At 38.3% G+C, this 72,089-nt stretch overlaps 2 protein-coding genes across 2 annotated transcripts; both read left to right on the top strand.

Annotated features, from left to right (window-relative positions):
- Window positions 1-14,541: 14,541 nt before the first annotated feature.
- On the top strand, window positions 14,542-20,241 carry LSM8 (LSM8 homolog, U6 small nuclear RNA associated). The gene is made up of 4 exons (XM_080936435.1): window positions 14,542-14,663; window positions 15,582-15,622; window positions 17,889-18,016; window positions 19,826-20,241. The coding sequence occupies exons 1-4, from the start codon at window positions 14,633-14,635 to the stop codon at window positions 19,914-19,916; spliced, it is 291 nt and encodes a 96-aa protein (XP_080792561.1). The 5' UTR covers window positions 14,542-14,632; the 3' UTR covers window positions 19,917-20,241.
- An 11,020-nt stretch (window positions 20,242-31,261) lies between these two features.
- Window positions 31,262-37,918, top strand: ANKRD7 (ankyrin repeat domain 7; the record flags this gene model as incomplete). Its single annotated transcript, XM_080936496.1, has 6 exons — window positions 31,262-31,503; window positions 32,442-32,556; window positions 32,712-32,885; window positions 33,670-33,776; window positions 34,312-34,449; window positions 37,806-37,918. The coding sequence occupies 6 exons, from the start codon at window positions 31,262-31,264 to the stop codon at window positions 37,864-37,866; spliced, it is 837 nt and encodes a 278-aa protein (XP_080792622.1). The 3' UTR covers window positions 37,867-37,918.
- Window positions 37,919-72,089: the final 34,171 nt, after the last annotated feature.

The following is a 72,089-nucleotide window of genomic DNA, read 5'->3' on the forward strand; positions in this document are numbered from 1 at the left end:
GTGGAGGTCTTTGATCCACTTGGACTTGAGCTTTGTACAAAAAGATAAGAAGGGATCGATTTGCATTCTTCTACATGCTGACTGCCTGTTAAACCAACACAATCTTATGGAGGTAACTCATTAATTGAGATTTACTCTTCCTTGTCATGTTGTGATGACAACCAAAATTAGCCATCACTGTAAAGTATGAAAAACAGGAAAACTCACAGAACAAAATAATACAGAAGCAAACAAGATAAGAAATTATTATGGACTATTATGAATTATATGTTGACAAGTTGAACAAACTAAGAAAAATTATTCTAAAATCAATCTTTTTACTATGAACAAGAAGAAACAGAAAATCTTATTGGTGCAATAAGAAGAAAATAAGTCAATAATTTTAGTTAGCAGGGGCTAAGAGAGTTGTCCAGAATATAAAATGTCAGTCATGCAAGAAAGATATAGTCTCAAATGTTTGCTAAGGTTGCAGGAAACATTTTGGAAGAGGAGATAGAAATATTGTAAGACTCAGAGGATTAGAAAATTTGCTGTGAGATTGTATCTTCTAGTAATGTCAGAAGCTACACTCATTAATTCTCACTAGAACGACTGCCTAAACATGAATGAAGCTAATTGACATACTAAAGTGGAAATAGAAAAGTCCAGTAGGCCTCAGCCCTAAACAGAGAACTGAAGGAAGCTGGGAGCAAAAGACGTGGTCTTCCCTAGAGAAGAGCACACCAACTGGTTGTCCAGTACCAAATAGCCAGCCCTAAAATCATACATACAAGAAACAGTATATGGACCAAACATCAGGAATATATATGTATATATGTATATGTATATATATATGTATATATGTATATGTATATGTATATATATATATATATATATATGAAATGCCACACATATACATGTATGTATGAGATAACAATTTAAAAAATGCCCTGCCTTTAAGGAGAGTGGGGAGGGTTATATAGCAGGGTTTGGAGGAAGAAGAGGATAGGAAAAAATGTAATTATAATATAATCTTAAACATCATAGAAAATATTTTATTCATCCTTAAGCATATGTTAAGCATGTAACTTCTTTTAGACTTTTTTTTTTTTTTTTTTTTTTTTGGCTATGCCATCTGAATTAAACACCCAAAAGTGACTGAAGGGGAAAAAAGAAACTTACTGTACAAAATGGTGTCTATGGTGAAGAATACTGAATAATGCTTTTATAATTTTGTCAAATTTCATCTACTTTTGTGTTCTTAACACACCACACACACACACACACACACTCACTCACTCACACACACAGACACATACACACACACACACACAAACATACAGAGAGAGAGAGAGAGAGAGAGAGAGAGAGAGAGAGAGAGAGAGAGAAAGAGAGAGAGGGTTGCTTTGAATCTGTTAATCTACAATGCAATCTAAGAAAAACTAATATCATCACAGTTTTGAAACTTTCAGCCCATGACCATACCTCCTTACTCCATTTGTCTACTCCTTAAATTCCTGTCTTAGTTAGGGCGTTACTGCTGTGAAGACACACCATGACCAAAGCAATTATTATTTTACTAATTTTTATTAGCTATTCTCTGTATTTACATTTGAAATGTAGTCCCCTTCCCCCGCCCTGCTCCCATACTCCCAACCCCCCATTTATCTTCTCGAAGGTGCACTCCCTCCAAATCACCCTCTCCACTCCACAGCAAGGCAATTCTTATGAACAGAAATATGGGATTGGGCTGGCTCACAGTTTCAGAGGTTTAGTCCATTATCATCACAGTATGAAACATGGCGGGATTACAGGCAGCCATGGTGCTGAAGGAGCCTAGAATTCTACATCTTTATCTCCAGGCAGCAGAAGAAGACTATTGCCAGGCATAGATTGAACATATAAAAGACATCAGCGTCTGCCTCTACAGTGACACACTTTCTCCAAAAAGGCCAGACTTACTCTAACAAGGCCACACCTAAGAGTGCTACCTCCTATGGAATGAAAGCACATAAGTCTTTGGGTCTATCCCTATTCACATCACCATCTTCCACTCTCTGTTCATAGCCATAGCATAACAACAAGAATCCCAACTTATACTTTGGAAACAATCTGTTATTATTGGACAATCATTTGGTATATGTATTAGTCAAGGTTTCTATTCCTGCACCAAACATCATGACCAAGAAGCATGTTGGGAGGAAAGGGTTTATTCAGCTTACACTTCCACACTGCTGTTCACCATCAAAGAAAGTCAGGACTGGAACTCAAGCAGGTCAGGAAGCAAGAGTTGATGAAGAGGCCATGAAGGAATATTACTTACTGGCTTGCTTCCCCTAACTTGCTCAGCTTGCTGTTTTTATAGAACCCAGGTCTACCAGCCCAGGGATGGCATCACCCACAGTGGGCTGGGCCCTCCCCTTTTGATCACTAGTTGAAAAAATGTCTTACAGTTGGATCTCATGGAGGCATTTCCTCAACTGAGGCTCCTTTCTCTGTGATAACTCCAGCTTGTGTCAGGTTGACAGAAAACCAGCCAATACAATATTTTAAAGCTAATTGTTGATATTCTGAAATTAATGCCCCCACATAGAAATCATTGGATTTTTCATAGCATTTCCCTCATGCTTATAATCTGTTCCTGGGAAAAGAGCTTGTGCATCTCAGGTTTTAATATCTGTAACAAAATTTTCCTCTACAGAGCACTTGACTACTGTTTGCAAGACTATGGGCATGATCCAAATTACTGTGAGAAAAAACAAAACAAAAAAAAGAACCATATTTCTATGCAAAGTACATAAGTGACTTTAAGACAGTGGCCATGTCTGCCTATCAGCATATCATCAAGATATAATTTGCCAGTTGTATAAAGATTTGGCATTTATTTTACACCCCTTTGTCAATAAATGTAAACCTTTTTACAACTACTTCCAGAATGCTTTGTTTGGATCTGAAAGGTTTTCATGTATTTACCCATATATTAGTCAAACTGCTTACAAAATATACAATATGTTGTGGTTTGTACCAACTACATAATGATAAAGGTTATAGATAAAAAGTCTCAATACAGATTAAAATCTCAATATTTGAAATACAAGTGGTAAATTAAGATTGATGTATGATTCTAAAGAATGGTACATAAATACTATGGTGTGTAGAAAATATAGAGGCTTTGGTAGAAAGACTCATGATGTAGTTTATGTTGTTGAATATAAGGCAATAGATGGGATCCTTGAGACAGAGCTGTCTCATTGATTTGCTTTGGAAAGTGTTATGAGAATGTAAGATCCATTCCTTCAGGTACCACTGGTGAAAAGTAATCTAATTCAATGGCAAAGTTAAAGGGTTGCCACAGAGGTCTCTCAGAGAGCCAAAAACATCTACTGTCTCTTTGGAGATAGACTTGCTGACTGATTTAAGGAGAGAATTTTAGCAGCAGGTAAAGAATAACTATAATAGGAAGAAATCAGATTATTTTGAAAATTGTATTAGGTTTGATAAGAATAGACTTAATTTAAGGCAGGGAGTGGTTTCATGGTTGGTAAAACCAAAAAACTGAGAGACATTTTATACAGACAATTGGCAGCATTAGATTTGAAAAAAAAATATATATGTGAGGAAAAAAAGATGGAAAATAATGATATAACCATATTTCCTATTTTTAGTGATAAACGTAATAATGTTCTCCACTGTGAACTGTGGAAATGAATTGAAAAAAAATCTTTCCAGGATGTGATGCACTTACCCTCAGCCCATTAACTGTGAGACACATGCATCTGCTTCATTAGTTGATCTAGATACATCAACTCTTTTCCCCAAACACACAATGGTGACTGTGAAAAGCAAGCTGCAATGGCAGTGTGTCTATGAAATACTTACAGTGAAGGGAAGCTGGATCACAAATAGCGACAGTAAAGTAGAAATGGCAACACAACTTCAGAACAGCAGTAGTAGGAAGAAAGGAAGGCGTTAGCATTGTTATTATTGCCTTTGGGGATGGGGGCGGTGCAAAGCTGCTATAGGTAGGTAGGGAACACTTAAAAGGGTATAAACTGTCAGGAATGGAATGAAAGCACAGTGGTCCTAGTCACCAGAGCAGGTAGACTGTATCTTTTAAAGCAGAACACAAAAAACGCTTCATCCAGGACCACAAGTCAAAATGAGAATTAAGCAACTGTCTGTTATCAGTAAGAAACTTGGGGAAAGTTTCAGCATATTAATGGGAAGCAGATGGTTGGGGGTGGAGTGGGGAGAAAGAACTTGGCATCAAAGAAGTGAGGCAGAGACAGCAAATGGCTCATTCAAAAACGTTGACAGTGGGTGAAAATGAAGACAGAGTGTTGAATGTTCCCCCAAAGAATCATGTGGAGCAATTGGAGATGATCAGCTTATAGGAAATGAGGTCTGGTGGAAAGGAAGTTTGGTCAGGGAAATGGCTTATGAAGAAGATAGTCTAACTCTCTTTCTCTGCTTCCTAGTGGCAATATGGTGAGCAGCTGGTCTTTTTTAATTTTTTTCAATTTTATTGGATATTCTCTGTATTTACATTTCAAATGTTATACCCTTCCCTCCGACTCCCCTTCCTCCTCCCCCTCAACTTGCTTCCATGAAGATATTCCCTCTCTTAATCACCCTCTCCACCTCAGTGCCTTGGCTGGTTGATGATGCTGTTCTCCCCATGAGGTTGCAAACCTTTTAGCTCTTTCAGTCTTTTCTCTAGCTCCTTCAGTGGGGTCCCCGTGTTCAGTCTGATGTTTAGCTGCAAGCATCCTCATCTGTATCTATATGACTCTGGGAGAGCCTCTAAGGAGACATTTATATCTGATTCCTCCCAGCAAATACTTCTTGGCATCAGCAATAGTGCTTGCGATTGGTGGCTGTTCTATCTTTATGCTGCGTGGAGCCTAAAGCAACATGGCCAAGTGACAGTAGCCTGAAACCTTTGAAAGTGACAGACAAAAGAAGCCCATTCTTTTTTTAGTTGTTTGTCTTAAACATTTTGTTACATCGAGATAAAGCTGACTAAAATAGGTACACACAGCTAGTCTAAATAAGAAACATTTCATACTTTAATTTCAATCTAGTTAGGCAGTTAAATAATTGCACTATTTTTCTTCTTCACATTTGAATTTTCAGCTAGCTACAGTGGCTTACACCTACCATTTCTGCATCTGGGAGCCTAATGCAGGGTTATTGATGTTGAATTAAAGCAAGCCTAGACAATATTGTGAGATCTGTCTCAAAAAGAAATATTGAATCTTCATATTAGCAAAACTAAATGACTTAGGCAAAAACATTTTTCCTTAAGGGAAAAGCTCCAAACTACAAAATATTTTAATACAAATATATTAAATATATCTATTAAACATAAAGAAAATATTTGAGTTTGTATTAAAGCACCATAATTAATATTAATCATAGTGTTATGAAAATCAAGAGTTGTAAGCCACAAGACAGAATTTTCAAGTGTATTATCTGAAATGGATTCAGAGAAGTGGTGTGCATCTCCATGAAGCTATTAGGTCTGGGGTCTGTCCAACTCATCAGTTAGAAACAAGCTCATCAGTGTGAACAAAATCAAGAACTTTAGCATGCTGTCCCATTAAGCAACAGAGAAAACCATGTTGGTATGTAAGGTACTTACTTTGATAGAGTTTGATGGCCAAACCATCCAGACGCAACAGCATGAAAAGTGAGCCCAATTATTGTGATGGCATTTGATGACGAAGGCTCACAAACTTACAACATAGGAGTGTGTAATGCCATCTGGCATGGTTTGTGTATGTTTGGTCCAGGGAGTGGCATTATTTGGAGTAGGTGTATCACTGTGGGCCTAGACTTTAAGACCCTGGTCCTAGCTGCCTGGAAGCCAGTCTTCTCTTGTCTGCCTTTGGGTGAAGATATAGAGCTCTCATCTCCGCCAGCCCCCACATCTGCCTGGATGCTGCCATGCTTGCACATTGTTAGTAATGGACTGAACCTCTGAACCTGTACGTCAGCCCCAGTTAAATGTTGCCTTGATGATAGTGTCTGTTCACAGTTGTAAAACCCTAACTAAGATACCAGCTGACTTTGACATGACAAACCTTAAATGGGGGATATTCTGACCAAGTTGTTTTTAAAATCTGCCTAACAGGACATTTCGCCGTAGGCCAAGGCACTTTCTTACAAAATTCCCCTATATTTTCATTTCTGAGCATGGTACTGAAATGTATTGCCATGTCCTTCAAACGCTAATACTTTCTGCCACAGAACAAACAGAAATGTGAAAATGACATTGTTTCTCTGCATTTCATGTTCTACCAACACCAATGCTCAACTACAAGGACTCCAGTGATCCCTTTGATATAGATGATAACTTTTCATTTACACTATAAGATCATAAGTACTTGCTAAAAGATGAAGTAAATGGCCCTTAGTCATAAGCAAACAATGCTCATTACTTTTACTTTCTGAAGATAAATATAATTTCATTGCTTATTCCATTTCTTCTCTAAATAAAGGTTCTTTACTTAGGATTTGAAAGACACCTTGATCACTACCCCAACCTATCCTTGTCCTCAGAAGTAATCACAAGAGAATCTATGGTTCATCTTCAGTGACAGACATAACTCAGCCTAGGGTGGGGTTTTCTGGTGATAAGGCTATTTTTGAGTCACTCACACTCCTATATGTAACTTCTTCATGATCTTGTCCAATGAAGTCATCAGTTTGCCAAGAAAAACATGTTTACAAGACCACAAAGATAATAAGTGAAGTATTTTTTATCTTTATCAAGACAAGGCCTTATTGTGCAGCCGAGTTTGCCAGACACTCATTATGTAGAGCAGGTTAGTTTCAAATTCAGAAATTTACCATTATGCATGGCTGAAGTCATATTTATATGATTTGTTTCAGTATCACTAAAGTAGATACACATCATCATCATGGGCAGTAAAATTCAACATCCTGTTTTTGTTTCTTCTCATGAAAATTACAGCTCTGTAATCTTACTCTTGTACTAAAAGACCATAAAAATATTAGCTTCTCATACCAGCAGCACTGCTCTGACTTAACAAAGATGTTAACTGAGATGGGTGACAGCTCAGTCTTTACAAAAAGGCTATAGAATATACCAATAATTCATATACAATGTTTCTTAGAATAATATATTTTAAATGAGACCAATTTTCATGTAAATAACTTGCCTTGTTTGTTCTGAGGATGCACACAAAGACTATCATTAAAGCACATACATGCCCATTGTATAGGTGGTATGTTTTAAAACGTCTTTCATACATAAAAGGGTATAAATTTTCCTGTACCTAAATCAGTTTATTTTGTACAGTTCATTCAATGCAATCTATAGCACTGTAAGAGAAGGAAGGGGTTGAAAGTAAGCTCAAAGGCAAATGGTAGGGAAGTAGAATGTCCACAAGGAATGGGGTAAAGGCTCCCTTTTCAGAAGCTGTTTCAAAGTATGGGGAGCTGACGAGTTACACTGGGTACTGAAGGAAGCTTCTCTGTGCAGAGTCAGCAGTGACTCTAGCTAATTCTCACATCCAGAAAGGTTGTGGGGTTGAGTCTCCATGGGTAAACAGTATATTTCCAATGACAAGACCTTAGTGCTTTCCACTAAAAGGCTAGAAATTATATGATATACAATATTATATCTTTATTTTCAGACTACAGCTAGGTTTATGTTTATGTAGAGAACTTCAGCCAGAGTTAAAATGAAAGGATATTTAGCATGTAGGCACTATGGATACATGTATGTGAACATGTACAGAGAATATGATTCAACCTAGTACAGCTAAATTGACCAACTACTTAACTATCTTTATCTTAGACCTTGTCCTAGTTAGGGGTACTATTGCTGTGATGAGACATGACCAAAAGCAACTTGGAGGGCTAAAGGGTTTAACCTGGCTTACACTTTCACACCAGTTTTCATCATTAAAGGATGCCAGGGCAGGAACTCAAGTAGAGCAGGAACCTGCAGGCAGGAGCGGGTACAGAAGCCAGTGCAGCTCACTAGTGTGCTCAGCCTGCCTTCTTACAAAATGCAGGGAAACCAGCCCAGGGATAGCAGAATGGGACGGGCTCTCCTTCATCAATCATTAATGAAGAAAATGCCCCGGAGGCTTACCTAAGCTTGGTCTTATAGAAGCATTTTCTTAACTGAAGCTTGCTTCTCTCAGATACCTTTAACTTGTGTCAAGTTGACATAAAAATTACTCAGCACAATCAATCTCCTTTTTATGTGACAGACAAATCACTGTTAAGCCACAGCCTTTTCATTTTTTTGTTCATCTTCAAGATTACTTATTCATATATATCACAATATAAATATTCAAATATAAAAGTCCCACAGTCATAAATTCAAACACTTTAAAAATTAAATCTCTTGGGCTGGAGAGATGACTCAGGTTATGAGCACTGACTGCCCTTCTAGAGGACCTTGTAGATTGTCCTGAAGGTGATCGTATTTTAATGTTAATTCCACTTCCTCAAGAAGGGTTGCCTAGTCTCTACTCAAGGTGATTTCACCTTAACCTTCCCATTTTAGTTAATAAAATAAAGGAAAGCCAGTGACTGGGCGGGGCCAGGGAGGCGGAGAGGAGAGAGGTCTAAGAGGTCAGAGGCAGGAGGAGGAGGTCCTGGCAAGATGGAGGTTCCCAGGGACCAGCTAGACCCAGGTGATATTGATGGGCATTAAATAGCTATGAACAGTAAGGATTTTACAGGTCTAGTATCTCATATAGAAGGGCAGTTTGTATTTTTGTCTAGTTTATGTAATCTTGTTGTAGAGGGTTTGTGGATTGAGAGTTGAATATATAAACCTGTATGAAAAGCTATCGGGTTGAAGAGTTGTATTTATGTAGGATTTTGGGGTAGAGAAACACCTCAGGACAGAGGCAGAGAACAGGCCGCAGAAACCCCCCCCCCCCCCGGGAAGGGAGTTTCGAGAACAAGTTGGGCGGTAGCAGCTGGGACTGGGCACCAGAGGAATGTGCGGCTCCATATCAGGGTCGGGCCTGAGGAGTGAGACCTCAGGCTGGTAGAGAGATAAACCTTTATTTATTTTTTTAATATTTACTCCAACAGGACCTAGGTTCAATTCCCAGTACCCACATGGCAGCTCACAACTGTCTGTAACTTCTGTTCTAGGGGATTTAACACCCTCATACAGCTATATACACATGCCATGCAAAATACCAATGTACATAAAAAGCCAAAATAATTTAAAAGTTAAGTTTCTTTAAAAAATACAAAGTATCTACTCAAATTCCAAGTCTCTTAAGTGTGAGTGCCTATAAAAAAAACAAACTTTCTTTAAAAAGGAAGAATCGGGGCATAGTCACAGTCTGAACAAATTCCCAAAGTATAAATAAGTCAATACCCAATTATATGACATTCACTCATAATCTTCTAGACTCCTTCAAGGGAAGTGGGCTGCTTCTGAGAACAGATTGTCCTCTAGGCTTGCCTGGTTCCACTTACACTGCTGCTCTTCTTGGTGGTTATCTCATGGTATGCCATCTTCAAAATACTCCAGTCTTTTGATGTAACTGAGTTGCACTTTCACCAACAGTCTCTCCTAAGCTTTCTTCAAGGATCCCAACTGTGCCAAATAGTGCAAAGCCACCACTGCTCTCCATGACCCCACCATGCCTTCAAAACCAGTACCAAGTTTGGCTGTCAGCATGAGATACAGCCGTAGCTGCATCTGGAAAACCACTTCTGTGTACTGACCCCGAGGGAACACTTTATTCAGTGATTCTGGTCTTGTGTTATTCACAGCTGTTTCTTCAGTACCTGCTCAGCATCCATTGTCCCAGTAAATCAAAGGTTTTTATTTTAGTGGTTCTAGTCTCATTAATCACAGCTGATTCTTCAGTGCCAAGAAACCAGACAGTACAGTTTCTTCACACAAGAGGTCCAGTACAGTCTTTGCTTTCCTCTGAAACTTCACAAGCTACACCTCCATCTTCTGCACTGCTCTTGGAAGATAACATTCTTATCTTCCAAGTTCCTACACTTTTCCTAACACTTCCTTCCACAATCCTCCCCAAAGCAATATAGTCAGGTCTGTCACATCAATAACCCCTCTACCAAGAACTAGTACCAAGTTCTGTCCTAGTCAGGGTTACTATGGTTGTGATAAAACATTATGACGAAAAAAGCAAAGTGAGGAGTAAGGGGAATTCTTCACTCACAACTCCATCAAAAGCAGTCAGGAGCCTGGAGGCAGGAGGTGATGCAGAGGACATTGAGGAGTCCTGCTAGGTGGCTTGCTCCCCTACGGCTTGCTGTTCTTGCTTTCTTATAGAGCCCAGGATCCCTAGCACTGGGATATCACCACCCACAATGGGCTGGGAACTTCTACCTCAACAACTAATTAGGAAAATGCCTTCTAGCCTTGCCTGTAATTTCATTTTATGGAAGCACTTTTTAAAATGATGTTCCCTCCCCCTCAGATCACTTTAGCTTGTGTCAAGGTGACATAAAACTAGCCAGCAAGAGATTGCATTAATTGCACATAAATCTTAGAGAATAGAAGATATTTGTTGGTTGTTTTCTCAGCATGTTTTCTTTTATTTTCAACTCAAAGGGGATTTATTTCTTAAAACTCACACATTCCCATTTAAAGCAGTCATGTTGTTTGTGTAGACAAACCCTTATTCCTAGGTTAAACTCTATAGAGATTCTTAACCTAAGCAAAGGGACCAGTTCAGAAATGAGCATTTGCCATTTCTCTGACAAAGAAACAATATGCTAAGGACTCCCCCAAGAATGAAGTGTCTTTGTTCTGTTGATGCTCTAAAAACTCTAGGGACTATGTGGTCTGTTAATGTCATGTGGTAAAGCAAACTCTGCAGTACGAAAGCAAGTCTAGCTCCTAGAGCAAAACAGATCTACAAGGACAAAAACGAAGTTGTGACTCTGATAGCATCAGCAACTTTCCAGTGAATTCCCCTCTGTAGCCTCATGTCATTTTATCAACTTACTGCTGATGTCTACTGGTATACAAAGTAGAGTAGGTTGTTAATAGGTCCGGTGGTTTTCCAACAGCAGTACAGAACCTAAGACTTCCAATGCCAGAAGACTCACAGAAAATGCATACTATTGAGCTTTTTTCCCAAACTGGTCCAGTTCCTGAGAAACACAGGGTGAGCTAAGATTAATAATAACTACAAACAGCTGTTTTTAATTGGAATTACTTATTTGTGTTTTAAAAGTCTCCTAAGAATTAGTTTCAATCCATAATAGAGGAACTAACAGCCATTGTTACAAAGTCTAGCTTGATGTTTTTGTTTATACTTAATACAAGATGTTAGGTTCAAAAGAATGGGGGGATTCTATATCAAATGGTTAAAAGTGAACATTATGGCATCGAAGCAGATCAGAGCAATGGATTTAGTAATACAGCATAAAAGCTTGAGAAGTTTCATTTGTTGGTCAGAAGTGAGAAGGTCTTCAAATTTTCTGTCTGTTAGTACATATTTTATGTTTAACGTGCCTTTTGGAATTACTCAGCTGTGGTCCTGAAGCCCTAATGCACTCAGATAGTACAAATGTTCAAGGCTGGTCTGTGTGGCAGCACAATGTGTCCACCATACAGCTAGCTACGCACTACAGCCAACTCTCGCTTAAGAGTAAGTAACTCCAAAGAAGAAATCAACAAAATGCACCAGAAAGACGTGAGCGTTAAGTCTGCCTCTCCTACTTTGAAACTGTCCTAACTGGGAATCTGAGGAAAGGCCCAAAGTGCACTTGTTTAAGTCCCCTTGGTCATAAAGCACTCTAAATGGCATTACTGAGTACATTTCATGGGCAAAAATGGCAATGGCAGTGTAGTTCAATGAAGCTCAACTGTTTGCAATTGGAACAGCTCTGACAGTAACAAAATGTCACGTGGAGACAAAACCCAGAAACTAGCTGAAAAATCAGAAAAAGCAAAAAAGGTAGGGAGGGAGGGAGGGAGGGAGGGAGGGAGAGAGAGAGAGAGAGAGAGAGAGAGAGAGAGAGAGAGAGAGAGAGAGAGAGAGAGAGAGAGGGAGAGAGAGGGAAAGAGAGGGAGAAGGAGAGAGGGGGGAGGGAGAGAGAGACACAGAGAGAGACAGAGGGAGAGAGAGAGAGACAGAGAGAGAGGGAGAGAGAGAGAGAGAGAGAGAGGGAGAGAGAGGGAAAGAGAGGGAGAAGGAGAGAGGGGGGAGGGAGAGAGAGACACAGAGAGAGACAGAGGGAGAGAGAGAGAGACAGAGAGAGAGGGAGAGAGAGAGAGAAAGAGAGAGAGAGAGAGAGAGAGAGAGAGAGAGAGAGAGAGAGAGAGAGAGAGAGAGAGAGAGAGTGAGTCTGCCCGCCGGGCAGAGTCAGGGGTCAGGGTCTATTGGCAGATTTCCTGGCCTGCTGAGGCATGAAAGGATAGGAGGAAGTACACTTGAGGCTCAATGGGAAGGGATGAACATTCTATTGACCTTGGTGGAAGGAAGAGGGAGGCCTCTGGATAAGGACAGATGTCTTGTGTATACTTCAGCAATTGTTTCTGTTGCTTGGTGGTTTTGTTTCCCATGGTACTATGGGGTATAAAAAACCATGAAAAACAAACTCAAGGCCTATGCAGTATTAACTGGCAGTCCTCCCAAATCTATCTCATGTCTCTGCATCTTTTCTCTACCTTTCTTATAATCATCCTCACTCTCCACTCATGAACTGTTCACCTTCGTGACAACAGACTCCAGCACAGTTCCCCAAGATAAAACTGTTTGCTGTGCAATCTGATGAGTTTGAGTCCTGGGTTTCTTGGGTGAAAAGTGAGAACTGACTTCTGAAAGTTATCTTGTGACTTCTACACCTGTACTCTGGCCTAATCATACAGGCTCGAGAGTGCACACACACACTACATACACACTAACAATAAAATTTCAAGCTACTGGCTGTATATTATTGATTGACTAACACATTTCTACAGTTGAACTGGTTAGGTTACTTTAACAGTCCTCTCTCTCACTGTTTCTTTCCTTCTGGTTGCCAACTGCTTTTACCACCAACTGTCATATATACCATTTTCTCCTGATCACACTATTTTCTTCTCTCCTTATTACTGCAATGAATCAGGAACTCATGCTGAGATTCATGATAGATTAGCTTCAGTTTCAATCCATTTTCCCTGAAGTGTATATAATTTTTCCTCAAGCCCTAACTTAAATCTTAGGAAGAAAAAAGCTTCCGAACACATTTATATCTTGCCCTTCCTTAAAGCACTTAAAGTGTTTGCCATTCTTTTTGTCCCATTAGAAAATATAACAATACACACAATGTTAGAATAAGCTTTGGGGTAACTTCTTTTTTAATTATGCAGTCTATTTTCTTAAATTATAATTGGTATAATTTGTACAGCAAGTTTTAATGGAATTCTTTTAGTTCCCCAACAGTTTGATGATGTAATTACTGTCATTGTCTCTAACTGAAACCAAGGCACAGAAAGTTCAATTATTCCAAAGCCATAATTCTTCAGCTAAGAAAGATTTAAAAACCCACAACAAAAGAAATGCTGCTTTTCCCCATTACTAGGTATGCAGATTTCTAACATCCAGTTTGGAAGTGAAAGTACCACTAAATAAATAAATAATAAAACATTATAGAGGTGGAGCGGGTAGGGGAAGGCTGGGGGTATAACTCATTGGTACAGGACTTTTGAAGAGGTACACACACACATACACACGCGACAGGGGGGAGGAGGAGGGAGAGTTGTAAGTTCTACTTTTACCAAGTAAAAATGTGAAAAACCATATAGCAGGATCTAAGTACACTCAGGTCAGGAAGAGTTGGAGTAAAAAACAGCGACAGCAACGATGAGGGACAGAATCAAGAGCCAAACCCGGCGCTTAGTTTCCATGTTTCTCCAATTAGTTCCTTCACAGTGGTGCTGTAGCCTTTATTGAATTTCACCCCGAGGAAAGCAACGTCCCGAGAATTCGATGAATAAATAGTAGCCGTCTATTTCTTAAGGGAGGTTCGTGCACCCTCAGCTATTTGGCTTTCGGTTTACTTATTTATTTGTTTATTTTAAAGCTCGTTTAGGACACTTGAATACACGGTTGTTTTCACCTAAAATGAACACCGTGAAGCTACAATATGCTCCCTCCGTACTGGGATACTTGGCTTTTTAAACTTTTTTGGTTCATGCTGGAGAAATATAGAGCTCCCTTCACCCTGCATCTACGTGACCTATGAGAACAAAGCATCTCCCTCACTAGGCAACAGAAACACCTTCATCTCGTGTGTCTTCCGGCAGAAAGTGTCTTCCCACGCTACCTTTAGCGACTACCACAGTGCTTTCCCGTCCTCTAGAGCCCTCCAGTAATTCCTTCCAGGCCACCTTCCGTGACACCTCCATACTTCTGCTTGTCTCCGCCTTCGTCTCCCCTTCCTCTCGCCTCCCGGAAGCTTAGCGGAAACATACTGCACATGCCCACCAGGCAGCACCGCCCCGCTTCCGGTTTGACCGGCTCCTTTCACTCACTGATTGGCCGCCGCTGCGGCTCCCAAGTCTCGCGCTATTTGCATTCGCCAGCGGGCGCGAACCTGTACGTGTTTCTGGCGGGTGTTGTTTTGTCCCCTTCTTGCGGATTCCTCCCAGATTCCCGGAACCTCCGGGCCCAACAGCATGACGTCTGCTTTGGAGAACTACATTAACCGTATCCTCGGGCGGGCTGCCGGGACGGCTCAGGCCGCGGCGCGGGCGGGAGGGAGCACGGGGACCCGGAGTGGTGGGCACTGAGCGGAGGACCCGGGGTCGGGATTCCTGGAGGGAGCTTCCGACCGACCCGGGGCTTTCTCCACCCACAGCACAGATCTCAGTGTAGGTAGAACTTTCCTGCACATAGCCTGTTGATTGTCCCAGCATTGGCAGTAAGGTAGATAAACCGTATCCCCGAGGTCCTCAGCAGTCTTGCTGTTTGTTCGGGGATAGCATGAATAAGAAAAGATGCTCCTCCGATTTGGATTTCGGGTCCCATACCTCCGCTTGAGATGTCTGTGCGATGGAATAAAAATAAATCGTATTGTGATGGTATTTAGAGAGTGGCAAGTTAGCGATTAAAAGCCCAGATGAGGTTTTAAGTTAGAATTGCTCTTCTAAACTCGGGGCAAATACATTGCACTGAGCATATGTTCAAAGAGGAAACCATAGTTAAAAACAGCTTCTAATGATGCACGGGTCATTGCCACTTGATGGGATTAATGATGGCAGGGTCTTGGATGAGAAGGACCTTAGAATACATAAAGTGATCCAACACTGATTAACACTCATCTGATTTTTATTCTAAAGGTTAAGAAGTAAGTCTAACTTGCTCCTTGTTATAGGTTGAAAACATTGCTGTTTAAACCACTGTCAAATGATCACATACTGTGTTTTCAAGGTACCACTGGAACAAAGTTTAAAACTTCAGTTCTCTTCCTCATGAGCAGTGGCAGTGTTGAATCTTAATTCTGTGTCTGTCCTTCTCTCCCCCTCCGTTACACCTCCCTTCTCTTAACTGGAACCATTTCTTTTCCAGGCTGACAGTTTTCAGTTTGTATTCTTTAAGAAATACTTTCCTTGACTCAGTTCTCAGGAACTGTTGCTGTTATTACTTCTGATGGCAGAATGATTGTGGTGAGTGACATTTCCGTTTTGTGTTCCTCTTTCCTGAGGTTTGTAAATTTGAGGTACCATTTCTGGCCTAATGTTGAGGCACTGCAGCATGCCCATATTGCAGTGTCGTTACTATGCACCTGTTTATCTCTTGGCTGCCTGTACAGCTTCTCTAGCCAACCTCGAACCTCGAAGGCCTCTCTGAAATGCAGAGCTGTGTGATAAGCTCATCTGTTTTCCTCTTGCATCCCTCTCTTCTATTTCATTTCGTTTGTTTAAACTTGGAGACCTTAACGATTTACGTATTATTTGTGTGCCCCACTAAGTTGCTTATCGATGGGTTGATTTAATCAGAGAAATGTGTCTTCAGTGATTTCATTGTTCTTCCAAAAATAATAAATAGTTTGAAAACTTAAGTGACCTATGACTTCACTGGTGGCACAGTCTTTGGGACCATTGGCTGATCTGTTTCTGATTGAAATATTTCTTGCATGACTGTAATTTAATCTCATGTTATCCCATTCTGTGTTATTTTTCTTAAAGATTTATTTTTAGTTTTGCTCATGTTTGTGTGTATGAATGCCTGCCGTGTGTGTGGGGGGTGGGGGCGGGTTACACTACACAAGGAGACCAGAAGAACTAGAGTTGTGGCTGAGCCACCATGTGTGGGTGCTAGGAAGGACATTAGAAGATCAGTGTGTACTCTTAACCACTGAACCATCTCTTCAGCTCCTTAATTTCCTAAATCCTTTTTCTTCTCTTTCATGAGCAATACCAGTCAAAGTGACAAACTAAATGCATATTCTGTGCTAAGGATTTTGTGTGTCATTCAGTCTGCAATTCAGCCTTGTGAAGAATCACCACTTACACTGTTAGGAAACAAGCTTAGAAAAAAATAAGTTACTATCTCAGAGAGTCAGTATGACAAACAAGTGACAGAATTGTATTGTATCGTAAATTGTGTTTGTTCCAAAATCAAGGTTATTTCCTTTGATTGTTCTTAATAAAGGAAACAAATATGTAGGTATTTTTGTTTGTTTTTTGTAGTTTGCTTGTGGTGGTGGTGGTGGTCAGATCATAGTCTACATATTTGTAAACTATGGGCAGTTAGGAAGTCTTTTACTGTTAAAAGATAGTTTGCAAATAGCTGAATTTTAAAGCCACTTGTTTAAATTTCTGTCATAAAGCATTTATAGAAGAAAAGCTGAACAAAAGCACTGATTGATTAGTTTTATCTTTATCATAAAGTTGTCTGATAAGATAGTTTTGTATAAAATGAAGGTGAAAGGACTTTTGGGGGAGTTATGATAACCACCATTTACTAACTGCTATAGTAAATATTCTAATTTGTTTTTCTTTCCAATTTCTAGACTCCAGGTTTCTATTTGTTTTAGTTTGATTCTATATAATTATAGCTTTTGGAATATGAGAGTTTAATGGCAGACCCAAGAGATTAATCAGCCAAATCCAGAATAAGCTATTTCTTCAGAAATTTGAATAACATCTATGATAGTATATTTTTCTAGAGCCATACAGTTTTTCCTTCTTGTTTCCTTCAACTTAAGTTTCTGATCATTTCAATTCTAACATGTCTACTGTAATAGAGAGAATTCAGTTAGATGTATATATTAGACACAGTGTTGGAGGCAGGGAGATATGAAATATTAACTGTAAGTATTAAGTAGTTTGTAATAACACTGTTTACAACAAAGTAGAGGAGTTACTTTGTAATCAGGCTCTGGAGCTATTAACCATTCATGAAATAAATCTTGAACCATCATTTTTATGGAGCATTGGATGCGATATTTGAAATGGGCAAACCAAAGTACTGTCTCCAAAGATTAAGAAAAATGTAGTGTGTTTCTTTAGCACAGAACCTTTCCCTAAGAGGTAATATACAGTGATCTTTTGTATTGATGGTTTGTGGTTCCCCTTTTTAACTTTAAAAAACATTTTTCCCTTAAAGCTGCGCTGTTTAGTTCACTCTCAAGAGCTAGTTTCTAGGCTGTGTAAAGTCACTGGAGAATAACCGTGCCTGCCTGCCCATTGCAATCCCCACCAACTATTCAACAGTCAGATTAGTGCTACAGGCTTTCCCCATCATAAAATAAGTACGAGTCAAGCTCTGTCATAGGATATTCCTGGCCTACAGAAGATATTTTATCTTCTAGTGGACTTAAAGGAAGGCATAAGTACTCAGCTGATACCAGAAATGGTTGAGTTATATAGTCAGAGCCAGAATATTTTTTGTTCATTCCTTTTTTTATTTTTCTTTTTCTCTTTCCAGGGAACATTGAAAGGTTTTGACCAGACCATTAACTTGATTCTGGATGAAAGCCATGAGCGGGTGTTCAGCTCTTCACAAGGAGTAGAACAAGTGGTATTGGGGTTATACATTGTGAGAGGTGATAATGTGTAAGTGAATAAGTCATTTTGAGAACATTTACACTATGGGTATACTCCCTGCACGGAAGAGAGATTTTCTCCAACATATATGATGCCATATGTATGATAGAATTGTGCACTGATTTGTACAGTTTACATATAGTTGTAAACATTTTATGTTGAGATGCCTCAGGAGTCAGCTATAGGATCTCACAAACCAAACGTCTACCTACTGAGATTTCATGTGTGTTTACTTATTTGAGGATTGGGGTATGAACCTTGAGTCTTGTACATGGAGAACAGGCAGTCTTCTACTGAGCTGTGTTCTCTCATTTTACATCTTAAGACCAGGCTTTCCTCAGTTTCTCAGACAGACCTTGAGTGTTAGATTTCCCCCTACTACCACAGCCTCCTAGAAGCCCAAACCCAGAGTGTGTGTGTGCCTAAGTATGTCTAGAAAGGGCCCTGCTTTGCATCAAATTCGTCCTTAAAGAGGCATCTTAATGATTTGGAAAAATTGCTTTTAAAATCTATAATCCATGCTCATTTAGCTGTTACTGTTTCTAGTATACTGGATATACTTAATGGGTTCCATGAAACTTCTGCTGTCTTGCTGAATTTAGGACATGGGCAGTGTAGTTAAAGGCTGTAACATTTTTGAGCTGTGCTGGTCAAAGTAACTTTTTTCTGATGATGGGAAGCCTCACATCTCAACAATTTCTACGATTACAACTCCTTGCTTTGTGTAGCTGTGGTGTGTTTGAAAAGCGGCTGGTGACCAAAGAACTAATCTAAATTTTGATTTGGGGGTTAGTTTGTTTGCTTGGTTTTGGGTTTTGTTTTATTTTTGTTTTTGAGTATAACCAGGTTAACCTGGAACTTGTTACCTAGTCTAGATGTACTTCATTCTCCTTTAGCTTCCCAAGTGTTAGGATTATACATGTAATCCACATTCCATGACTAAAATTTAAATTTAATTATATTTATGTTTTTTGGATACTATGAAGAGTCAAAATATGACTAGAGGACAGCAGAAGATATTAGTAACTAGGTGGTTTGAAGGGATATGTACAATGTAGGGAAGGGACGTTTTATTTAGTTTGTGGATACTCTTAAGTTTAATTTATTAATGAATTCCATAAGCTTATTTTAAAATGAACACATGCACTTAACTTTATCTGAAAACCGTATTTAGGTAAATATGAACAATTGACCCATAATTAAAATTGTGTTTATAGTCTATAAAATGCTATCTGGAGATGACTTTTGGGTTAAATTATAGGGTGAGTTATAAAGGGTGATCCAGAGCGGAGGGCCGGGTCCTCTGACCACAGCAGTTCAGATAAAACACTGGGAGTGTGGGCTGGTGGGTCATTGCTGGACCTCCTGTGCCTATGTAGAAAGAAACCAGAATTGAACATTTACCCTAAACCTACTGGGACTAGAGCCTGCTTTTAGGAGCCCATGAAAACAGACTTAGAATTAAGAATTTTTGCAGGTAAATGGATTGCAGTTAGCCTCCGACTTCATGGAAGCTTTGGTTTGTCTATCTTGTAAATGCTGCAGATCAGCTGTCAGTTTTGCAAAGACCTGATGTTCAGACACTCGAGTCTGTGTGTGTTCCTGCAGTGCCGGCACGGTGCTTCTTGAGTCTCATGACTTAAGGGTGATTCACGTGGTGATGGTGGCTTTTGCTTCTACCTTGTCTCTTTGCTGCACCTTCTTAGGTCCATGTGTTTCAGAAGAATGAAACAAGATGCTATAGTTAATGAGACGTAACAAATGTATGTAAGTTTATTTTAGAAATTTAACTCTCTTTTTTTCCCATACTAATAACAGAGCAGTCATTGGGGAAATAGATGAAGAGACAGATTCTGCACTCGACTTGGGGAACATCCGAGCAGAACCTCTGAACTCCGTAGCACACTGAAAACTCAGTGTGTAGTGAGATGTCTGTAAATCCTGTACAGAAACGTCTTATTCTGAGAATGATGTTTAGATTTTTTTTATGATTGTGTAATTGTGGATTTTGACTTCATGTTGGTATATTGTAATATGTAATTTAAATATTTCTACCTTTTTATTGGGAAACATTGCCTAAATTAATAAATGTGGTTGCTTGGTTTATTTTTCTACCAAATGACACAAAAATCTAAGGATCATTTTGAAAACTTACAAAATGTCATTACTTTTGGTAATTTAATATTTATGGGAAATTGGCTGTAAAGAGAACTTAGGCTATTATTGTAACGTATACATGCAACTAATAGTAATAAAAGACACAAACATCTCTTTTTGAGCTTTTCTTCTTCTTTTTAAAGAAACTCATCAGGTAGTAAATTGCTGTCTACAGGTAACTGTCGTAGACTTTATCTCAGTGTGCTACAGTTCTCCGGGAGTTAAAAAAGTGTTCCTTAGCTCTAAGAGACGTATATAAAGAATTTGGTTGAGTAATGAAAAGCTTGCAAAGTTAAAATGCAACAAAAGTAAACATGAAATTAGGAATGACCAAGAGTATATAGGAATCACCAAGAATATATGAATAAATCTTTAGATGCCCAGTAAGGGCCCAAGATTTGGTGTCTGAAAACAGATTCTGTGTATCTTAAATGCCACTGTATTATTGAATTTTTAAAAAGAGTAGAAAGCCATTATTAAAAGAGCTTTTGTTTAATGTGGGCAGTTATTTCAACCAGTAGTGCTCTCTGCTGTCCCTCTCATTGCTTAGTCCATGAAGCTATTTTGATAAATATTTTAAAAAAATATGTAGTGTTGTAAGTCATATTTAAATATTTTAAGCATTCATAGAACTCATCAGTTTAATGTGGGCCAAAATGGGTGGTTATCTTAGTGATAGAGAAATGTAGATATCCTTGTAACTCAAATAAAATCTGTTTTAAGTATTTTTCATTTTTTTAAGTGAAAGTACAAAATTTTCTGTAAACATGTAACTAGTAAAAATTTTAGGTTTTAAAGGCCATGTGATTTCCATGACAATTGCTTGCCTTTCTCTTAAAACATAAGCAGCCACAGATAATTCATACGTGTGTAGTTGTGGCTGTCTTCCTAATAGAACTTCGTTTACAAAGCAGGCAGGCTGTATTTGGCTTGAATGCCATAATTTTATGAATTAACCTAAAGTTCAGAAGGAAATGATGCACTGTTTGTAAGATCCAAAAAGGGCTTACGGAAAAGGCTGTCTTCGGGTTTAGAGCGGAGTTTATTTAACCCTTTAATATTCAAACTCTAATTTTTGGTTAGTTCAAAACAAGCCTGTGAGGAAGGGGTAGAAAGTAAGGTAAAGTTACAGGCTTGGCATCCACATATTCCAACTTGTAATCAGCAAGAAAATGATTGTGATGCAAATGGGTAAAGCCAGTGAGTTTAGGGACTGAAAGCCAGACGTGTTCTGAGTAATACATAGTACTTGAAATCCTAGACTGATCCAACAACTAAGCCCCATCAGTTACCCCCTCAAAGTTTATATTCAATCAGTATAAGTCCATATACTTACCCCAAAGCTATTTGTCGTATTGTGTTTTTCTGATTGAGACTGGATGAAACATCTGGATGCTTGTATGGAAGAAGTGAATGATCAAGGACCAAATGCTGTTTTCTGACGTCCTGGATGTCCACGGCTCTTGGTGTGCTCACATCCACTTCACACAGATGTGCTCTTATGTGAAAACTGCTAAGGGAGCCACTAGTTTCTGTGCACGGTCAAGCTTTGTATGTTCCTTAATATAGTATTTATAAAGCCTCAAGTCAGTTGCAATCTTCACATCTTTGCTTTGTGATTTAGACACAAGGTGTAACAATCAACTTACTGAAAAGTATTCTCGGCAAGCTATTTTGATAAAATTACTTGAAGGGGCAAAAGAGGACTGCACGGATTGAGGGGAAAGGCTTCATAGGTGAACAAGTACCATTAAAAAGTTATTCAAGATAACATCACTCAGGTTAAGTCACTTTGTTAAATGCTTTCATGGTGGCAGTTTGGGTATAAAAATAGAACACATCTTGTCATAAACACTAAAGATAAATTATTATCAGTTCTTAATTAAAAATCCTTCAGAACATCGTTCTCAAAATTTAAAGCTGACAGTGTGAGAATACATAAGGAGTAAAAAGATTGAGTTTCAGTATAGGATAACCATGTCAACATTTCTTAACTGGATAAGGGTGTACATCTTTGTAGTGCCGCGTGAATCTGCTTGCCTAGTCCAAGTTACAAAGCAGTCTTTGGTTTGCAGTGTGGTGCCTGTGGGCCTTTGCCTCTTGGATTAAGTAGCATTGCTTATGTGAATGCATTGCTTGTGTGAGTGCATTGCCTGTGAGTGCATTGTCTGTGAGTGCATTGCCTGTGAGTGCACACTTTTACAGGTGTAATGCTGGATGCTTCCAGTAGTGATCTTATATATGGGGACACTGAAGCTCTAATTTTTCTAGGATTTTGTAGACAATGACAGTCTCCCGAACTAGCCTCATTAAAGCTACCTGAGGCACTGTAAATATCTGTCTATCTGTCTGTATGTCTATCTAAGCTCTATTTATTGGTCTTGGTTTATTGCATTTATAATGGAACAAATGGGAGTAATTTTTAAGATGAACCAGGCACTTGGATACCCTTGAGTCTTTAAGATTCCATTTTATTTATTTGAGTCCTTTTTACCCTGTCTTTAGAACACAGTTTGTTCTGTCTTAATTAAGTCTTGGGAAGATGAGATTAAATTGCATTTTGTCTCCATATGAAACTAGAAGGAAGTGTTGGCAAGAAACTAGCTCCATCCAGTTTTACACAGATGTATTTGGTGTTCTCTTTTGACCAACTGAGCATTGATTTAATTGTGATTAAATCATTCTGCTCAACAAAACTGTTCTTACATTTGGTAGTGCGGTTTCGATTGTTATTTCTCCCTATAGTGGGAACCCTGTAAGGGTTTAGTTGCTGTTTGCTTGCGACACTGCCTCCTAGTGACCCTTCCTTTTCTAAGCCTCAGTATACTTAAATAGATATGGGAGTGCTGTCAGGGACACTTGTCAAGCTTATAATCAATGCTGGAAAGCTGCTTCTAAACCAGAGACAATACACACATTGATCCTCCTCCAAATCATCTTGATGCAAAGATTTAATACGTTAACTAAATTGTTTTACTATCAGGATATAATGTATGAAGCAGCATTCATTTAAAGCTACTGCAATCATCTTCTTAAATAGATATAATTTACTTTGATCATTTTTTTCCATGTCTGTTTTTCAGTAAGATTGTCGTCAGTAGGTTGCATAACAGTAAGCCCAGGGAGAAAATAGAACTCGGCAGCTCCGTTTCCTACGTTAGCTAACTAACCATCTGCTGCAACCAGCAGCATTTGCAGGGTGGCGGAGCTGAGAATTCAAGGCTATGAATCGTCTTCAAGACATTTAGCAAAGATGGAAAGCTTTTACATTAAGCATTAAAAAATATCTAGCATTTTAGGTCTTTCTGTATTTTTGTGTATTTTTCATATTCTTAAGTTGTTCTTCAGTTAATTGTTCTTTATCTTTCTGTTATCCTACTTGAGTATTTTTTTTAATATAACTTCTCTGTCTCATTAGGGTAATAGTAAAGTAAGCTGTAAACATTTTGGTTTTTTATCTTCATTTTTGATTTTTTTTTTTTCTTTCAGGAATGACACTAATAACATGCCTCATGGGCAAAAGAAGCCCTCTCTTTCAAATGGTTCTTACCCCACCTTTTTATTAAACAGATTTTTTTTTTTCTCATACACTATAATGGAGAGCTTCCCCACCTCTCCTCCCAGTTCCTGCCAACTATCACTTCCATTCAGATACTCCCTTTCTGTTTCTCATCAGGAAAGAACAGGCTTCCAAGAGCAACCAACAAAGACATAACAAAATATAAGACAAAACAAAACCCACCACATCCAAGTTGGACAAGGCAAGCTAACAGAAAAATAAAAGCCCCAAGAGGAGGCACAAGAATCAGAGACCCATTGGTTCACACAGTCAGGAGTCCCACAAACACAGTTAAAGTGTAATACACATGCAGAGGACCCGGTGTAGGCGTGTAGGCCCTGTGTTTGCTGTTTTAGTCTCCCTAAATTCATCGGAGCTTTGCTCGGTGTTAGAGGGCTTTGTTCTGGTATCCCCAGCCCTGCTGTCTCCCGTACTCCTGCTTCCCCTTCCATGAAGTTCACTGAGCTCTAAGGGAAGTGATTTGAGGGAACATCTTGTTTAAAGCCATGTGCTCCTTTTCTCCTTCCTCCCCTTTCTCCCTTCCCTTTGTCTCTCCCTCCTTCCCTCTTTCCCTCCCACCCATCTCTCTGAATAGTATCTGGCTGTAGGGCTTTGCATTTGTTCCCATCTGTTGCAAGAGGAAGCTGCTCTGATGATGGCTGAGTAAGGCATGATCTAGGACCATAGCAGCGTATTACCAGAAATCATGTCATTGCTATAGCACTGGGTATGGGTTTTGTCTCATGGAGTGAGCCTTCTCTCAAATCAGACATTGGTTGGTTACTCCCACAAGGTTTGTGCCATTGTTGCCCTGGAATACTTTGCAGGCAGAACAGATTGTAGATCCCAGGCTTTGTGGTTGGGTTGGTGTTTATATTACCCCTTTGTAGCCTGCAGGGTACATTGTTGATACTATAACGGGGGTGAAGATCCTCTGTAGGCACCAGCTCAGCTTCTCCAAGTTCAATGAGTTGTGATAGGATGTTTTAGCAATGGGGCCTTGCTGTCAATTTGTGGAGAGCAAACTACTATCTTGGCAATAGCCTGGATTGTGTAGGAATTTCCATGGAACCCTTTGGCCAGAAACTCAATTGGATCAAACCCAGTCCCAATACTGAAAGCTCCATTTGTTGACAAGAGTTAAAAAATTTCTAAGCCCCTGGGAGTTCTGGGGGGTTGGTTGGTTGATATTGTTGGTATTGGGGTTACAAATCCTTTCAGCTTCATAAAAGCAGGGGGAGGGAGTATGAGAGGGAGAAAAGGGTATTTATGCATTTATATTTGAAATATAAATACATAAAATATCCAATAAAAGTAAAAGAATTTCTAAGCCACTTATAGTGGCTTAGCATGCTTGTAATTCTGTTACTTGGGTGGCTAACACAGGAAACAAAAAATAACATGAAAGATTATAGGGAAAACTAAACATTGTGTCAGCAAAAGATCACTGTCAGACAGGGGGCAGGCATAGTCGGGAGGAAACTCCAGGCCATGCACACAGTGCGTGGCAAATTTGTAAATCTTTCTGTGTGTAAAGATGCGTGAAGCTATTGAGGTGTCTGCATGGAAATCAGCAGAGTTAGGTGGGGCCTTAGAGATAGTGACGAGATAGGAGTTTAATGAGAATCGGTACACAAGAAGGCAGGGATGGGCAACATGTGGTCATATAGCAAATGTATGGACAGAAGGCCTGTCAGTTTTTGCAAAGCTTAGCAGGTGAGTGTGCATATGCATGCAGCTGTGGAAATGCTGCAAGCAGTGGGCTTCAGTAGCCAAGGCTAGCCAAGCAGGAGCTGTGTATATCCATGGGTCTATGCCTGGTTACCCAAAACAACAAGGCTCAACTGAGTTGCTCCAGTGAATGTTAGTACAGGATGTCAGACATTGTTATCCAGAAAAGTAGATGGTATGTGCAGCCACACAGGAAGCAAGTTTGTTTTCTGTTAAATTTTGTTATATGTACTTTTTCACTATAAAAAATTATAACTATGACAGCCATGTTGCTGAGTCCACTGAATCCTGTGTATCATGCATGTGTCACTGGACCTTAGGATTGTCCTGAACATGCCAGCTAACTGTCCAAATAAAACTGTGTTGGAGATTGTGAAGGACGAAGTTTAATGTACTAGGAAAAAAATGTGCTCTACCTGTAGAGAAGAACGTTGGTTTTGTTTGGAAGATTCAAAAGATAACTCTGTGCACAAGACACCAGCTTAGTGGCATGAAATAAAACCTGTAGCTGGAGGCACATGATTTTACAAAGCTTAGGCAGAGGTTAAATGTACATTGTCCTAAAGCTGTTCGGATTTTAATATTAATTCCACTTCCCCAACAAGGGCTGCCTAGTCGCCTACTCATGAGGTGACTTCCTCTGAACCTTTCTATTTTAATTAGTAAAATAAAGAAGAGCCAGTGACTGGGCTGAGTAAGGGAGGTGGAGAGAGAGGTCAAGGGAGGAGAAAAACTCCAAGATGGAAATCCCTAAGGATGAATTAGATTTAGGTGGACTTAATTGGCGTTAAGTAGGTGTGAACATTTAAGGATTTTATAGGTCTAATATCTTGTATAGAAGGGCAGTTTGTATCTTTGTCTATTTGATGTAATCTTATTGTGTAGAGGGTTTGTGGATTGAGAGTTTGATATATAAACTTGTATGAAAAGCTATCAGGCATTAGAGTGGTGTATGTGTTGGGATTTGGAGTAGAGAAACAGCCCGGGATTGAGGCAGTAAACAGGCAGAGTAAAACCACATGGGAAAGGAGAATGCAGATGGAGTGAGTCCTGGGTAGCAGTTCAGACAGGGCAACAGAGGTATGTGGCTCCATACTAAAATCAGGCCTGGGGAGGGTGAGCACTGTGCTGATAAAGTGACAAGTTTTTCTTTTCTTTTTTATATTTACTGCAACAGTTCAAACTGTTAGCTGATAGTTTTCAGACATGTCAGAAGCTAGAAGCACAGTCTTAAAAATATGTATGTAAACCTAGAGAATATTAATTACATTAGGAATCATTGAACAATTTTTGGAAGCTACTAGAGAAGGAGGGCTCTCACTCTTGAGCACAGGGGCTAGTTCATTATTCCCTCCCCACTGACTATCCTGGAAACCAGCCTTAGTCCATGGTATCTAATAGAATGCATGGAATTATTTCAAATAAAATAGATTTTTCAACCAAAAGTCATCAAAAAAGATAAGGAAGAACACTTCATACTCCTCAAAAGAAAAATCTACCAAGATGAACTCTCAATCCTGGAACATCTATGCTCGAAATACAAGGGTGTCCACATTCATAAAAGATCCTCTACTAAAGTTCAAAGCACAGATTGTACTACACACAATAATAGTGGGAGATTTCAACACTCAACTCTCATCAATGGACAGATCATGGAAGCAGAAACTGAACAGAGACACAGTGAAACAAACAGAAGTTATGAACCAACTGGATTTAAGAGATATCTATAGAATATTTTATCCTAAAACAAAAGAATATATAATCTTTTCAGCACCTCATGATACTTTCTTTAAAATTGACCATATAGTCAGTCACAAAACAGGCCTCAACATATATAAGAACATTGAAATAATCCCATGCATCCTATCAGATCACCATGGACTAAAGCTGGTCTTCAATAACAACAAAAACAACAAAAAGCCCATCTCTTTAGATGCTGAGAAACCATTTGGCAAATTTCAATACTCCTTCATGTTAAAAGTCTTGGAAAGATCAGGAATTCAAGGCCCATACTTAAACATAGTAAAAGCAATATACAGCAAACAAGTAGCCAACATCAAACTAAATTGTGAGAAACTTGAAGTAATCCCACTAAAATTAGGGACAAGACAAGGCTGCCCACTCTCTCCCCTACCTATTCAATATAGTACTGGAAGTACTATCCAGAGCAATCAGACATCAAAAAGAGGTCAAAGGGATACAAATTTTAAAAAAAGAAGTCAAATATCACTATTCGCAGATGGTATACTAATATACTTAAGTGAGCCCCAAAATTCTACCAAAGAACTTTTATAGCTTATAAACAACTTCAGCAAAGTGGCTAGATATAAAATTAACTCAAACAAATTAGTAGCCTTTTTCTACTCAAAGGATAAGCAGGCTGAGAAAGATATTAGGGAATCAACACCCTTCTCAATAGTCACTAAGAATATAAAATACCTTGGGGTGACCCTAACCAAGCAAGTGAAGAATCTGTACGACAAGAACTTCAAGTCTCTGAAGAAGAAAATTGAAGAAGACCTCAGAAGGTGGAAAATTTCCCATGCTCATGGATTGGAAGGATCAAAATAGTAAAAATGGCCATCTTGCCCAAGGCAATCTACAGATTCAATGTAATCCCCATCAAAATTCCACCTCGATTCTTCATAAAGTTAGTAAGAGCAATTTGCAAATTCATCTGGAATAATAAAAAACCCAGGATGGCAAGAACTTTATTTATTCTCAACAATAAAAACCTTCTGGGAGAATCACCATTCCTGACCTCAAGCTATATTACAGATCAATTGTCATAAATACTGAAAGTATTGGTACAGAGACAGGCAGGTAGATCAATGGAATAGAATCAAAGACCCAAAAATGAACCCACACACTTATGGTCACTTGATCGTTGACAAAGGAACTAAAAACATTCAATGAAAAAAGGATAGCCTCTTCAACAAATGGTGCTAGTTCAACTTGCTGTCAGCATGCAGAAGAATGCAAATCGATTCTTTCTTATCTCCTTGTACAAAGCTCAAGTCCAAGTGGATCAAAGACCTCCATATAAAACCAGGTACACTGAAACCAATAGAACAGAAAGTGGGGAAGAGCTTAGAACATATGGCCATAGGGGAAAATTTCCTGAACAGAACACCAATGGCCTATGCTCTAAAATCAAGAATTGACAAATGGGACCTCATAAAATTACAAAGCTTCTGTAAGGCCAAGGACACTGTCAAAAGGAGAAACCAGCAACCAATAGACTTGGAAATTATCTTTACTAATCTTACATCTGATAGAGGGCTAGTATCCAAAATATAGAAAGAACTCAAGAAGTTAAACTCTATAGAATCAAATAATCCTATCAAAAATGGGGTACAGAGCTAAACAAAGAATTCTCAACTGGGAATATTGAATGGCTGAGAAGCATCAAAAGAAATGTTCAACATTTCTAGTCATTGGTGAAATGGAAATCAAAACCACTCTAAGATTCCACCTCACAACAGTCAGAATGGCTAAGATCAAAAACTCAGATGACAGCAGATGCTGGCAAGGATGTGGAGAAAGAGAAACACTCCTCCACTTTGTTGGTGGGATTATAAACCGGTACAACCACTCTGGAAATCAGTTTGGGGGTTCCTCAGAAAATTGGACATAGTACTACCTGCAGACCCAGCTATACCATTCCTGGGCATATACCCCATAGAAACTCCAACATATAACAAGGAGCTTCCCCATGTTCATAGCAGCCTTATTTATAATATCCAGAAACTGGAAAGGACTCAGATGTTCTTCAACAGAGGAACAGACGCAGAAATTGTGGTACATTTATAAAATGGAGTACTACTCAGCTATTAGAAACAATGACTTCATGAAATTCTTAGGCAAATGCATGGTAGCTATCATCCTGAATGTCACAAAAGAACACTCATGGTATGCACTCACTGATAAGCAGATACAAGCCCCAAAATCTCAAAATGTCCATGGAACAATTCACAGACTTTATGAAACTCAAAACGAAGAAAAGCCAGAATGTGGGTGCCTCAGTTCTTAGAGGGAGAACAAAACACTCACAGGAGGAAATACAGAACAAGGATTGGAAAAAAGATCATCCAGAGACTGCCTCACCAGGGAATCCACCCCATATGCAGCCACTAAACCAAGCACTATTGCTGATGCTAAGTAGTGCTTACTGGCAGGAACCTGATATGGATGCCTCCTCAGAGGCTCTTCCAGAACCATAGTGATACAGAGGAGGATGCTGGTAGCTAACCATCAGACTGAACACAAGGACCCCAATGAAGGAGCTAGATAAAGAACTGAAGGAGCTGAAAGGGTCTGCAACCCCATGGGAAGAACAAAATCATCAACTAACCAAACCCTCCACAGCTCCCAGTGACTAAAACATCAACCAATGAGTTCGAATGGAGAGACCCATGGCCCCAGGCTCATATGCAGCAGAGGATGGCATTCTCTGGCATCAATGGGAGGAGAGGCCTTTGGTCCAGTAAAGACTTGTTTTCCCAGTGTGGGGAAACGGCAATATGCTGAGGTGGGAGAGGGAGGTTGGGAGAGGGAACACCTTCATGGAGGCAATTGGAGGGGGATGGGATTGGGGGAAGGGAATAACATCTGAAATGTAATGCAGAGCATATCCAAAAAAAAAAAAAAAAAAAAAAAAAAAAAAAAAAAAAAAAGATACTGGCCTTTAATAAGAATATGGACATATAATCTACATGAAAAATATGTTAAAATGGGTTTCTGGTTGTTTCTTTTTCTTTCTTTCTTTCTTTCTTTCTTTCTTTTTTTTTTTTTTTGTTTTGCTTTCCTAAGATGCAGGTAATTAGGTAGGCTTATTTGACTCGTACAGAATTTCTCCACTTTCATTCTCAAACAGTTAGGAAGCAAAGCCATTAAGCCAAGGAACTTTGGAGAGAAATGATGAAAGACTGGAAGTAAAAGGGACACCATTTAGGCCAGGGAAATAGTTCAATGGTGATGGACAGAGTGACGCTCTCCTGTAAGGTCATGTTCTTGAACTGAAAACGAGAACAGCAGCATGGTGGTGGGTTTTCCATTGTCATATTCAGAGTCTCAGAGCAGACACAGCAGTTCAGAGTTTACTATGGCTTAGGTTTATGGGCATAAGCAGGGGAGGCATATTCACTGACCACATTTGCATGAAGGGATCTTACTGAATGGAATTAAGACTCATTAAGTAGAACATGGAAGACATAGGGAAAGGCGGACAAGGGCAGGGAAAAGCGATAGAATAAATGAGCCTTAAGATACAGAAAGTTCAATAGTCAGAGGACTTTTAAGTTTTGACTACATGAGTTAAGGTGGAACGTGAGGAAATTGAGATCATCCAGAGATGGTAGTCATTGGTAAAGACAACCTATAGCACATGGCCATGCAAGTGAAGACAGCATCACGCAGATCTACCATCTTCATCCCAATCTCAGTTGCTTAAATTACAAGCTATTAAGTCCATTCTTGAAGGAAAATGGACTATAAATTAATCGGTTTCTCTCCAGGCTCAGGATTTAATGGCAAGAGTATGTATGTGGTCGTAGAACCCAAATCAGTCACGTATGAAAATCCAGTTCCACTAACTCGATCACAATGAAGATTGCAGCTGCGCAGTAGAAGCCCCACACAGTTTCTAGGCAACAGATTTATCTGCTTTGGTCCATGGCTATAGCCAGGGAAAGATTCCTGTTTGCACAGAACTACGGATTTGGTCAGATATAGAGGCAGTGCTTGTGACAGTGCCTGGGCTGTTGGTTAGGATTCCCGGGAACATCTTAATTAGAGATCTTCTTACCATGAAAAAGCTCTTCCCCTTCAGGGGAAAGAGGAAGAAAGATGATTCTCACAGACGCTCCTCAGAACTGTCCACTAGCCTGGCCAGTACCGCGCCCATCCTGACTACAGATGGGGGATATCATTTTCGAGATAAGCACTTAAAGAAACTCCATAAAGCTGCTTCAGTTGGCAATGCGCAGAAGCTGAAGGAGTACCTTGACCGCAAGAAATACGATGTGAACGGGAGGGACAAAAGAAGCAGGTGACCAGAACCTGGGATCTAGAGGGACATTAGGAAGGACAAGCTGGGACAGCTGGCTGTTCCAACCATAGAGAAAGCATGTCAGGGCTGTGTAACATTGGAAGACGTTCTGCATTTTCCTGAACGGAGTCACTGTCTTTCACAAGCTCGATCGAACCCTTCTCTCTCCCCTTTAGTCCCTGCTTGCTCACTATTTTCTCTTTTGCTTCTTGGCATGTGTTGTGCCCCACGGCGGGTAGGGTGAGGAAGGGTTTATCAACAAGGCACTTACTAAGTCTTTAAGACCTGGACATAAAAAGAAACTTGATAATTTTACATAACACAACAACATTCCTTGTGTTACACATTTATGTTTAAAAAAATATTTTTTATTTGTATCTCTGTCTGAGTTTATGTGTGCCATGTCCTTGTTGAGGCCAGAAGAGGGCACTGGATCCCCTGGTCTTGGAGGTGGTGAATATACATGTAGCAAACTTATTTATTTTATCACAGATTTCACACACTGCCTACTTTACATAGTTGTTACATATATTTGCAATGCAGGAAATGTCAATACTACTTAATGGGCAGGAAGTCTTTGATATTGCCCTTTCTGTTAGTGATGTTTACGTTTTGGAGAGCATCGTGTTGAGGTGTCTTATTTTATCATCTGTTCTGAAGTCTAGATACCAATTTTTTTTTTTTTTTTTTTTTTTGTTTAAAATCAGGAAGAAAAACTTTTTCAATGTAGTAGAGCCAATTTTTCTTTAAAGTGATATTCGATTTTCAAGACATTCATTTAGCCTCTTAAATTCATTGAAATAAATTATAATTAGCATACTTTTCATTAAATATAAACAAGGACAAAACAAATGTATTGATATTTAATTCTGCTTGTTCATGGGTATAATAAATAACTGGGATGCATCTCTAACTTCATTTTTATTGTGTCAATATAGAACACTTTTGCATTTCGCCTGCGCTAACGGACATACATATATTGTCTCCCTCTTAATTGAGAATCAATGCAAGATTAATGTCCAGGATAGTGAAAACAGAACTCCATTGATTAAGGTGTGTTCCATTTTCCTTCTTTTGAGGTGGAGTGTGTTTGAGCACTTCTCCTAGTTAAATGTTACTGGTTCTCCTGCTTTCTGTTGTAACAATAAATATTAGTTTATATATAAAACAGGAAGTTGTTCACTCATTTATTTTTGTTCCACTGGCAGGCAGTAGAGGGTCAGCAGGAGAGTTGTGCTACAGTTCTTCTACACCATGGAGCAGACCCAAATCTTCGAGATATTTATAGTAACACTGCTCTTCATTACGCTGTTCGTGGCCAAAATATCTCATTAGCCAATAAGTTGCTTAAGTACAAAGCCAATCTTGAAGCCAAGAATAAGGTAGGCATCTATGAAAGGAAATGTGCATTTCAGAAAGCTACTAAGTAGAGTGTTCATTGCAGATAATCCATATAACAAAACATTCATCTTAATACAGAGAATGAGTTTGTCAAACTGAATTGAGAGAATAGGTTATCAAAGTCTGTTAATTTCCTTCCTTAAAAGTGTTTGCATTTCATTGTAGACCTGAATCCTGATGTGCAAAGAGCATAGTTATCAGTGATAACTTTCATACCAGATAAAAATGTTTGAGTTCCTTATAAATTAGTATTAACATAAAATAATAAGCCTCATCTTTTAATTAGTACTACATAATAGTAAAAGAGCTGAACTAAAAATTAGTTATTATACTAAAAGTAACCTTATTCTCCCTTTGAACCTTAGTGAATATAACTAAAAAATAATTTTAAAAAAGCATCTTGTCACTTTGTTTTAGTGATATTCTGTGTTATTAGATAAAACTCTATAGAAGCAATTATACATAATTGCATATACATTTGAAATAATGGTATGCAAAGCTTATATAAATGATATTCATCACTTGATAACTTCACACTTATGGCTTGCATTAAGCCTCAAATACAATGTCTTTTAAAAATGTATCAGCATGACCTTAATTTGTTTGTTGCTATTTAAAGTCAGATATTTTTAGGTATTAAAATCCTTTAAAAATGGAAGCATATTTTCAAGAGTCTCTTATGAACATACTTCTAAAAATGCACTTAAAACAAAAGCACACAACTAAAAATTATTTTATGTAATTATTTTGAAATAATATTTACAGGATGGCTACACCCCGCTTTTACTTGCTGTTGCTGAAAATAATGAGAATATGGTAAAATTCCTTCTGAAGAAAGGAGCAAATGTAAATGCATCAGATAGAAACCGCAGGTATAGTATAATAAATAAAGCCAAATATGATGTCACATAATTGCAGCATATTAATAAGACCATGGAAATATGAACATATTCATTTCCATGTCTGTGATATTTTGATCTCATGTTATGATTTAGGAAAAATTACATATACTTCTCAAGTATTCTTTTATTTTCAATTTGTGAGATCAAACTGCTTAATCATATGGGTACCTTTAAGTTATTGTCATCATTTATAATAACTTTTGAATTTTATGTAGAAGCCAGTGTTATAGTTAATGGACAGAGGAACTAGGGTGACCCTCCTGTAGAATTTTGAGGCATCTTGAAAGCAGGAGGTTTCCAGGAGACAGTTTGAAAACCACCGAGTCATCTGTTTCCTAGTGACTACAAGTGTTTAGGTACCTTCTTATGGTCTGTCATTGCTGTTCAGTTTGGAGCAGACCAGCCCAATGTTTTCTGTTTTCTCCATATCTCACTTCTTAGGGGTAGAGGACCTATATTTGAGTAGTAAGTTGAGAAGAACAAATTTGTCAATGTCTTGCTCCAGAACAGCTATCATGATTGCTCTGATTGTTGAACCAACAAATTCTGTAAAACTCCTTCTTCAGCACGATACGGACCTAGCACACAGAGATATTTATGGATTTACAGCTGAGGAATATGCTTCGTTTAATGGCTTTAGTATGTAAGTGACACTTTCAGACTTTTAGTAACTATGCAAAGTATGATTTTGAGATACACAGAATGACTTCCCAAAATACAACTTTTAGACGCTAATAGAAGGGGAGAGTATATAAGTACAAACAGTGGAATTTCCAGAGAGCCTTCATCATTTACATTTATAGAACCAGTATAAGAGTTATCTGTTATATGAATGACCGCACTGCAGTGGCGGTGATGTCAAACATGCCAGGACAACTTCCTGCTCACCATCTGTATTTAACTAGTAGATTTGAAGAACAGATGATAGATCTACTCATCCCTTTAATTACTTTTATTCTTAATAATTTACATAATATAGATTATAAGTACTTATTTTACTTTTTACTTCAATTTGATGATTCAGAATTCTGAAGTATATTCACATTATACGTATAAGACAAAGATTCCCAAGTATTTTGATTTCTAATAGTCAATGAGAAAATAAGATGCGAAACACTGAAATTTAATGGTATCTATCAAGAATATTATTTCTTTCAGATTTTTCTAATTTTGTGGAGTACAGGCTTTTGAAGTAAGATTTAACAGTTTTTATGAATTTCCTCAGTGTCTGTTGCTGGGTCTCCTTTTCGGATAGTCTTATTTGGATATTGTCTTTTTGTCTTCTAGTTAGTTTGGATAAGAGTTTCTCTTTCTTGTTGATTTTCCTGAAGAACCAAACTTTTTGTTTCATTGATTTTTTTGTAGTGTTCTTGTTGTTTCTATTTTATTGGCTTTATCCCCAATTTGATTATTTCTTGCCATGCACTGTCCTGAATGATGTTGCCTCTTTTGGATCTAGAGTTGCTACATATGCTGTTAAGTTACTAGTATGAGATCTCTCCATTTTTTTTTTAATGTAGGTACTCAGTTATATGAACTTTCCTCTTAGCAGTCCTTTCATTGTGCCACATAAGTTTGAGTATGTTGTACACTAATTTTTGTGGAATTCTAGGAAGGATTTTTTTTCCTGTACCCATTTCTTTTCATTCAGTAGAGAATTGATCAGTTTCAATGAGATTGTCAGCTTTCTGTTGTTTCTATAGTTGAAATCCAGCTTTAATCAAAACATGGTGTTCTGATATGATTTCAGGGATTATTTCCATTTTACTTTATATATTGAGACTTGATTTGTAATTGAGTTTGTGGTAAACTGTGGAGAACGTTCCGAGAGGTGCCGAGAAGGCATATTCTTTTGCCATTAAGTGAAACGTTGTGTAGGAATCTGTTACATCTATTTGTTTCCTAACATCCATTATTTCCAATATTTCACTGTTTAGTTTTCATCTGGATGATCTGTCCATTTGTGAAAATGTGATAGCAAAGTCTCCCACTATGAATGTGCATTTAACCTTTAGGAATGTTTCCTTTTCTCTTACTAACATAGATGCCTGTGTGTTTAAGGCATAGATTTTAAGAACTGAAATGTCATCTTGGTCAATCTTTCCTTTGATGGGTATGGAGTGTCATTCTCTGTCTCTTTTGGTTTGATGTCTATTTTGTTAGATATTAAAATGGTTACACCAGACTGATTCTCATGTCCATGTGCTTGGAAAGTCTTTCCTTAGCCCCTTATGCTGAGGTAATATCTACCTTTGTGGTTTGTTTCTTGTATGCAGTAGAAAGATGGATCCTGTTTTCACACCAATTCTGGTAGTCTGTGTCTTTTCATTGGGAAAGTGAATCCATTGATATTTAGAGTTTTCAATGACCAATGATTGCTGATTCCTATTACTTTGTTGTTGTTGTTGTTGTTGTTGTTGTGTGTGTGTGTGTGTGTGTTTCCTTCTTTTGGTTTCGCTGATATGCACTTATTTTGTTTTCATAGGTGTAGTTAACCTCTTTGGATTGGAGGTTTCCTTTTGGTATCTTCTGTAGAGCCAGGTTTGTGGATAGATTTTGTTTAAATTTGACTTTATCATGAAATAGTTAGTTTCCTACATTTATTGTGACTGAAAGTTTTCCTGGTTATAGTAGTCTGGGTTGGCATCCATGCTCTCTTTGAGTCTATAAGATATCTCTTCAGTCCCTTCTAGCTTCCAAGTCTCTGCTGAGAACTTGGGTATAATTCGAATATGTCTACCTTTATATGCCTCTTTCTTTTACAGCTTTTCATATTCTTTCTTTGTTCTGCATATTTAGTGTTTTGATTTTTATGTGGCAGGGAGGCTTTCTCTGATCTGGTCTATTTGGTATTCTGTAGGCTTCTTATACTTTTGCAGGCATGTTCTTCTTTAGGTTAGGAACATTTTCTAATACAATTTTGCTGAAAATATTTTCTGAGCTTTTCTCCTCCTCCTCCTCCTCCTTCATCCTCTCCCCACCCCCTCTTCTATTCCTATTATTTTTAGGCTCATTCTTTTCACAGTGTCCCTGATTTCTTTGGTGTTTTGTGTCAGAAACTATTTTAGATTTAACATTTTTTTGACTGTCATATTGAATTTTCTACACCTGAGACTCTCTCTTCCAGCTCTTGTATTCTTTTGGTTATGATTGAGTATAAAGTTTCTATTTGTTTAACTGGATTTTCCATTTCCAGAATTCCCTGAGTTTGTGTTTTCTTTAATGATTTTATTTTTATTTTCAAGTCTTCAACAGTTTTACTTAATTCCTTTGCCTACTTGCTGAGTGTTTTTTTTTTTTTTTTGGTTTTCTTTAAGGTATTTATTCATTTCCTCTTTAAGGATGTCCATCACCTTCTTGAAATTGAGTTTAAGGTCTTTTTTTTTTTTTCTCTGCTTCGGCTGTATTGGAATATCCAGGGCTTGCTTGTAGTAGGATAGTTGAACTCTGGTGGTGCCATATTTTCCTGGAAGTTTTTGATTGTGTTCCTATGTTGACTTCTAGATATCTGAGTTTGGAGTAATTATGGGTTTTGGTGCTGATTTCTAACTTTGTCTTTGTTAGATGGATTCCCCCCCCCCCTTGATTCCCTGGTCTTTTGACTGTACTGGCCTACATTTCTGGTGGCCAGTAAGTCTTCTGGTCTAGTACAGAGCCTCTACCACTGCTGACTGACTTATGGGTTTCTGGAGTTCTGGGAATTGGTGTGGCTTTTAGTAGAACAGAAGCACCCATGGGAGCTGTACGCTGGGGTGTGGTGAGGAGAGGTGGGAGATTTTAAGAGAAGGCTGGGGAGGCTCTGAGCTTTATGAGTAACTTTAAAAAATATATTTGCAACAGGGGTGGCAGAGAGTGGGACCACATAAAATAAAATGGTGCCTATTAACAGGGAGACTTGAGAGGGAAGTGTAAGGAGAAACACTGGAGAAGGGTTAAATTTAATAATATGACTAGAAATTTTATGGATTTCACAATTTATGTATATTCTCTTATGTATAGGTATCATCAGATAATTGCCAATAATGAGAAAAAGAAGAAAACTGAGCAAACAGCTTGCTGACTAAGCAGTTTTTCTTATTTCTTTATATTTTCTTTCAAAAAAGTAAACAGTCTTTTCCTTTTAAAGCAATATTTAACTATTGGAACTAAAATTTTCCTCTTTTGAAATCATAAATAATTTTGAAGAACTTCTTCATTAACATTTTATGACAGCCTATGCACTAAAAATTAAAAATTATATGGTAAAATTCTATGTTCTTTGGTCTCTTCAATTGTTATAAGCAGCAAACTTTTTGTATGTTCAGAAGATATAAAAACACCAGAAAATGTTAAGTTTATTAGCTAGATACTTAGGATAAATACTGTTGGCAATTAATATAATAAAGTCATGATATAAAATTAAAAATTAAGGAACAATTGAGAAACTGAATTTACCTGTATGTACAAAAACAATTTGCATAATCATTTCAAAAATACATAGAGGTATTTAGGTGCATAAATTACACACACACTTCTCTCTCTGTGTACATATGTCTATAGAGACTTATTAGTTAGATGAAGCATTACGTCCCGGAAATATTCTCTGTTTTCATCATTAATCATGTTTTGTATACCCATAGTACAGGAAATAGAAAAATAGTGTGCATAAAGAATTCACAGCTGGCTGTTCTATTCTGCTTTTGATTGCTGTCACGAAGTACCCCATGGAAACAACTGAGGAGCAAGGGTTTATTGCCCCTTCTCGACCTCTGGGTCAGTGAGTACAGTCATCCTAATTGTCTCTACTGTTTCTGGGCCAATAGTGAAGCAGACTATGAGAGTGAAGCTACACTCAAAAGGAGAGTTTAATATTACTTGCACTTGGACCACTAACTCAACACTTTGCTCTGGGTGACAGTGAAATTTCAGAAGGGAGAAAAACAAACAAAACCAAAAACCACAAAACAAAAAAACCTACCTGACAGATCTTGGCATTAAGGCAATTGATATTTAATTTCCAGTGTGGTTTCAGTATGTGGTCCCTAAATGAAAGCACTTCCTGGACCTCCTCAAAACCAGCCCAGAAGATACTAATCAATATCGGGAGATGTTCTTGGATGTCAAGACCAGAGAAGAACTATGCTAAATAGCCAACACATAACACAGCCTCTTGAAAACACTAAATGGATCCAAAGCAACAGTATTGCTGAGACTGAGAACCCCATTCTATATTCTCTGCTGTCAGTTATGAGAAAAGCAAAAAGCAGAAGGTTCTCAGTATTCTTCGTGTTCAGTGTGTGTGTCCTAGAGTCTTTTCCAATTGTATATGTGTGCTGTGCTTCTGCCATTTAAAGAAGAAAGTGATGATCAACAAAGGCCAGGATGGCACAGCAGCTAAAGGAAGCTGAAAGGAGAATTCTGACTTGAGTTTTAAAGGAAAAGGAATTTCTCTAGCTCTTGTGGCCCAAACTTTCTCAACTATAAAGGTTAATTAGTGATAGAGGGGACCCCATGGAGAAGACATTACTGGGTCTTAATGTCAGGTTATTATTAGTGGGGAAGAAGAAATTTGAGATGGATCTTGAATATGTGAAATTTTGACACTGGACATAGTAACAATTATGTGTGATAGGAAAAAAATCATGTGTTTTTTATTCTTTTGAAAAAAATCATTGAATTTTTGCTTCTGGGGAATGCAAACATGCAGGTAGGATGCTCACATACCTGGGCTGACTTTAATTATTTAAGCTTAGCTTTTCCATTTTTTAAACACTTCTCTGCACATTTTATGTGTCCTCTATGTGTTTAAATTCTTAGACCACTGTTAAAGATTGAGTGACTTTTTGATGTGACTGATAATATCTAAAATGGAACACAGTTTCTTTAACAAATCTTAAAAATAACTATTTAATAAAGCCATAATTAGAGACGATCTGAATAGACTACTTTTCTACTCCCACACACAGCACAACTTCCAGAATCTACTTCCTAAACTCACCCTCCCCCTTTCCCTCCCTAACCAGTCCACCCACAATTAACACAGACTTTGAGCTTTTTCTTGGAAGAATCAGTTAGGGCACAAACCATGACTAAGGTCCATGAAAGGAAAAAAGGTTCCATTTTTTTCTGATGTTTTAAAGTGACTCTATGAGCTCTGTCCAGCTCTGCCACACAGGCCACTGGACCAGCTTCATTTGTTTAACTCAGTAAAACCTGTCTAGGTTTTCTTGACTTTACACATAAGTAATCCCTCCTCCAATGGGGATTCTTGGCTGTTAACTTGACTACATCTGGAACTAAAACTCAAAATTGGAGGGGAAATCTGTAAGGGATAAGGGATATTTTGTTTAATTTGATATAGGAAGATCTACTCCTAATTTGGATCTCTGAACTAAGAAGACACACCTTTCATTCAGAACTTTCAACGTGGTAAAAGACTCTCTTTTAGTCTGGAGCACACCTTCTGTTGTAAACCTAATAATGGCATGGAGAAAGAAAGCATTTTTTCTTTGCCTGTTTGCCTTCAGCCAAGTAGCACATCTGTCCCTTCACTGACAGAGTTGTCTACTTTAGGATTCCAGTGTATACTGAAGACCAGTTGAGATACCCATACTTGTGAACTGAGAAAGCTAGTTTGCACTACTCTTTTATGGCCTGTATATTAGTGTGTTAGAACCACAAGGTTCGTGTCCTGACTATGTGGATGACGAACAGGAATATATCAGTGTAAGCCAAATAAATTCTCTTCCTACCCTACTTGCTTTTTGTTTATGTTATATCACACCAAGAGAAATACAATCCAAGACACTTCAGTTTGTTGAGATACACAACTTTAAGGTAGGTTGTCCTCATTTGTTATGGGTTCTACCAGTACAACCTATTCCAGAGTCCTCCTTTTAGCTCTCCAATCGGTACAGTTCAGAATTACTGTTTTGGGATACAACATATAGGAGCCTAGGAAGAAAAAAACCTTAACTTCCCTAATGTTCTTGTTCCATTTAAAGATTCAGGAAAGTAAATGAGGCCTTAAGTATCCACAAGCAAAATGATGGCATCTCTCTTGAGTTGAAGTGAACTTATAACCCTCATTTTTTTCCTTTACTGTTTTTCTTATTTACAAAGATCATCATTTTCAGTTTTCTGTGGGTTTAAAGCAAAACTCACTTCACTAGCTCTCTCCAAAATTCACACAGTACTAGGTTTGTTTGTTTTTTCTCCTGTTTAAAGTTTTGAGACTAAAAGTTGTTTAGCAAATACTTGTTCTCTTTCCTGACCGTTTTTATTCCACACTGAGATCACTAGCGATTTGCTATAACCTCAAGAAGTTTGAGTGAAAGTGCAGGTTTCCAGAAGCCCATGACTGCCTTATTCATCATATCCTAAAAACAGCACACTTGGTACTTTGTAAGCATTAGGCTCAACATAAGATGCACATGTACAGATCTCAGTTCAAGACTAGCAGATACCAGGAATACAGCTGTGCCTTGCAGAGCCTTGGACAGCACCATGTCCATTTATCACAAGCAAGAAGTGGACAAGAAGTGGAAGTTTCTTTTTTTCTTATCAGGATGACCAAGATATCTGATCCTACTTCTCTGTCCTAGACCAAAATCATATTCTTACCTGAAGCTGACTTCTTTGTTCTAGTCCAAAAATTGCTTCCTGCTTGAGCTTATTTCCCTGTCCTGGCCCAATGTCAAATTTCTGCCAAGAAGCCCAAATGTTCTCCACATCTCCCCCTTTTTTATTTCATACACAAGACTATGTCTGTCATTGGATTTTCTGACAAGAATGACTTCTTTACCTGTCATGGAATAAGCATTATAAAAACAATGCATTTCTGATATAGGGTGGTAAGGATTTGTGCAGACTCCTACTCATCATTGGCTGCCAGCCTATTAAGTTAATAACTCCATCTGGGGTCCATTTTTAGCTTCAAGCCATGTATTTTGGCTTGCCAACATGGTGAGAATGTTAAAGGTAAGCTTTATCACAACAGGCAGGAATAAAAGTATTCCAAGGATGCAAGGGTTAGCATGATCAAGCAATATATACACACCAGTTTTGAAGCTTGGCCAAGATGGAAATATTGACCTCAGGCCATGAATAATCTTATCAGCAATATCTGCATCATCAAAGCTCATTGGAGGAGAATTTTTCAAATTTATAATATCAGTATGCAAAGTTAAAACATCCAAAGAGGTTTTAGAAGTATGCCAAATACTTGGCAAGTGTATTTGAATTTTTTCCTAATTACAGTGACTATCATAAGTTTTAGAAGTAACAGGAATTCACTGGTATTTGGCATGACACTCAAGATGGCTACTTACTCTTAAACTCTGAACCTCTTTTCCAATAATTTGAATAGCATCATAAAGAGCATCAATCCATTGTTACAAACACCTATCTAAATCCTCTTGAATACTCAGAGGATAAGTAGCATATTTTGCTAAATTATTAACAGAAGTAGCTGCCTTATCTTCTTGTGTCAAAGCAATTGTAGAAGCAGTGGTGTTGGCTATTAATGTATTAGTTAAAGCTGTTATACCAGCAATAATCAAGCTCACTACCCTATTGCTTCTGCTTAAATACTGACCCACTTCAAGTATTTGCAAGTCTTTTTCAGAATACTAAGGTCCTGTAATACTCACAGGCAATAAAACAAAAGCTGGTTGATAGACAACCGTAACAGACATGCCAGATTTCAACATTAACACAATTAGAAAGTGTGCAGTCAATGCAACTTCCATTAAATACTGTGGAAGAATCAAAAATAATTTTAATATGACCAATTAATAAAAGATTGGGAGTCTTAACACATACACTAACCCTTGTTCAAAATCCAGATTCTGTCCCAAAGAGGTCAGGAATTACATATGTAAGCATCAACAACAGAATACAAGAGAGAAGAGAGAATCTCTGGTATAGAAGATACCTTAGAAGAGATTGACATAACTGTCAAAGAAAATCCAAAACATAAAAAACTCCTAACCTCCTTTCCTGGGTTTTCCATTTACCAGGGTTACCTCCATTTTTGTTTTCTTTATTGTTTCTACTTCCATTTTTAGGTTGTGGACTGCTTTATTCAATTCCTTCACCTGTTTGTGTTTTCCTGTATTTCTTTAAGGGATTTGTTTCCTCTTCTAAGGGCTTCTACCTGTTTTCCTGTGTTTTTCTTTATTTTTTTTCAGTGAGTTATTTATATCCTTCTTAAAGACTATTATCTTTACGAGATAGGATTTTAGGTCAGCTTCCTGATTTTCAGGTGTGTTGGTTTATCCAGGGCTTGCTATGGTGGGAGAACTGGGTTCTGATGATGCCAAAGTATAGTGCCTTCTGTTGCTTATGGACTTGTGCTTGCTTCTAATCATCTGTTATCTCTGGCGTTAGATGGTTTGGGTGTCTCTGTCTTGAACCTGCCTCTTGTGTTTTTGGGTTGCTGCAGGTCTCCTGGTAGGCCTGTGGCCCTTTCTGTAGTAGACTTTCTGTGAGGACTTCAGACTCTGGGGTCTTCAGAAGTGACCTGTTGCCCTTGCTGCAGTGACTAGGAGGAGTTCAGACTGTGGTGTCTTCAGAGGAGCAGACAAGCTGGTCACCTGCCCTGGCAGAAGGAGTTGGCTGGCCAGGAAATGGAATTCGGGAGTCTGGGGGCGGGGGTGATGGGTCCTAAGACCACTGAGCTCCTTGGGATTCACAGCAACTGTGGCTTTTTGGGAGGGTCCCTTACCAGTTGCCCTGCATTCAGTGGACCTCCTAGGAGGCCTTCAGCCTGCGATGTCTTCAAAGGAGCTGAAGTGAAAGTTTTTTACTCATTGAGACTTTGGGATTGTTTATTGCCATCACAGTAAGCTGACAAATTCAGGAACCTGGAGGACAGAGTCAGGGCGTGTGGCTCATCATTCGCACAGCACCCGGGAGAGATACTCCTTGTTCCACACCTGGATTGCAGACTTGTGCTTCCATTCATATATTTGTCCCACAGCATCTCAGTCTTTGCCTACTCACCAGTGTCCTGTACCATGAAGCAGCTGGTATTTCCTTACCAACAAAAATTGCAAGAGCTTGTCAGCTCTGCCACATGCACCTCACTTGCTGTGAATTGCCTCTGCATATTTTAGTAAAACAGTTTTCCTCATAAAAGATACTTTTAACAGGCACCAGGGGAAGGAACTTTCATAACCTATTATATAATATATGTGTTATATAATAAATAAACAATGCATATTATATCCTAGATTTTATTCTGTTGTCCATTCAAGGAAGTAAATGCTTCTTATGCAATTTATCACTTTTTTTAAAAAAGTGGTACTGATAGTCTTTTTACTTTTTAAGAGATTTATTACATATACAGCATTCTGCCTGCATGTATGCCTGCATGCCAGAAGAGGGCATCAGAGCCCATTACAGATGGTTGTGAGCCACCATGTGGTTGCTGGGAATTGAACTCAGGACCTCTGGAAGAACAGTCAGTGTTCATAACCTCTGAGCCATCTCTCCAGTCTTGATAATCCTTTCTTCAGAAAACATATTACTGGGGAGTTAGCCTGGTCCCTGTAGCAAAATACCACAAATAGAGTGGTTTTGAACAACACAAACAATCTTGCAGCCCCTCTGGCAGAGCCACTTGCAGATGGGTCTGCTGCCATAAGAATGCAGCTTCCATTCATACAGTCATCGCTCAGACTGGTGTGGGCTTTATGGTAGTGCCTTTGAGTCACTGATGCCTCCATAAGTGACCATTTGCCCACAGTCTGATGAGCAAGTTCAGTGAACACATTTGTTCACCAGCTTAGACTCAGGTCATTATTTCTTTTCTTACTGGTAGGTACCTCATCTGGAGTCAGTCAACACTTGTTTATGTTTATCTAGGAGAAGTCCTATCAATGTTTATTGCTTTTCATAGCCCTTGGCTTTTGACCCTAAAAATAGCATCACTGTAACCTGAGCTTGGGTGGACAGATCTTATCTGGCTCTCCTACATCCCCTCTTCACTTATAAGAGGATGTACTAACATTAGATCCATTTGGATTATACAGAGTCCAATGGTTGTTTATTTAATAATATCATTAGGTCCCTTATTCCAGGACAAACAACATTAAGCTTGTGGATGTACTTGAGGAACCATTATTTGGCCTATGATGAAAGTGTATTAGCTAGGGTTTATATTACTATGACAAAATATCATGACCAAGGCAATTAATTAGAGCAAACATTTACTTGGGCTTATATGAATTTAGAGGGCTAGAGCCCATGATGGTTAAATAAAACTATAGTGCAGAAACAGCCAAGAGTGGATGTCATCATCCAAAAGTAGGAGGAAGACAGCTAGCTAGCTAGATGAGAGCTCTCTAGCTTTATCACTAGGTAGATACATAAGTGTGAACAATGGGGTTGGTCTCAATCTTCTGACATCTCTAAGCCAGTCTCCAGTGACTTACCTCCTCCAAAAAGGCCCCACCTCCCAAACAGTTCTATCCACCAGGGACCAGGCATCCAAATAAGTGGAATCATTCTCATTCAAACGATGACAAGGAACCTATAAGGGAGAAATATTTGCCAATTAAAACATTTTTAACTTTGAACTAACCTGAAACTTAGGGAAGCATTGTCAGTACAAATAATTGCATTTTCCTGAATTAACTGTAAAAGCTAACCTTGCTCACAATATTCTCCTGCTTATCCGTATAAGTCATAGAGCTAATATTAATATAACGCTGTCATAGAGCCTTCAGATTACATTCAAATGCTTTACTAATGTTTTATCCTACCCTCACTATCTTTTATCGTCACGAGTCTTCAGTCTCTGCTTTCTAATGGATTCTTTGGATGAATGATGGCTCTGTTGTTTGGTAAGAAGTCCTTGAACCTGAGTTTGATTGTGCCCTGTGAGTGACTGGATCTTTTTTTTTTTTTTTTTTTTTTTTTTTTTTTTTTTTGTATTCTTTGGTGCTGTGCTTTTATTTTTTATTACACTCTTTCTGAACCCACAAATGGGGCATGCCACAGAAATTCACACCCAAGCATTCACTTACCATCGTTTAATATCTTCTGCGATAATGACATAAACATGTCAAATAGCACTTTGTAGTGTTTTTAATACAGTGTTGTCTTCATGGACTTCTGGTCTTTGAAAAGTGCCATTTGTATTGACTTCAAAGGACAGAGGTGGAGCTTTAACCCACAGGTTCAACTCTTCCATCAACTGCAGAAGAATATTCTAGAATAAAGCTCTACATGTAGTTACTGGATTCTCTCCTTCAGTGACACTGGTCTCCAGAGCACTTTGTTTTATATTTGCTTATTTTCTGTAATTTCGTTGTATTGTTTCTTTGCTTCTGTGTTTATTCCATGCAACACAGCTCCTTCTCAGCACTGTTGAGGTGATGTACTGTAAACCCTGATCTTTCCATCTTTAATAAACTTTATAATGGTATAAATTTTGGTTCTTGGTTAGGTTGTTTAACCAAGTCATGTCTTATCTTTCTAATTCTGTGTTCTACAATCCTTGTTTTGAGTAACTGTATTTTTTTGATTCTTGCTCTTGTGTGCTTATTCAGTAGTAGGATTGATTTGAGAAACATCTCCCTCTCTTGTATGTCTTCTAAATTGTGTTTACACTTATTGTCTTTTAACATGCTAATTTCTGTCTTTGTGTATATATTATGCTCTTTTGTGAGGTACAATATGCTGTGGTTGTTGACACTCTGCATGCCTAGCTTAGGCAGTTGCACTCCAACTGTCTATTCATCCTTTGCTTTTGTTCTTTATTTCTGCAGGAATAATCCAAGAAGAAATCTTTGTTACCTTTTACCTTTCCTCCCATTCTATTGCCATGCTTTTATCCCCTAGCTTTCTCTTAGCAAGTTTCTGGTTCATGATCATTGTAAAGTGATGGTTGTGTTTCTGGGGAAAATTTTAGGTGCTTTAGGGTGTTTTACTTTTATCTTTGTTTATTTATAAAAATAATTTTTTTCTTTATAACAAAATTTGAAAAGTGGTTTGTATAAAAATCTACTTCCCTGAGTCACTGTTAGCCACCTAGTGGACAAGCCGAATGCTGCTTCTCTTGTAGAGTAGAAGACTTTATAGAAGATACAGATAAGAGACTGAAAGTGATCAGGGATATCCTCTGCCAATGTGCACCATATCAGATTGTAGGATTAAAACCATCTTTGTTTTAATCATACCTTATAGACTGACATTAGAGACACATAACTTTTCCATAGATAAACCCAAAAATATTTAGCCATGTGATGATATAAGACCTGAAGTTGAAAAATAATTGGTTTAGTTTTCTCCTTTACTTAAAGTAGATCTACATTCTGAAAAAAAACCCATAGATTACACATAGCATGGTTTCAAAATGTATTTAACATATTTATGCTATAAAACAAAGTTTAGAAATGCCGTTGGCAGTTGTTATTTCTTGTAATCTCCTGGCTGCTTGGGATCTGTGTCTTAACACTGTGGTTTGACTTTCCAAGACAATATCATGCAGAATATAACTAGCCTCACCCTTGCTTCCACTGTGGGAGACAGCTAGATGTCTTCTATAAGGTGTAGTTTTTGTCTAGCTTCAATGAAGGAAGTTAAGAACAGAACATCAGTAACACAGGCACTAAGATAAAAAAATAATGAATGAAACCTCACGAAACTGAAAAGCTTCTGTAAGGCAAAGGACACTGTGAACAGGACAAAATGAAAACCTAGAGATTGGAAAAAGATTTTCACTAACCCTACATATGACAGTTGGCTGATATCCAAAATACATAAAGAAGTTAAACTCTAACAAACATAATAACCCAATTGAAAAATGGGGTATAGAACTAAACAGAATTCTTAAGAGAGGAATCTCGAATGGCCAAATAGCACATAGAGAAGTGCTCAACATCTTTAGTCACCGAGGAAACCCAAATCAAAAACAATCCTGAGATTTCCTTACACCAATCAGAATGGCTAAGTTAAAAATCTCAAGTCACAGCATGTGCTGACAAGGATGTGGAGAAAGAAAAACATTCCTTTATTGTTGGTAGGAGTGCAAACTTGTGCAACCAACCTAGAAATCAATCTAGTGGTTTCCCAGAAAATTGAAAATATTTGTCCTGAATATGTAATTATACTACTCCTGGACATATATTCAAAAGATGCGCCACCACACCCTAAGTACACGTGTTTCACTATGCTCATAGCAGCTTTATTCATAAGAATCCAAAACTGGAAACAATCCAGATGTCTCTCAACCAAAGAATGGATACAGAAAATGTGGTTCATTTAAACAATAGAATACTATTTAGCTAATAAGGATATCATAAATTTTGCAGGCAAATAGATGGTATTAGAAAATATCCTGGGTGAGGTAACCCAGAGCCAAAAAGACAGGAATAATATGAACTGATTCGTGGATATTACCCATAAAGTACAGAATGCCAATGATATATCCTGCCAAACCAAAGAAGTCAAAAAAGAATGCCTTATGTTCTAAGGCAGAAGATGTCCTTGGATTGAGGAACATTACTTTAGAAAATGATTTAACTTTTGAAAGAAAAAGGCAGTCTAGAATTATATACAAAGATGGATGTCAAACACTCATTTTTGTTTTCAAAAATGTATTTTTCTCCATGCAATACATCCTGACTGCAGCTTCACCTCCCTCCTGACATCAACTGAACACAATACAACACAACAAGCCAGCACAACAGATACAGTAGGGTCAGGCACACATCTTTACATGAAAGCTGAGTAAGGAAATCCAGTAGGAAGAAAGAAATCCCAAGAACAGGCAAAAGAGTCTGAGATGCCCCCACTCTCACTGTCAGGAGTTAAAAAATTGCCAAGCCAGTACTTATAGCATATATGCAGTTTACCTATTAGAGACCCATGCAGGTTTCTGTGTGCGCCCCCATGAACCCTGCTTATTTGATTCAAGCTGGTAGTGCTCTTCTGGGGTCTGTAGCCGCTCTGGGTCACACAACTTCTCCTCCCTTCTCCTCCTTGTGGAGCTCTCTAAACTCCAAGGGAAAGGAACAGGAGTGAAGTCCAGAGGGTCAGGGAATTGAATAGAAACATGTAGCAGTGGGGGATGTGGAGCTGGGGATAGTCATTAGAAGGACCCAGAAACTCTCTTTTCTGGATCGATGGCTCAGCGGTTAAGAACACTGACTGCTCCTCCAGAGGTCCTGAGTTCAATTTGCAGCAACCACATGGTGGCTCACAACCATCTGTAATGGGCTCTGATGCCCTCTTCTGGTGTGTTTGAAGACACCAGCAGTGCACTCATATATACAAAATAAATCAATCTTTAAAAAGATTTATTCAATGTGGTCATATTGGCAAGAGGAAGAAAGAGCTGTAAATAATCTGTTCAAGTCCATCATTCATATTTTGAAGTCAGAGTGGAGTTTAAATTGAGGGCCAAGGAAATGCACATCTAAGCCTGGTCAAGGTACAGTCCGGCTTACCACTGACCCATCATCGACTCCCTTTCGGTCTCATCTGTAAGATCATCTTAGTTTCTATTGCTGTGGGAGACACCATGGCCACGGCAACTCTTCTAAAGGAAAACATTTAATTGGGACTGGCTTACAGATAGGAGGTTTGTCCTTTATCACTATGACAGGAAGTATGGTAGCACAGAGAGAGATCGTGTCATAGTTGCTGAGAGTTCTCTCTATATAGATTGGAAACAGCAGGAAGAGCGAGACACTGGGCTTTCCCTGATCATCTGAAACCTCAAATCCTACCTCCCGTGGCACACTTCCTCCAACAAGGCCAAACCTCCTAAACTTGTCAAGTAGCACCACTCCTTAATGACTACACATTCAAATATATGAGCCTATGGGGGGGGGCACGACTATTCAAAACCCCACAGACGGTCTGACAGGTTATTAGAACTGTCTCAAGATGCCACCTTGACTACACTCCGACCTCTTTCCTGATGTTCTAAATAAACACCGACTTTGCTGTAACAGCAAAATATGTAATGTTCACAAAGAAACCTAGGCATTATAAGAAGCTTTATATATAATAACCCCCAAACTGAAAACATCCCAGGCAGACTCCACTTGGTAAATGAACTATATGCATAATGCAGAATATGGACCAGTTCTGAATCAGAATGAATGACTCACACACGGCGTCTGGTGAGTTTCTGCCGACTTGGGCAAAGTCAGAACTGACACGTCTCAAAAGCTCACATACTGTGTGAGCCATTCTGCTCATGGAATGACAAACACAGAAACACAGAACTCTTACTGAAAATGTCTATAAAGACAAAGTTTAAAGAATTTCTCATGATGAAAAATTCCCATTTCTTGATTACACAAATTTCAAAGTATCTGGATTATTTTAGGGTAAAGAAGAAAACCATCTCTGTATTTTTTTTCAAAGTATGTTGACATAACACACATGTAATTAGCACCTATAACAGTTCATTTGCCTGTGTGTTATGTGAGTGTGTGTGTGTATTTCTGTGCCCATGTGTGAGTGAGGGTGTATATGTCTCACTGAGTGCATATGGAAGTTGGAGAATAACACTAAATGACAAGTGAGACTTTTATCTTAAGACAAAGTGGCATGTGTATTTCTGGAATCTTCTGTCTGTCTCCTAGGTCCTGAGTATACTGGGGTTGACGTACCTGGACTACTCTGCCGAGGTTTGTGTGGTCTTCAGACTTGACCTCCATTCCTCACACTTGAGCATCAAGTGCTTTTTCCTCTTAGACACCTCCCCAGCCTCACAATTACAAAAATCTACAGGAGCAGGTGTGAATATTGATGGATAGTTTATTTTGTCATAAACGAATACGACATTTAAATAGTCTCACTTAGTATTTTTATGGCCTTGAAACTGCTAAGCAATTTCTGTTGTTGGAAAACCAAGCTCTTCATGCAGACACTGAGCATCTTTGTCTAGAGACTGGCAGGTGGTTAAGATAAAAGCAGGTGATGCATTTATTTCTGTAAACAGTAGGTGGCATCTGAGCTTCACAAATAAAACTGATGATTCATACTCCTGTGTAAGGAAATGAATGGTTCAAACAAAGCTAAAAACTAATTTAAATAGTATTTGCAATAATTTACCTTTTAGTCATTGATTAACTAAGGAAATACAAAATTTTCTAAAGTAAACACAAAGAACTTGTTATGTCTATAAAAATATGGCAATATAAGGTTTTTTTGCAACCTTTTAAAAAATTGGATATGTTATGTATTTACATTTTAAATGGTATCTATCCACTTTCCTCCCTCTTTTATGCCTCCTTTCCTTGCTTCTATGAAATGCTCCCATTTCCACCCACCCGCCCCTGCTCCCCCTGGCATTCCCCTACACTGGGGAAAGGAGCCTTTGCAGGACCCAGGGCTTCTCCTATTGATGCCAGTCAATGCCATTCTCTACATAATGCTGCTTCACAAGCTGTTTAGATGCATCAACGTAATTTAAAACTTCATGCGACCTGGTACTGAGCTCACCAAAGCCAGGTCCTCCTAATGGTCAGGTGTGGAGGGCAAAGGACACACTGTGCTTTTTTACTTACTATGTAACTATGGTAACCCCAGACAGTCCTGGAGAGTGTTGGACATAGTATCCAGTGATGTTCCCACCTGGTTCCGATAGTTACAAACGCAGGACCACAGAGGTGACTCATTAGACTCTGTGAGACATTAATCAAAACCTACAAGTAAGAGAAAGATTTCTTGTGTCTTGGATTGTAGGTGAGGGAGCAATATAGGGGACGATTTGGAGAGAAGAACCAGAATATATTGTGTACATGTGTGGAATTGTGGAAAAAATTTACTAAGAAAAGTTATGTGAATTAAATTTATCATTATTAAAAATTATTAAAAGTGTTCCCTCAAAGGGAAAGAATTTTCTAAATAGGACTCCATTTGGTCAAGGAGGCTCCACAAGAGACTAAAGTGTCCCTGTGCAGTCGAAGAGACAAACAACAGGGTAAAGAAGAAGCCCACATAGTTGGAGAGACTCTGCCAGCCACACATTTGATACATTAATAATGTGAAGTATGATAAGGTAGGAAAATCCATTATTAGATACTGATTTATTGATTCATTTAGTGATTCACTTCAAGCACTGGTTCCACTGTCCGTCATCACGCATGACTTCACCTGCTATCTAGAACATAACAACCCAGACAAATAGCTGAAACGCCATACCATTGCCCTTAGCAACCTGACCAATCTCACTTGCTGGCCTGTCCCAATTTGTGGTTTTAGAGCCTAAAATGAGAATGTAAGCCAGACTTAACATCAAGGTCTTTCAGAAATAATCCTGTGTTTGGTTTCTGCCTCCTTTCTTCCACTCTCATTGATCTTAGAGTGTTTATTCCATAACGATTAAGACAAAAAAATATGCCAAATAAATCCCCCAAATCGAAAGAATCAAGGAAACAACATAATTTAAAATTTTGATATTGATCTAAAGAGAAAATTTTCAATAAATAAAACAGCTAAGAAATATCTTTTGAAGTATTCAATACTTTTAACAATCAGGGAAAAACTAATTAAAACTACTCTGAGATTTTTATCTTGCCTTTGTCAGAATGGCTAAGGCCAAGAAAACATCTGAAAAAAAAAAAAATGAAAAGACTGCAAATTGGTACAGCTACTCCGAAAATCAGAGTGGAGTAATCTCAAAACACTAAAGAGCTACTATATGATCCAGTTACACCACTTCTGAGTACATGCCCAGCAGATTAGACATCCTACTTCATGTTTGCTTAGTCAGGATCATTGCTGCTTTATTCACAACAGGTAGAAAATGGAAACAACCTACATGTCCTTCAACAGAAGAATGGATAATGAAAATGTGGCACTCATACACTACGCAATACTATTCAGGTGTCAATAAAAAGAAACTATGAAATTTGCAGATAAATGAGCAGACCTAGAAACTATTGTCCTGGGTGATGAAACCCAGACCCAGAAAGAGCTATACTGCACCCTCTCTTGTATTTGTGCAATTGTAAGACTCCTAGTTCTGAATCTTTAGATTTTAGCACATAATCCCAAGAGACTACAGAAACCAGGAGAATAGAAAGGGAAAGGAATCCTAGGGAAGGCAATAGTAAGAGAAACAGGTCCCATTAAGGGAGTAGTGGGGAAACTGGAGAGAGACTATAGCTAGCAAGTGGGTCAGGAGAGTAAATCCAGAAGAGATAATAACACTGTAGATGTTTCAAAGAGCCACAAGAAAACATTATTTTACAAGGTTACTTAAAATACAGTATGTGGGTGTGCATGTGGATATATTTGTAGATGTACATATACACATACATACATACATACATACATACATACATACATACATACAAAGTTATGCTATGTGGGTTAAAGGGGTAATGCACTATTTTACAAAAATCCATATGCCTGGCAGGGACTAGCTTCCCTTTTATTATTCTCACCAGTAGTATAAGTTATTACTACTGCCCTGGTTGTCTTCCAGAACTTGAAGGTAAGACACCGAGAATGAAGAGATCACATACTTTAGGCACAGAACTTGGAGGAATCCAGATGGAGCTGTTCTGGAAGCCAAGTCCCTGAGATATCACTGTCATAGAATCAGAAGGATCTATGCAAGCTGTCAAAGGTGGGGAACAACTGATAATCCTACTTAGTCATAAATCCTGTAAACAACAACAATGACTCGCTTGGTAAGATACCCAACCATGCAACAGTGTTACTTTAGTCTTAGGGGTGACCAACTGCTATTGGATTTGAGACCTACTTAATGGAAAGAATTCTTGCTTGGTACTGAAAACCCAGCCAAACAATCTGGAAAGCTCATAGATATCATAAGAGAAGTCACTGCTACTATTATTTTAAATTAATGTAATATCTAACCTTATTATGCAAACTTAATTCTCTATGCACAGATAAATCTAGTCCACACACTTCATGGAAGAACTTTTATTTTGGCAACAGATGGAGACGATGACAGAGAACCACAAGTAGCCATGATGAAGAATACAAGAGACTGTGGTGTGCCCAACTCCAACTGATACATCTACAATGCAACCTCTAGGAAAGGGCATTAGAAATATCAATAACCTGAAGACTAGGCTTCTGGCTGCTTAGGTGGCATCCACTAGACACAACAGAAAAAAATGCACCCAGGAAATGCCAATAAAAAATGGTTTCCTGAACAAGATAAGTCTATTGCTCTCAGTTGATGTGCCAGTGTAGACAGGGGAGGTACTGAGATCCTACCCTTAGGTGAGGAACTGGAGGTGGTTGGTAGCTGCTGAGAGGAGAATTAATTCCCTGTAGGGACACGTGGGCTACCACAAGGGTCATCCAACCTCAAGTGGTCATCCCTGGACACGGGTACATAAGAGCATTACTCAATGACTTCAGTAGGTTGTATAGACAAATAATACCAGCCTAGCTCCAAGTTCACGGACATACACAGTCTCAAGGGAATAAGGTGGAGCAGGACACTGAGGTCCTTCTCTGCTTATGCAGGATTCATAGTGTATACCACTGGCACATGAATGTACCACACACATGCAAACAACACATACTCATACAAAAATGGAAAAAAAAACTGTAGATACCAGTTCTAAGTAATGAAGACAATGCCTTTTCCAGTCTTATGCCTTACTCTCGAAATAAGCAAATGAGGGCAAGTCCTCGGAGCAGTGGAGATAGCGCAGTCATTTATCAGGTAGCCTTCGAATTACCTCAACAATTTTTCCTTTGTTTTCTAACTTTATCACTTCCATAAGACAATACAACATTTAAAACTGCCCAAATGATATACCCATATTCTTAAATAAACATGCTAAACTAAATTATTTTAAATTTGAATTCTGTATGAAGGATCTTGTTTAACTCCTCCTTGACTGAGTATAAAGTCTGGGAGAACATGGCTGAGAGATATTCGGCATGTAGGCGCCTATTTTTCCTCTAAGTTGGTCTATACTTGTGATTATTATATTTATAATTAAATGAACAGATCAAATCAAGCCTACTAAGGGAGCATGGCTTCTATATCCTATGCTAAAACCCTCCATCTCTAAAGTGACAGTAAATTCCATCAATATTCAATTTCTCTGCCCAGTGTTAGCTGACTTATACTACCACACATTGCACTCACGGGAAAAGGCGGGCCAGGGCATGCTCTGTTGCATTTTATTTATGAAAACACGGTTCTCATTTTGTTTGCACTGGATAAGAATAGAGTAGCACATTCTAAACACTTACTGCTCATTTCTGTGTGGAAAATGGTTTCGTGAGCAAATTTAAGTAAGAGGAAAATATGCATGGGTTTTTTGTTTAAAGTACAAATGCTGTCATATTTCTTTGTGCTTGGTAAAACTGCCAGCCCAGCATAACCTGTCCACGCTGTAAACTGTCTAACGAATCTCAGTCCTGCAATACATCACAAACAGCACAGCAATATGACAGACACATCAGATGAAGGAATGATTGTGAACGCTAAATGATCTACAGCTAAGGTTAGTTTAATGGTATTGGCATTGCTGAGTGTTTTATATTGCGGAAAGTTTTAAGAGATCTTGTAAGTCATGTGTCCTATTAATCTTAGTAATGTGGAAGCTGGTCCTTTAAATGCTAAATTATAGCTACTTCAATGAGGGAGGGTAGCAGCGAGCTGTTTCCTTTTCTGCAGGCTCTTTTATGATAGGGGCTTTTAGGGTGAACTTTACCTACCTACTCCTGCTTGAAGAAACAAAGTTGTGTGTGAATGCAGAGATTAAGTGCACAAGTGCACATAATAATTTGAAGCATACCCCTTATAACCATCTGTGTCCTGGAAAGAAAGAAAAACTCATAGAAGAGTCTTCAATGAAGGTCTGAATGCACAGAATTTATAGAAAGGGGACAGGTGAGGAGGTTGGGGACATAGGGACTAGCCATACCTAGATGCTTTCCCAGTACAATGAGACATGGGTTTCTTAAATGGGGGGAGTGGAATGAGAACTGTAGAAAAGTATTGGAAGAAACATACAGACAACACTTGAAGACAAAGAGGGGAATTCACACCCATTTCTCTGGTATTGGTGATATACGGTGATGCCTTGGGTTGGCTCAATGTGTATGAGAACTGTTTGGGAAAGTGAGACCTACAGTTCTCATAACTGTAAGACATAAACCGGGGCACACACATGGGTTGAAAATGGATTTGTTAGGGTGGATGAACAAGAGGAAACAGTACATTCTGAAAAACAAATTCGTATTATAATAGACTTCTGTAAGATCTTTATATAATTTATATTTTTATAGTGCTGTTTCCAAAAACAGTCTTAGTCATAAAATATTTCTGTTTTGCAATATTTGAAGAATTTCTTCAAACCAGAATGTAGTGTGCCATGGCTCAGCGGCTTGTTGGTTACAGATTTGTAGTGGATACCAGGGGCTCTTAACTTTGCTCCTTCAATTTGAAAACCTCCATTTGTATCTCTTAAACTCCACAGTGGTCGTAAAGCCTTGGCAGAAAAGGTCTTTGATGGTTCTGGTTAGAGAGACTCTAACAATTTCATGGATAATGGGCTTGCTGTTTGAAGGGATAAGGAGAAATGGTCTGTCAATGTGTCACTCGAGCATACTATAGCAGAGATGTATAGATACAGCTGTACAATAGATTAGAGAAATTTTCCTACTTGCCACCCATCCTGATACCCTGAGAACCTTGGTAGAACAGCACTGAAATGCTGCTGGCCACTACCTAATCAGAGGAAGCACTTCTCCAGGGCTTTTGAGATCCCAATTTGGGTAGCTGGGGTGACTAGTGAAAATAACTGTATTATAATTACAAGCAATAAAGACAAACCTTTGCCAACTCTCTTGGATATGGTACAGAAGACTTTCTTATTTTTTCAAAAAGTCAAGTACATTCCCTACTTAGGAGCCATAACTTTAGTGATTTGAAAAATAGTGCTGATTTTGTCAACAGTGAAGTAATGAATTTCCAGAGTCACTTGGGAAGAGTTCTTTCTGTGAAATCAAAGATAACAGTTTTCAGTACATCACTAATTTTAGACTAAGTCACAGAATCTTAGCGTACCAAAGTTTAGCATGTGAGGGACTAGCACACTGAAAGCTGAATATCGTGACTATATCTGCACTTGCCACCTGGTGGAGCCCACATACTGAAATATATCCACATGGTAAACATATGCAGAATGCTTAAAAACAAATGTAAAGGAAAACCTCTGAAAATATTATGTATGCATCTTCTCTAACATGTTCTTTGCTCTCAGCATAAGTAAGCTATTAGGCTTGGTCATGCCTTTTCAAGAAATTAGGGGAATGTGGAAAGCAAAAGGGCCTGAACTCAAATATTGTTTTCTTTGACAAAATCCTAAACCATTTGAAGGGGATATATAAAAAGGATAAAGCGATTGAATGCTATGATACTGGAAAAGCTCTCAGAGATTGGAAAGAGGGTAGGTGTCTTTGTGCTGTGGGAATGATTCTTTTGTTTTGTTTTGGTTTGGTTTTAAATTGGTATTTCAGAGAGGTAGTAGGCTCCTTAAACTGGGACTGTTATCTCCATAAATGTTTTCATGTCTCAAGTGTGGAATGAATATAGGAGAGAAGAAAATATTGAGTGATTGGCCAGATTCAGAGTAATGGCCAATAACTAAGGGATTAGCTCTTTCCATGGGCAACCTTGATGAGGCACTGAGAGATCCCAAGAGGAATTGGTTTAATTTTCTATCAGTGTGGTCAGTGAGGATCCAGAATTGTAATTAAATGAGTCCATTTCAAATGCTGAAATGCTGTAGTCCTGTCTGTTGTGTAGACTGGGCTTGCTTCCTGGGCACAGAATTTGGCTGATCACAAAGCAGCCTCTAACTCGTCTTTTAATTTCCTCCCCTTTCAGCTTGCATTCAAGCCCCTTCTCCATTGCTCTCTGGTCCTTGGATATGGTTCTTATGTGTTTGATTTACATGTTCTTTGGATTTTCTCAGTCTTCTCTTGAATTTGAAAAGCAAGTTTAGACTGCTTATCTGAAATTAAAGGTATAATAGTAACTGTCACAAGCTTCATAGCAAAGCAGCCAGCCTAATGCATCTCAGTAGCATCCCTTTACCTGCCTTCTTTCCTCCATTCTTTTAGATCTATTCTTGAGCCTTAAGAGGTGTATGAAATTCTTAGGCAAATGGAAGAAACTAGAAAATATCATCCTAAGTGAGTTAATCTTATCACAAAAGAACAACATGATATGCATTTACTGATAAGTGGATATTAACCCAAAAGCTTGGATTACTCAAGATGTATTATCCACAGGTCACATGAAGCTCAAGAAGTTGGAAGACCAAAGAGAGAATGCTTCAGTCTTTCTTAAGAGGGGGAATGCAATATTCACAGGAGGAAATATAGAGACTATGTTCAGAGCAGAGACAAAAGGAAAGGACATTCAGAGACTTCCCCACCAGGGGATCCATCCCATATAGTCACCAAACCCAGACACTATTAGGGATACCAAGAAGTGCACGCCGACAGATGCCTAATATAGATGTATCCTGAGAGGCTGTACTAGAGCCTGAGAAATACAGAGTCAGACGCTCTCAATAAACCATTAGACTGAGAACGGGGTCCAAAATGGAGGAGTTAGAGAAAGAATTGAAGGAGCTGAAGGGGTTTGCAACCCCACAGTAAGAACAACAATATCAAACAGCCACATCCCTAAGAGCTCCCAGAGACTAAACTACCAACTAAAGAGTACAAATGAAGGGACCCATGGCTCCAGCAGCATAAGAAGCAGAGGATGCCTTATCAGGCATCAATGATAGGAGAGGCCCTTGGCCTGGTGAAGGCTCAATACCCTAGTGTATTGAGGAGAAATCAGAAAAGAGGATAACATTTGGAATGTAAGTAAAGAAAATATCCAATAAAAAATTGTGTGTGGGATACAAAAGAGGTTTATGAACCAGAGAAAGGCTCTTAGTTTTCAATGAGTGAACCATCAAACCAACTAATAACCTGTGTAGATCTTGTGAGGTGGCCTCAAAAATTGTATTTCTCTGGATGGACACAGGACCCAAAGGTAATGTTACTGTGTATGTAGGACAATAAATAGAATTTGGCTAATGTCTGTGTTCTTATCTATACCTAGATCCTCAGTGACTTTTGGCCTAAACTCTGAAAGTCTCAAGAAGCAACTTCTGGTTTCTTTTGGTGAGAAAAGTGCACTTCTAATGGACCCGTGCAATGGTAAGTTCAATGGTCTTCTTGCTAGGACATTCTGTCTGTCAATGCCAGCGTTCTGACACTGCTTTTATGTAAAGCATAAGCCATTTTCTTGTTGTGTAGGTTTGGGAAGCCTACAGCTCCAACATATAAACCTGGGAAGGTTTATTTCAGTTTCCATCACCAAGCTACTAGGGTGTTGGTTGGTGTTTATATCATCACTCTATCAACTGTTTTATTGCTTATAAATAATGGACCAGATGGCCTTTGGCATTTGACTTTCGTAACCCTTGGCTTTTTTACCTGTGCCCCAGTTCCTGAATCATGACCAGAGGTTGTATTTTATTAACAATGCTTTGGCCCATAAGCTAGCTTTGCTCCCCTATAGCTCATAACTTATATTAACCCATTTATACCATTCTATATCTGCTGCATGTTTACTTTTCTCTAGCCAGTTTTAGATGCCTGGCTTCCTTGGAGTCCTGACAGGGAATCTCTCCTGCTCCTGACTATCTCTCAGAGTTCCTTTCCCTCAGCTGAATCTCTCCTGCTTCAGCTTATTGGCTGGCCATGTGGTTTTTTATTGAAAGGTGATGCTTCAACACAATACAGAAGAGATTGTCCCTGAACTTTCCTTACTCTAGAACAAGGCTTGTCAAATTGCTACATGGATGTAGAAGTAGAATCTCTTAATGGGGAATAAGTTAGACTAAATAGCAGTGGTTATAGACAACTTGCTTATGTATGTGTTTAATGGAAATATTTTCATATGTAAAGCTATTGTTCTATGATATCAGGAAACAATTTCAAATGAATTAACAGAGTTTAAGAATAAGTTCAGAAAGGTGGACATTTGAAAAACATAGCAGAAACCAAAATAAAGTTTAAAAATGTAAAACATCAGCATTTTGAAGTAACTATCTTAGATGTTGTGAAGCCAGATTTCATCAAAAGCCAATATTTTAAAAGATGTACCCAAACAGATTTTCCTGTGTTTAAAGACAATAAACTTTATATCTAACACACTTAATTTGCTAATAAAAAAACTATTCATTCTAAAGAAATTTCTAAGAGGCATACTATAAAAAAGCACTTTAAAAAAAAATTTCCCAAAGGGCTTCATTCCAAAAGATAAGCAAACTCCAATCTAAGCCTTCTTTATGACTGTGTTAAGTACATCTATTACATTACATCTTGCTATAAAAGCCCTTCACGTGGAAGGCAGCAGAAATGAGATCTGTGTTCTGCATGCCAAATCAGCGCAATGCTTCCCAGCTGTGCTAGCGTACAGAGCTGGCCTTTCCCTTTAGAGTCCGAGTAATGAGTTCTAATTGATGGTGGTGATGGAGAAGCCAGTGATTTCATGTAATCTCATTCACTAGAGTTGTGAGCAATCACTGTGTCAGTTTTAAGTTCTTACAATGAATGGGATGCACTTGAAGCAATGAAATTGGTGCTACACAGAATTTGCTAATAAACTTGCTCAGGAAAAGCAAAGTCACACACTGTAGAATTCAGCTACAAGAGTGCCACCTCTAATATGACTGCAAGAAAAGTGTGTACTAACTGGGCTTGTTAGAGTCTTTCGAGAAAGGAAATTTTGTAGCATAATTGAAGTTTAGGGTTGTTGAGAAAATCTCTGCTAATGTTTATCCATCAAGATTAAGCTTCATTCTCACAACAAAAGGAGATAACCCTGATTTACAATAAGCTGTAAGGCTCTGTCTCATATCAAAGAACATGCCTCAAAGAAGCAGCTCAAGGGGAATAGCACAGGGTTGGGATTATCACCAAGTCTTGGTCCATTATTAGCAACTCTGCCTTCTTGTCAGAAAAACATAATTCAGCCTGGTGGTCAGGATGACCCTGGGTAACAACCATTAAAAAGAACAATACTGGTGTATTTAATCCGTAATTTCGACAACTTGTCTGTTGTATAAATCTGCTTTCTGCCCAAGTAGCCAGATTTGCAGGATTTTTTTGTCCAAAATGTAAAGTGGAACCAGGACCTAAGAGAGATTTAAAGATGAACATATATATGAAATACATAAGTCTATGATACATATACATTAGTAAAATCTTCCGTTTGTGACTGGCTCTTCTTTGAGCACTAGCCAGAGTTGGACATGCAGTGTGTTTTTCTTTTAATAACCTATACCCATGTGGAGTGATTTGTCACTGGGAACGTGTACATATTCTATAGCAAATGGGCAAAATTATTTTCTTAACATTTCTCAATTCTGAATCTAATAGTCTATTTTTAAAAGTTGTTGGTACTGAGTTGGTTTTTTTTTGTTTTGTTTTGTTTTGTTTTGGGAGTTTAAAGGTGGAAATAAATGAGAACAAAATATGATGATGAATATGTATGAAACTCCACAACAAGTCGCATTACTTTCTGTTCCAACCTGAAATTTTAGTTTTATTTCCCATAGTTGAGAATTTCCTCATTATATCCACATTTTTTTTCTATAGTTTGCTTAGTTTTAAAATAACCGTAAACCAGTGAGATGACTTTTTGGGTAAGGGTCCTTGGCCAGTAAGCATGATAACTTGCATTTGATCCCTGGAACCTACATAGTGGAAAGAGAGAAATCCCCGAACATTGCCTCTTATCTTCATGTATATGTTCACACACATGCATACACACAATAAGCTGTAAAAATCTTAAAGATTGGCAAATAACCTTCTGTTTGGCTGAAAGTCACTCTAAGTCTGCTGTGCTCTCTAAAGGTATCATGCAGTAAACCGAGTAGAGATCATATCCAGAGGCTAGGCAAGGCCTAGGTTAGGTTGGAGGACAGGCCCACCCACTTACCTCCAAATTTTAAACCCATAATTGCTCCTGTCTAGAGGGAATATGGATTAAAGTGTGGAGCAGGGACTGAAGGAAAGACCTATTGTCCCATGTAGGGATCCATCCCATATAGAGACACCAAACTTAGACACTATTGTGGATGCCAAGAAGTGATCGCTGACAGGAGCCTGATGCAGCTGTGTCCTGAGAGGCTCCAATGCAGATGTGGATGCTCGAAGCCATCCATTGTCACAGGGACACAGATGGAGGAGTTTTGGAAAGGACTGAAGATGCTAAAGGGGTTTGCAACCCCATAGGAAGAGCAACAATATCAACCAAACAGAGCCCCCAGAGCTTCCAGAAACTAAACCACCCATCAAAGAGTACACATGGAGAGACACATGGCTCCAGCTGCATATGTAGCAGAGGACAGCTTTGTAGGGCATCAATGGGAAGAGAGGCTCTTGGTGTGTGAAAGTTAGATGCCCCACTGTAGGGGAATGCCAGGGTGGTGAGGCAGAAATGGGTAGATGGGTGAGGAAGCACCCTCATAGAAGCAGGGGGAGGGGTGATGGGCAAATGGGTTTGTCCCAGGGAAACAGGGAAAAGGATAACATTTGAAATGTAAATAAATAAAATATCCAATAAAAATAGACTCAGTTATGTAAAGGTCTGGCTAAAAGTCCTTAGACACTCAGATACTTAAACCAAGATGCTGTGGCTTCATTATAATAAGTTTGGTAGTGTCCTCCTTTCAGGTTTATAATTTTGTTGATCTTTGAATTCTTCTTTAACAATTTGGTGGTATTCAGCGATAAATCTATCTGTCCTCAAAATTGTATTTCTTGGAAGGTTTTCATTACTGTTTATGTGCCATTAATTATTATGGGTCTTTTTAACTTGTTCTTTTTACTGTATAGGTCATAAGTATATAGGAATGTATCAATTTCATGTGAATTATGCAGGTTCATTAATTTATTTTCAAGGTAACACATAATGATTCTCTGAATTTCATTAGAATGTGTTGTGACTTCTCCCCTTTCATCTCTGGTTTTATTCATTTGAGTCTTTCTCTTCATCATTCCTCTTGGTTATACTGAGCAGGTACATGCTGACCTTTTTCTTTTTTTCTTTTTAAGCTCCAAGTTGTTGTATTTATTGTTCTTTTGAGCTCCATTTTCTTAGTTTTTGTCTTGATCTCTACTGTTTTTTGCAATTTGCTTCATTGTGGGTTGTCTTGTTCTTGTTTCTGTAAGTCTCAGAGATGGATCTCTGTGTTGTTTGAGACATCTCTGATTTTTCAGTATAAGCACATATACTCAAAAGTTTTCCTCTTGGCCACCACAGACTAGCTCTTTCAGTTTTACTTAAATCTATGATTAAAAACAATTTTTTTCTTAACCACTGTTCTGGAAACTTCTATTTTATTTAGAGTACTTCATCAATCCATTGTTTTTTTTTAGTGAAATTAAGGTAATATTAAAATTAAAATTTAAATATTTAATATTAGTGAAATTAAAGCTTAAGTATAACACTATTTATTTTTGTAGCAACCCATTCTATTTTCCTTTCTTTGCTGCCTTCTTTAGTAAGTACGTTTATTACTGCATTTTTTATTAGTGTGCCAGATCTATTCTATTAGAGATTTCTCTATGTGTTAAAATATACACATTGTTCTTGAGAAAGAAAGCTCATGAAATAATCAGTAGACATCTAAAATAACATTCCCAGCTACTCTAAATGGTGGCATACCAGGAAAGGGTTCAGCAGCAGTGACTGGCCATCTGTACTATCACTGAGCATAGAATATAAGGGCTGCATCTACCTTCAGTGTCCATGGGGAATTCTGAATTAGAATTGTGGATGACTAGAAATAGGTTCGTAGATATGGTCCTCTTCCTTACAGAGATTGGAATGATAACCATAGCAACAGAGAGAAATTACTGATGTACTATCGAGTCAGCAGTTGCAATAGAAGCACTCAGGAATCCACTCATCTCTGTAAGTGAATGCGTCTCTCTTTTCTAGTATTCTCTCTCTTTTTAGCTTAACATAAATGGTGCATTAGCCAAGAGCATGCCCTTTACTGTGTTCAATAATTTATCCCAAGCAATGCTTAGATGATTCTCAATGTTTGATTTTAACTTTACCTTAATATTCAGATAAAATACTGACTCATCCTAAGATAAAGTTAATTGCGTTATTCCCGAAGTCTTGACACAGTTTTGCATATAAGAGTTCATACAATTTTCTGAGATTATCATAATTTGGTAAATGTAAATTCTCCAAAGGGAAAATATGATTAGGAATGACACCTTCCCCTCAGAGATCTGGACTGGAGGTTTCTGAAGGAGAAATCGAGTGATGTGTGCTTTTGGAATGTAAGGGGATAGCTTGTCCTACTGGCTAATGGCAAAAATAGTCTACAAGTAGTGAACAGCTAAAGAAGCAGACAATATCTACTAAAGAAAATATGGGAAAGCACACAGGGTACCATTTGCCTTCCAACATTTCCAAAAGAATATTGGAAGTAGTGCAGCTGGTGAGCCCATCAAATGGCCACATACTGTATCTTATTAAATACCACTTCGCTTTAATCCTGGGAAAATGCTATCATCAGAATGCCTACAAAAGGTAAAATCAGGTGCAACAGCCCCACCGTGAGAGGCAGTCTTCAAGGGTTAGAATTCCTATTTTGTAGGATTAGAATTTAGAGTGGCAGAGAATTCTGAACCCACAAGAGGACCCAGTGTTTCTGAGAAGGGTACATTGCCTGGTGAAACGTGGACGCCACAAGATTTACTACTTCAACTGGGCAGAGGATCCAAGGCTACAGCTGTGACATCTTGGACTCCATTGTTTGGCTCTAGAATATAATGCAGAAACCAAAGTATGCAGACTCAAGTGGGACTGTAGAAAAATACAAAGTCTAGTTTTGTTTGACTATTTGATTCTGTCTGCATTGTGGAGGGTCAAAGTGAATATCAAAAAAAGGGGAACAGCTAAAAAGCTTCTACGGTACAAATCTATATAATATAATTCATGAATGTAATGAGATAGAAGGCAGGGAGGAGAAAGGTTTCAAGGTGAAATTTTAAAACCTACTGAATTACATCTGAATAACATTTTCTTCTCCCAACACTTTTGGATCTTACTTGTATAATTTTACTTAATTTTTCTCTCTTATAAAAGTTTTGTCTCTTTGGTCTGTTACATGCTATAAATTGTTTTATCATCACTGAAAAATGTAGATGTGGCCTTTTGTGGATGTGCATGCATGTGTTCATGTATGTGTACATGCGTGTATGGATGTATTAGTACTGGGTGTATAGGTTCAAGGTAGACAGTGTCTCTCTCCCAGAACCTGATCACAATTCAGCTAGACTCATTGGTCATGAAGCCTCAGGGACCTCCCTGTCTCTATTTCTTCCAGGCTGGGATTACGGGTCTGTGCTTCAGTACTTGGCTTTGTTGCATGGCTGCTGAGGTTGGAGCTTAGGTACCCATGTTTGCATGGTGGGGCTTGTATGAGCTGAATCATCTTTCCAGACATGGTGGAGCCTTTTCTGCTATGGACTAGTTGTTCACCCACTCTGGTGGAATGAAGAATATCTTACTGGTACATGAGAGGCACACTGACTCCTCTTTCAGGTATAAAGTGAAGAACTTGGAAGGTGAAGATGAATGCACGAAGTCTTGGAAAGTGTGTCGAAGAGTTGTAAGGACACAAAGCTCAATTGATTTGAAGGACAAGTAAAATAAACTAGCTTTGCTATGTAACTAAATAGAATGCTTTATCATTAAAATTAGCTCTGTAGACCTTCCCACCATTGGATATGGAAATGAAAATTTCATGGTTGTATTTAATAAAAAAAGTTTTTATAACTTCTAAAATTTTATTGACTGTATACTTCCAGTATGCTGAATTTCACAAGGTTAGTTTTTATGTGAGCTAATGTTCTGTTCTGTCTGATAGTCAACTTTTTAGATTTGGTAAAACCTCTGGTTGGATAGGGGAAAGAGTATTAAGAAATGTTGTAAGGATCAGAGTTAAAATGATGTTTTATCTTCCCCATAGTTAAAAAGAAAAACCTGCTTTAAGTCCACAACACCTGGAAACACATTTGTAAAGACTATGTCATTTGGACCAATGCTTAACTTGTACTATTCTCTGCAATTAATCAGTGTGAGCTTACATATTCCTTTAATTTTCTGTTTAGCTTTAGGTCAGATATATTAGTATGCGTCTTTCATACATTTCTATCATTTAGAGATTAATTTATAAGAAATTATTTTATAATTGGAGTAATTAAATTTATAATCATTCAATAGTGGTTTTTATTTTATCCCAAGAAGGAATTAGTAAGATTTTCTTCAAATTAGTGAACAACCATAATTATAATTTACAAGGCATTTTAGGCAAGGAGTCAGACCAAGTGGCGCTCTTCCCTTTAACATATGTTTTCAGTACTGGCAGGAGTTAAAAGAACATTAAAATTACTTTGCAAATGATTTTCTTTTAGTTACACAAACGTCTGAGGTTATTTCTGCCTGTACTCTTAGAACAGGGTTTTGTTTCCTTTTTCTCACCTTAATGACTAAGAGCCACTGCTTTAGGTCGTGGCGTAAGTACTGCTCAGTTAAGCTCTGATTCTTCTTCCCCGCTAAAAGGTGCACGTCACCCTCTCAGTGAGAAGGTCCCTGACCTGCTGTTTCATGTCAAGAGAAAAACCACACTAAACCAAACCTCTGCAGAGTCTCATCATTAGACTCTTGTTCATGGTGCTACATGAAGGGAAATAATTATTGTGTCTTTTGTTCTAATTACCAGTTATTATACTCTTTTATTTTTTGACAAGCAGGGAATGTAATTTTTATATCTTTGATCACCTTATTTTGGTCAACTTAGTATATGCCAATTATCTTTCCTTCCTGGATCAAAAGAAGGCCACACCGACAAGTCCTGAATTTGAAGAGATGCAGATAGATCGTTGCTAATGAAGATTCTAGAGCAGGAAGCACTGCCAGGGGCTGAAATCCCCAGAGTGAGGTCACTGGGCTCACACCATTTCCAAGTTCTCCATCACCTATTTACCGAGGGACCTGTGTGCACACAGGACTGAATCCCACACACCAAGACTCTTTTTCTAAGTCATTTTTTTTCTTAGACATTTGATGTGTCCTCTCAGAGAAAACAACACTCTGTGTGCTAACTTTCATCTTTACAGGCATTATCTGGAAAGTTAAAGGTGATAGTAGCTCACTTTTCATCTAAGAAAGAGGTTATAAAGGAAAATGAGCTGGTGAATTCAAAGTTTAGTAGAGGAAATACATGCTGTCTGACAGCAGCCAGAGTAGCCAGATGAACTGTTGGTTTTTATGGGTAGCTTCCAGAGCAACCAGACATTAGCAGGTTTGAGAAGTAACCAAGTGTGTATAAGACCAGTGCCCCTAGACAGACTGAAGCTGACTCTTTACAGCTGTGGTTGGCTTTTTTTCCTCTGAAATGTTCTCATGTAATTGTTCATAGGAACATAATGTCTGCAATGTAGACAAAAACAACCAAACCAAACCAAACCAAACCAAACCAAATGAAACCAAACCAAACCAAACCAAACCTGTACAGACAGACACATACAGAAGCTCCCACTTGCACAGTTGTGCAAACTGGCATTATGGCATGCAATCTCCAAATATGTTTCATCATATTCAAAGCTATCCCAGGACACCCAGATTGCCATAAGCAAGAACTATAATACCTATATGTAGTCACTGTAGAGGCCATGACTGAGAGATTAGAAAGGCAAGCCTGGTCCAGAAAGGATCTTTGAACAGTAAAACTGGATTCTTGTGCTGAAACTACAAAAGGCTTAGGAGTGCACATCAATCAAAATAAGCTACAACTCAGGGGTAGCACAGAGCTCCTGCTCTATGTTTAGCCTTTGCTCAGGCTCAAATGCTGACTTCTTTTTTCCTGGAAACTACTGCATAATTGGCCACGCCACGCAGGAAGACTCACCTAAAATTAAGAATGAGTGTTCCACTTAGAAAGTTCCATTTCCAACTTATTAAGAATGTTTTTCTATTATTTTTGTTGGTCCCTTTGCTATGATCTAAGCAATTCTTTAATACTGTGATGAAAGGGCGATTATTTTCAATCATCTCACAATCAATTGCCATATTGTCTACCAAAAAAATAAGCAAAATATAAAAGTTTCAATGAGCTTAATGTCTTCTGTATTCTATTTTCTTTCATCTATTGCATTTTGCATCTAATTTCTTGTTAATTAATGTTCAACTTTAGAGTAAATGTAGCACATTATACTCAAACTAAGTATTTTTGGAGGTCAAACACAGGAACTCTTTTTCCCTAAAATACTCAAATAATAATTAATTAGCTCCTATAATTGACTGTGATCTCCCTTAGGGAAAGTGTTTACATTGTCCACTGACTTTATTACTTGTATTTATTAAGTGCTCAGCAGTGTGTTATGAGTGGATTAGTAATTCACAGGATGTAGAATCCTTATTCATTATAAGATGTTAAAAATAAATAACAAAAGTGATATGATTCATGTAGACAAGTATTTCATTAGACTATGTTCCATTTTAATGAATGTGTATATTGATTTTTTTTTAACAATGTGGGTGTGATGACGCAGAAGGATCACACTGGAGATCCTAAGTCAATTTTATGATGATCTTAGTTTAATAATAAAGATGTGTGACCGAGAAGTGGGGAATTTGGGTGGGGAAATATTATCCTGGAGTGTATGTGACATTTAAATTTCTAGATTTATTCTTTAATTTCCCATTTTATATATTTTCTTCTCTGTGGTTTTATGATAAGGTTGAATTTTGTATTGCATAAACATAGATCTCTACTTTTTTCTGACTCTCTTCTTATTTACAATAGATTTTTCTTTCTCATATAATATATGGTTTCCCTGCCCTCTATTCCTAAGTCCTCCTCCCCGCTTCACTGCCCATCCAGATCTACCCCTTTCTGTTTCTTTTTAGAACACAAAACTGGGTCTAAGGATAATAAGAAAATATAATATTATAAACAAAAACTCATACATTGGAATTGGGCAAACAAACGAGCAAACAAACAGGCTCAAGAGAAGGCTCAAGAAACAAAGACCCATTCATTTGTACATTCATGAATACTATACAAGCACTATAGTGGGAACTATGATATATGCAAAGAACCAGTATAGTAAAAAGAAAGAAGAAATAAATATATAAATAAATAAAAATAAAAACTAATAATATAAAATAGAAAAGGAAAGTCCTGACATAATATTGTGTGACAAGGAACTTCCTTTTTAAAAAAAATATTTAATTTTTTCTTTTACACTCCAGATTTTATCTCCTTTCTGGTCCACCCTATGACTTTTCCTCAGCCCATGACTCCTCCCTACTCCTCCTGTCTCTGAGAGGATGTCCCTACCAGTAACCCCCACCCCACCAGACCTCTAAACTCCCTGGGGTCTCTGAGACGTGGAACTTTCAAAGATGTTGTTGAGTTTGCTTTCTGTTGATCTTGTGCTGGTCATGCACCTAAGGGAGCATGTAGAGAGATGACCAGAGTTGGAAAGCATTGGTGGTTTGGTGGTAGTTGTGCTGGGGTTGGTGGTGGTGGTGGTGGTGGTGGTGATAGTGATGGTAGTGGTGATGGTGGTGGTAGTGGTGTGTGTGTGTGTGTGTGTGTGTGTGTGTGTGTGTATGTGCACGCATACACACGCACACACGTGTGCTTGGGAGGAAGGAAAGGAGGTAGAAATCTAGTGTAATAGAAAGTCCCAGGTTTCTACAAGGGTGAACCTAGCAAGAACTGCTAGTAATGGAGGACTCAAGGGTGACTCAACCATCTTCTGCAACCAGAAAAGGCTTCCAGTGGTAGGACTGGAACACTAACCCAGGTATAAAACCTTCAACCTACAATCTTCCCTGCCTGCAAGAACTGTGGGGACAATGCTGTAGCAGAACTTGTGGGAGTGGCCAACCAAGATTAATCTAATTTAAAGTACAGGGTACTAGAGGAAGCCCATGCATGGATGACCTAGAGACCTAGGATAGAAAAAAATCAATAAAAGAATTTTAATAATATTCTTATATATTCATAGATTACTGCCTGGCCCAATCATCTGAAAGTCTTCTTCCAATTGATTGGGGCAGATGGGGATATCCACAGTTAAATATCAGGTGGGGACACTGTCTACATTGGAGATCTCTATTTGGTCCCTCCCCTTAGAGCTTGGATCTCCTTTTGGTCCCTCCCCTTAGAGCTTGGGGATCCCCACAGAAGAAAGGAGGAAGAAATGTAGAAAACATAGGGGTCAAGAATACCAGGAGGTATCAACTAATGGTTTCTTTGGGGCTCACAGAGAATGCAGCAGCAATCGTGGAGCCGGCATGGGTCTCCACTAGGTGTACTGCGCATGTGCTTTGCCGGCATGGGTCTCCACTAGGTGTACTGCGCATGTGCTACAGTTGTTACCCTGATGTTGTGGTGGAAATCCTAACAGTGGAAGTGGGGCAAGCATCTGACTCTTCCATCTGCTCTTGGAACTCTTCTTCCTACTGGGTTGCTATGATGGTTCGTGTTTAGTCTTCTTGTATCTTGATATGATGTGTTTAATGGATATCCCTGGGAAACCAGGAAAAAGGAGTGGATCTGGGGAAGAGGGGTGGTGGGGGTAGTGTTAGGGACTCTGGGAGGAGTGAAGGGAGGAGATATTGCCTTGAGGATGAACTGAGCAGAAAACAACAACAGCAACATAAAAGAGTAGTTGGGTTTTGCTAGTGAGACTCCCTTTGAGGAAACTTTTGACTTGCCTCCTGCAGTCTCCAATGCTTAAAGCTTCTCACACCAAAAGATGTTGACTTTAACATACCACATAGGAAAACAATCAGCACACTTTTGTTGAATATTAATGAGATATTTGAAATATCATTTATAAACCCCTAGGATACTGAAGCCTATTATAGAAGTTCTTGTGGATTAATTTCCTTTATTTAAATTAAATTTTTTTTTTTTTCTGTTTGAGACAGTCTCACAGATCCCAGGGTGGCCCTGAACTCACTCTGTAGTTTAGGCAGGCTGTACCTCCTTACCAAGTCTGCCTCCACCTCCATGTGTTGGGGCCGTAGGTATGTGCTAGAAGATTATATTTTGTAATAATTCAAATCAAGCCCATGTTTCTGATTTTTAAATGTAAGAATAAGGAAGCATCTGTCCTTGTGGGATGGGACTAGTTACTGCATTAAAATCAAGATGTCTGAGAGAAAATTTTTTTCCTATTTTGGTAATAGTGGAGGTTTTATGAACACTCAAGGCACTACACAGACTATAAACCAAACCAACAACAATAGTAGTGGTAAAGAGTGTTCTCTGCCTTAAGGAGGTACGTCTCCATTTCCACCACTGATTTGTATATGCTGCATATATTTGTATATATTATTATGCCAACCAATCTTCTCAACAAACCATTCAGGGTTATTGTCTTATAGATAAAGAGACAGGTATACAGAAGTACTGAGCGAAGGTATTTAAAACATGACCATGGGCCTCTTTGAGTGAGGGAATCACAGTCCATTACAGGACAGAATGGGCACAAATGGGAAGTAATTAAGAGATACAGTGGAGATCATGAAAGCCTTTTGTACTACTTTATCATGAAAGCCCTTGGATATTTTGTCCTACATTATCTGGGAGGTATGAAGGGAGGTCACTATCCTGAACTTGCACCATTTCTCATGTACCTCCACAGTAAAGAGTTCAAATTTATTTTATTTTAAATAGAAGAAAGTAAAATGCCAAAAGAAGTCCTATTTTTCAGTTGATTGAATAAATTTCAGATAACAGGTTAGAGGGTGTCATATTTTGACTTTAAAAAAGACGTCCACAAATGACTGACAACAGATACTTCTCTGTATATCCAGACCTATTGAGAACTAAGTTTTATGTTAGTCTAAAAATTAGACTTTTAATATCTTTTTTGTTCATTTGGTAGTGAATTAATTAATTAACTGATTTATCAATTTGTTATTCCCTGCTTTAACTAGCTCTGTGTAATAAGTTGAATGTTTAAGACAGTTTAGCCAGGCACTCCCCAGAAGTATGCTAAGTATTTCTACGTGAAGCTACATAATCTCTATAATGAATAAGCCTTATTTGGACCCCATGAAAAGTGTGTTTTAGAAATGTTGAGAAGGCTAGGTATTTATCATGAGCTATATGTTTATAAAACCTCCTATATAGTAAGGTACAGAGAAGCATTAGGACTCTGAGAAGAAAGAGTTCACTGGTGATCTATGGAGCTCTATGGTAC

The sequence above is a fragment of the Micromys minutus genome (assembly GCF_963924665.1).
Source record: "Micromys minutus genome assembly, chromosome: 23".
NCBI lineage: Eukaryota > Metazoa > Chordata > Mammalia > Rodentia > Muridae > Micromys > Micromys minutus.

What these genes read in the sequence shown, in the direction of transcription:
- LSM8 (XM_080936435.1), top strand. Translation starts at nt 14,633, where the DNA reads ATGACGTCTGCTTTGGAGAACTACATTAACC. An exon ending in TTTGGAGAACTACATTAACC is followed by an intron (nt 14,664 to 15,581) that starts GTATCCTCGGGC and finishes CTCAGTTCTCAG; the next exon opens with GAACTGTTGCTGTTATTACT. An exon ending in CTGATGGCAGAATGATTGTG is followed by an intron (nt 15,623 to 17,888) that starts GTGAGTGACATT and finishes TTCTCTTTCCAG; the next exon opens with GGAACATTGAAAGGTTTTGA.